Source organism: Dermacentor silvarum, chromosome 7 (genome assembly GCF_013339745.2).
Source record: "Dermacentor silvarum isolate Dsil-2018 chromosome 7, BIME_Dsil_1.4, whole genome shotgun sequence".
NCBI lineage: Eukaryota > Metazoa > Arthropoda > Arachnida > Ixodida > Ixodidae > Dermacentor > Dermacentor silvarum.
Genome location: NC_051160.1, coordinates 108,934,625 through 109,006,713, shown reverse-complemented (window position 1 = coordinate 109,006,713; position 72,089 = coordinate 108,934,625). Strand labels below are relative to the sequence as shown.

General features: G+C 46.6%; 1 protein-coding gene across 2 annotated transcripts; it reads left to right on the top strand.

Annotated features, from left to right (window-relative positions):
* The first annotated feature begins 28,453 nt into the window (after positions 1–28,453).
* On the top strand, positions 28,454–60,226 carry LOC119458348 (uncharacterized). 2 transcript variants are annotated; one of them, XM_037720180.2, is made up of 5 exons: positions 28,454–28,583; positions 30,057–30,217; positions 40,620–40,702; positions 44,789–44,869; positions 59,973–60,226. In XM_037720180.2, exons 1-5 carry the CDS (start codon positions 28,494–28,496, stop codon positions 60,128–60,130), a joined length of 573 nt encoding a protein of 190 aa, XP_037576108.1. In that variant the 5' UTR covers positions 28,454–28,493; the 3' UTR covers positions 60,131–60,226. The 2 variants fall into 2 exon arrangements, with proteins under 2 accessions (XP_037576108.1, XP_049527068.1); XM_049671111.1 differs by lacking the exon at positions 59,973–60,226 and adding an exon at positions 50,452–50,604.
* The last annotated feature ends 11,863 nt before the right edge of the window (positions 60,227–72,089 follow it).

The following is a 72,089-nucleotide window of genomic DNA, read 5'->3' as shown; positions in this document are numbered from 1 at the left end:
CTAGCTATCCAAGATGCCTCCAAGGTCTCTCTTGCTCTTTGGCTCTTGGCTCGCCCTAACACCTTGGTACTGCTGAAGATGGGCTTGCATCCCTGCACGCATGCGCCACAATGAGCTGGTATATGCCTCCCACTCCCGTCTCCTAATGAATTAGCATGCTCCATCAAACGCATGTTAATACACCTTCCAGTCTGCCCCACACAAACCATTGCACAGGTCAGGGGGAACTCGTAGACCACTCCCGTTGTACAGGGTACATACGCACGTCTGTGCTTAACATCACATCTTCCATTGTTTACTTTGCTCGCGTTGGACATGGCGCACAAACGCTATAACTTGCAAGGCGCTGAAAAAAGCAAATCGACCCCGTATCTTCCCGCCACCTATTTAATGCCATGCGATACCTTGTGTAGGTACGGCATCACTTCAACCTTCCGCCTTTCACTCTTCTCCGATTCTTTTCCTTCAATTGCCTTTGCGTTATCGTCAGCGGCCGTGGTACGATGGCATACGACCCTCAAAAGTGATTCTGCTACAGCCTGAAGCAGCGTCTGTGGGAAACCTGCATTTCGGAGACGACTAACTTGTGAAGAAAAACTACCTTTGACTTTGTGGTGACATGACTTGTATCAAAAAGGGTTTGTATCAAAAAGGGTGGTGTACTTTTCCAATAAACCAGTTGTTAGTCTGCGATCGTCCTGTCCACTTCATTCTCGTGCCTCGTTTTAACGCAGTTATAATTTTCCTAAAAGTAATGATATTGCCTCTACAGTAGCACCCACCGCTTTCAATTATGCGCTAAAACTTCTTAATGCACCTTGAGATGACCAATCAGAGCGCGCCATCCTTAAGTATAAGTTGCGCCCTCTGATGACACAGCCGCAAAAGGACGTTCCACCGCTTACCCGTGTCAGCTCGAGCGGCGTCGATAGAGATAATTATGTTCGTAAGACTGCTACTGCCCTATCGTACAAATTCTTTCTTCAGTCGGGAGCTACATCGGTCGTGTATGCTTTTAATGGACTTACGCTGACTTTGGCGCAAGTAGTGAATTCCTCACCTGTGCTATCAATAAATACACGCCTTTTGTATACAAACCACCTGGTGAGGACAATAGTGCTCACGTCTCCGATTTGTCCTCTTTTCCTTACTTAGCTTGTGGTGGCTCGTCGAAGAGAGTGGTGGCGGGCAACGTGGCGTTAAAAATGCCGCCAAAACTGATATTCAATGTATACGTGCATAAATGTTTCTTGCACGCACATAAATGAATTATCTCGGGCAGCTCCGACCATCCAGAGCCGGAGCGATCAATGGAGAGCAAGTTTCCATTAATTTCGGAACGGGGAATTTTGCGGCTATCAAAAAAAAAAAGCTGCATTTCGTTCGCCCATTTATTTCATATTTAATGCGTACATGCCACTTTGGCGTTTTGGGTATCTGTGGTTTTGTGACGTTGCGTGATAGAGAATTGAACTAGGCGTGTCCTGAAAATATTTTCACCAATCACAGAAGGCTCATGGTGACAAAGATGCAGAATGCGAAAAAAATGTTTGTGATTTCTTTCGTTCGAACTCATAATACTTAAGTGCATACACATAATCTTTCGCGGATTTCGTGCCGTCTCGTGACAAACATGTGAAGTGGGCGTGGCTCCAAACGTCTTGAACCAATCGCGCAGGGTTGACAAAGGCATTGGGATAGAAACAGATTGCAATATATTTATGTTATAGCATCCTGGAGTGCATAGAATCGGATAAGTTGTCTTTTGGTGGTGTCGTATGAGCCGTTAGCATAGCACGTTTCAATATTTGTAAAAAGAAAAAGAGAGGCACGATCATTGTACAAAAAATTGTAGGGGATGCTTAGAACTTTCCAAGAATGTCAAAGCGAAAGCCTAGTTGGACCTTCTGTTGATCTGCTGCTGAGCTTCCTGTTGAACTTTCTGTTGTTCTGCTGTTGAACTTTCTGTTGAACTTTCTGCTGACTTGCTGTTGAACTTTCTGTTGAACTCTCTGCTGACTTGCTGTTCCACTTTCTGCTGACCTGCTGTTGAATTTTCTAATTAACGCTCTGGTGATCTGCTGTTGAACTTTCTGCTGCCCCCGTCGGCACCTTCACGTTCAAGGCGGCTCGTCTCAGCCAAAGGATAGTGAATTATGGCCTTATTTTCACTTCAACTTGCAATATGCCCGACCAGTCTACATAAGGTGCAACATCAGATCACTAAGCTGAATAGTGTGAAAAATGGTAAGTGGTGATGAACATTGAAAACAGTAGCAATGTGTGCAACAAATATGATCGACAAATATAAATAGGTGTTATGGACAGCACAAAGTTAAAGACTGGAAAAACAAGTTAAGGACCACACAAATAGCGATGGAACGAAAATGCTAAGCCTAACGTTAAGAGACAGATTGAGAGCGGTATGAATCAGAGAGCAAACGGGGATAGACGATATTCTAGTTGACATTAGCAGGGGGAAATGGAGCTGGGCAGGCCATGTAATGCGTTGGATGGATAACCGGTGAACCATAGAGCTACAGAATGGATACCAAGAGAAGGGAAGCGCAGTCAAGGACGGCAGAAAACTAGGTGAAGTGATGAAGTTAGGAAAGTTTCAGGCGCCAGTTGTAATCAGCTACCGCAAAACACGGGTAATTGGTGATCGCAGGCAGAGGCCTTCGTCCTGCAGTGAACATAAATATAGGATGATGATGATGATGATGATGATGATGATGATAGCAGAATGATATCCGAGTGTCTAGTGTAGACATCTATAAGTGTTTAGGCATAAACATAACATGAAACCTTAATTGAACATCTTATATTGATGGCATCTGCAGCTCAGCAAGAAAAAAGCTTGGTTGCTGAAGCATACATTACGAAATCGAACTCTATATTTTAAGCATCCCAGCCTATAAAACATGCGCTATATCCCTGCTAGAGTTCGTCGGAATTATCTGGGACCCTTACATACTACATAAAACATAATAATTAAAAATATTCAGAACCTAACGCTCATCACATATACGAACAATTCAGCAGACATGACTCCCCCTTCGAAAGTGCTAGAACTAGCAGATCAGGAACATCTAGGTGAAAGACGAAAAACGACCAGCCTAAACTTGTTTCGGTTATGTTACTTCCGAAGACAACGTTTAAATCAGCAAGAATACCTACAGAAGCATGTTGGTAGGGTTACTCATCGGAAAATTCCTCAAAGGATAAGGTATTTTTTCGCACGTACAAATTTGGTTAAGCTCTCCATTTCTCTTTACACTAGGAACGATTTGAATTACCACCGAATTATGAACTGTTAACGCCGCCTTATTATTATTTCATGTGTTTTTGTTGTTTCAGAATTGTTAGACTATGTAACAGCTTAGTGACTGGTTTAAGTGCTTTATTTTGTACTTGTATTTCCTTCATTTATGTTTTGTTCTTTACAGGCAAAACTGTTCATACTGAACTTGATGAACCACTCACTTACTCAAGCTCCCTTGTCCTGCATGAAGTGCAAGTCTGCACTACTGTGAACTAATAAATAGATATGTTAGCACTGGTAAGATGCGCTCAGTCTACACTTTTCTTAAGAGCGACAGGGATTCTGTCGTAACATAACAATGCATGCCTCATGCGCTCTAACCCGTGGTATTCTTTGACCAAAGGTACCGAGAGAGGACTTAGGTCAAATTCCTGCAATGTTTCAAGATTTTCCCAGGGCACATCGCTATGGTAGCATTGTTGACTGTAATTTGTGAAGGTTTAAAAACAGCACAGTATCATGGTTTTTGGAATTTCACAGAATACTGTCATTGCCCTTGTGAATATTTGCTGAAGCATATCAACTGCATGTTATTTTCCGACAATTCTTTTCGATCACGCATCCTGTCAAGCGTCTTAAACTACAATAATTTATTTGTTTCGGGTTAGTCCTTTCGCAGGGCGGAGAAAGGGGCAATGGCTTCTTACATTGAGCTCAAGGTTCAATGAAGTGGTTATGTTGATTACAGCACTGATGAAAGGCTTAATTTTATGGGATAACATGGTACTAAAGTACTATTACTGGTGTCTAGCAAAGACTAGAGTTTAGTATATTACCACCAGAGGGAGTTGGAGCTACAAATAAAAGGCAACTGTTGATGCCCGTCGCACAATTGCTGTCGGTAATCACAGCAGCTTTATGGGTGGCGAAGATCTGTGCGACATGTTGACTGAGCTGGCCCGCAAAAAAACGCATATCAATGAAGTGGTACATGTGCAGTTTCTTGACAGCTGGCGTCGCTGTTCTCACTGACCTGCTTTCTACAAGCGACACTGCGTGCAGCAGGCAGTAAAAAGCAAAAAAAAAAAGCTGACGGTAGATTCAACTAATTTGATGTATCTGCTATAGGCGAAGCTGTCATTAGAGATTTCGAACAAATGTAATGCAAATGGTCAAATGATGATTGCAATTTTCTTGTATATCCAAATTTGCGCAAACAGCTCTGCATGTTCTTCTCCTATAAATCCTATTTGTGTCAATATGACTTTGGAGTGACGAGTATGCATTCTTGCGCAGCATTGTGTTGCATAGAAAATACGTGTATTAACTGCAAGACGCACCTGCTAGGTTATAAGAAGTTCCTTCGGTTCGATGACATAGGTGCAATTGGCACACATGATCATACACGAGTGCTTACGCGCAAACGTGCATGCCAGGTCTGTGGAATCGGTAAGATCAAGTCGAACGTCACCGAAGTGTGCGCGGTGACGTCCGGTGAGCGCGGGAGGAGAAGGGTACTTGGAGGCTGGAGAGGAGGAGAGTGCACCGGGGCCGGTCTCGAGGAGCGGCCGGGTAGGCCATTTACTGCGAGCCTGGCTACTCTACGACGCTGGTTGACTGGCCCCACATGCTGCAAAACAAGCTTAAGTGTGTGTCATGCGGCTACCGTCTAATTTGCTTGTCATGGTTGTGTATGCGTCTGCCCAAGCTAGTGTAGGTGATTGCGGTGAATGTGGTGTACATTGCATTGCTGCCTAGCTGCACTCAGGAAAATTTGATAATGGTTGGGGATTTCCACAACGACATACCTCGGCAAACGGAGTTTGTCCGTGACATGGAGGATAGGCGTTGTGTATACCTGGCCAGCCCATCAGACGCTTTAAATTGTTCCCGGGAAGCCAGCCTTGAACTTATTTTTGAAGCTAGATGCCAAATTAGAGTAGTGTGGTACGTACGCTTCGAACTACATTACTGACCACAAGACTCTGGTGGCTGTGCTCGGTGACCCAATCAGATACGGTCCGGAGCAAGAAATTATGCACCAATAAACTCTTTCTTGTCTTCCGAGATCCATGGGCCGGACGAAGAAGCTTTTGGTGGACCGCCCGTATTCGCTACTCCAAATACATGTTCGCTAGCTAGCGGCCGCACTCGAAACAGCCGATCCTCGTTCAGATTTGAAGCGAAAGAAGGTGTCCTATCATGGCATGCGCTCGCAGTTCTCAAATCGTCGGGATGCCGGCGTGCAAGCCAGAAAAAAAAGAAGACCGATGTCGAAATACTTTTGTTGTGTGCTATCAGCGTGTCAGCGCGGTGGAAAGACAGCAATGCATGATTTCATCGTTTCTAGAACGAAGCACACAACACGCATCGGAGAGCGATTTGGATGAGAAACTTCCGCATTGCGAAAAGGTTACTGATACTATACCGGCATCGAAACACTTCGCTCGGGTCGACTTCTCTATTCCCGGAGAGCAGACTATTGCTTTCTTTTTGTTTATTATAAGTATTGTCGCGAGAGGAAAAGGCAAGCAGTCATTTCCGCAGCAGCCAACAAAACAACTTCTTCGTCCTCGTCCTCCAGCGTCACTAACCCGGGGCATTACCCCTCCCTCAAAAAAAAAGGCATCGTTTTGAAGCCACTACACGAAAGAACAGTGAAAGTTAAACCACAAAAGTTGCGACGAGTTAAATACTACAGGGAGAAAATAAAATGATAGAGATAACGGGCGTGAGGACAGGGAAATCACCACAAAGTTTGTGAATTGGAGCCAGAGCGAGTGGTATGGCTTTATCCTGGTGGCGTGAACAATTTCAGAGGAGCGTGGTCTACGAGATTGGTGCGATGTTTCTGCTGGGACAACTTCGTAGTTGACATGGCCTAGGCGATGCGAAACTATATAGGCTCCAAAGTAACGGCGCAATTATTGTTCTGAGCAGCCTCGTAGACAAATAGGGGTCCAAGCAAAGATGAGATCTCCCGGATTGTATGTTACGTTTCAGCAGTGTTGTCATGTTTGGCTATATATAGCCAATTTAGGCTACAGAAAAAAATTTGGCGTCGACTTGGACGAGTTGGCTATGTGGCTATATTTGGGCTACTGAAAATCTGCGACTTGGCTTTGTTTGGGCTATAAGTGGCGCCCTAATCTTTGGTCCAGAGGTGGCTCTGATCGAGTAGAAAGAAATATCGAGGCTATGCTTTAGCTGGCTGAGCCGGCCACGCAGCTGTGCCTGTGTGCGCGCGCGAAATGCACCTCCCCCCCCCCCCCTCTCAAGGCCGTTGTCTGAGCCGCTGGCTTTGATCTTTGATGCACGTAAACTTACACCCCGCTGGAGTAGAGGGTTTCTCACAGTACACTGTAGTATAGTAGGATACAACCTAAAAAACAGCAGTTGGCAACAGACGCACACGGACCGCGCGGGCTTGTGTCACTCCACCGGCCAATCACAGAAGCAAACGAAACCATCGTCATGCGGCATTTTAAAAATAGCGTTTAACTTGACACGACTGTACTTGTCGTACTTGTAGTTTCCACTATAATAGACTAGTGAAGACGTATAAAATTACGCGCTTATAATTTTATTTTTGTGTTTACCGCCTTAGTTAGGTAACAGGGTAAGTTTGAAGTGCGAGCTATTTGCAGCCTCGTGGAGGAACAGTGACTGGCGGTTACGAGGGCGTGGGTGGGGCTTCACTGCAGATTGAAGTTGTATCCGTCTATAACATGGCTATCCTCAGAAAGGGAGAGCAACAAAATATGATCGGGCAATCGTGGAGCCAACATGAAAGAAGGGAAGCACGGGTAGAAGAGAAGCTCCAGTGTGTTCACGGCCATGGCTTATGGGTGAAGTACCGCGCGGGGCACACGGGCACACCTTTCGACCTGCTCCACGTTTATCACGCTTACCTTTACTGCCAGTTTCCTTTTCCGGTGAGATGAAATTCATTTCGTTAGGTTGGACTTAAGATCGGATCCTCCTCGCAGAGAATTGTACCATGGGGATGTGGGCCAAGTATGCGAGAAAGTATAAACAAAGAACGGGAGCAAGACCCCGAGCTCAAAGGCGGATCCTGGGGCTTTTACTTATAGATGGCTTGCCCGTAACGGCCCAGATGAAGGTACTAATTGTGCTAATATCTAAACTTGTTAGCCCTGATGACATCAGTGCACCACGTCACGGGAACATCACCCACCGTGTTAGTTTAGCAGGTGACGTGTCACGCTGCTGGCTCGAAGACACGGGTTTGATTCCCGGCCGCGGAAGCCGCATTTAGATCGAGGCGAAATGCAGGAACACTGTGTACTGTGACGTCTCGGTTGGGACGACGTTTATTAGGCCCGGGAGCTCGTCAGCGAACCAGCGCAGCACACAGGCGATGATGATAATCACATATACACGCGAAGAGGAGGATAGGTAAAAGTGAGAGGATGATGATGATAACATACAGATGAGGAAGATGTGCGTAATAAACGCCCACAGTACTTACATTTAGTTACACGTTAAAGAACCCCAGATTGTCAAAATTAAGCCGGAGTCCCCCGCTGCGTCATGCCTCCCAATCATATCGTGTTTTTGGCACGTAGACCCCCAGTAATTATTATAAGCACATCACCATAGTTTGCCTTTTCACAGTAACCGGTTTTCACAGGATTACCACTGCTATCAATTTGTCATTTACCTATGCTCTTTGTGCACCGTCGCGGCTTTTACCATTTCGAGCGAGTTACGTTCGGGACGTGCTCGTCGCCGAGAACGACTGCACGCTTCTTACACTGGTGTGCCGTTTGCGCAGTAATCTTTTAAAGCTGCACTTACACCGACTCAGACAATGAGTGGCATCTGTTGTCTGTCAGTTTTTTGACGCATGTTCTTGCCGTCATCGAGACCTAAGATGGCGGCCAGGCTGATGTAAATGGACACTATATAGAGTGTGTACCAGCTAACCCGGCCCCAGCTAATTGAAAAAAAATACTAGAAAACAAGATAGGACACTGAGACAAATAGCGCGACATATCATAGCGCGAAAGACTGGTTTCGGCTCATAAGAAAAAGAAGCCGTGGGCGCGTCACCTTCGCAGACCGCTGGACAGCTGAACTTGTTCTACGCTTTAGGCAGAGGTCACTTGAGAGGTCGATGGCGCTGAACATTATTTTGCGTTCACCACAGCTAAACGCAGAGTTCGTAGTTAATATTACTGCAAATAACCAAAACTAATCAATTAGTACTATCTGTCATAAAATAGAAGCACTGTGATCTCGCCCTCTGCGGCAATTCGCTCGAACTTGAGAGCTTCAGGGGCCATCCAAAAAGTGTTCTGTGTGCAAGCATGATATCACAAGAACGGTGCCGAGTCCTACGCTGCTTGCGTCGGTGTGGACTTCGGTATCGGCGTTTTCGTCGAAATGCGGAAGTATTGGCGGCGATTGCAGGCGTCGCTTCAGTTCTTCAAATGCTTCGACTTGCGGCGTCTCCCACTTGAACTCGACGTCGGCCTTCGTGAGGTACGTCAGTGGCTCGGCGATCCGTGAAAAGTCCTTGACGAAGCGCCTGTAATAGGTGCACAGTCCACGAAATCTACGCACTGCCTTCTTGTCGGCGGGCGGAGGAAAGTTGGAGATGGCTGCAGTTTTCTGAGGGTCGGGGCGCACTCCAGACTTGTTGATGACGTGGCCCAAGAACAAGAACTCCTCATATGCGAAGCGGCACTTTTCTGGCTTTAACGTGAGTCCGGAGGTTTTGATTGCTTGAAGAACTGTTTCAAGGTGCCGCAGGTGTTCTTCGAAGCTTAAGGCAAACACAACGACGTCGTCCAAATAGACGAGGCAAGTCTGCCACTTCAAGCCTGCCAGTACTGTATCCATGACGAGTTGGAAAGTCGCAGGTGCCGAGCAAAGACCAAACGGCATGACCTTGAACTCGAACAGTCCGTCTGGTGTTATAAAGGCAGTCTTCTCCCGGTCCCTCTCGTCGACTTCGATTTGCCAGTAGCCGGTTTTGAGGTCCATCGACGAAAAAAAATACTTTGCGTTGTAGAGTCGATCCAAGGCATCGTCAATCCGTGGGAGGGGGTATACGTCCTTCTTCGTGATCTTGTTGAGGCGACGATAATCGACGCAGAAACGTAGGGTTCCATCCTTCTTCTTCACTAACACCACGGGGGACGCCCACGGACTCTTCGACGGCTGGATGATGTCGTCGCGTAGCATTTCGTCGACTTGTTGCCTTATGGCTTCACGTTAGCGCGCCGAAACTCGGTACGGGCTCTGACGGAGTGGGCGGACATTTTCGTCGGTGATGATGCGGTGCTTGGCGACAGGGGTTTGTCGAACTTTTGACGACGACGAGAAGCAGTCCTTGTATTGCAGGAGCAGAGCTTTTAGTTGTTCTTTCTTATGCCTGGGAAGGTTCTGATTGACGTCGAAAGTTGGTTCAGGTATTATAGTCGTCGTTGCAGGTGCACTGGAATCCGTGAAGGCGAAAGCACTGCTGGCTTGTACTATTTCGTTGATGTAGGCGACCGTGGTGCCTTTGTTAATGTGCTTGTATTCAGGGCTGAAGTTCGTGAGCATCACCCTTGCTTCCCCTGCACGTAGCTCAGCTATGCCTCTAGCGACGCAAATTTCACGGTCGAGCAGTAGGTGATGATCGCCCTCGATGATGCCCTCCATGTCTGCAGGCACTTCGGTACCGACGGAAATCATTACGCTGGAGCGAGGCGGAACGGTGACTTGTTCTTCAAGCACATTCAAGGCATGGTAACTTATGCTTGTATCCGGTGGTATCGCGTTGTGCGTTAAAAGCGTTATCGATTGGATCTTAAGTCGATGACTGCACCGTATGGGTTTAGAAAGTCCATGCCTAGGATGACATCCCTGGAGCAGTGCTGCAGGATTATGAAGCTCGCCGGGTAAGTGCGGTTGTTTACCGTGACTCGGGCTGTGCAGATTCCAGCCGGCGTTATTAGGTGGCCTCCCGCTGTCCGGATATCGGGTCCTTGCCAGGCCGTCTTCACCTTCTTTAACTTGGCGGCGAACGCGCCACTGAAGACGGAATAGTCGGCGCCAGTGTCGACGAGAGCGGTGACGTTATGACCATCGATGAGCACGTCTAAGTCGGTAGATCGTCGTCTAGCATTACGGTTAAGTCGTGGCGTCGGATCACGGCTGCGTCGGCTTGCTCCGCTGCTGCTACGTCGCGTCGGCCGGTCTTCTTGCGGCGGCGAAGTGGTGTCAAGGCTGTTGCTAGGCGGCGTGCTGATATCTCGTCGTGATGATTCGCGAATCGTCGTCGTCGTCGTCGGCGGCGGCGGGCGGAGGATCTTTGGCATTGCGTCGTACAGCAACCGCACCTCCATCGGTTGCTGCCTTTAGTTTCCCGGGTAAGGGCTGGGAGATCGGCCCCGGGTGGGACCGGTGTACTGACGGCGATGCGGCGAGATGTAGCGGCCTGGTGACGGCGAGCGTGAGGGTCGTCGGGGTTGCCACGGGGCTCCGGCGAGGTAGTCGGCAATGTCGCGCGGTCCTTCACCCCGCACTGGACGCGGCGCGTTCGCAGCGAACCCTCGTAGGCCCATCTCGCGGTATGGGCATCGGCGGTAGATATGACCAGCTTCCCCGCAGTGATAGCAGAGCGGGCGGTGGTCGGGGGCGCGCCAAATGTCCGTCTTTCTCGGGTAGCTGCGCTGGACGACGGACGGGCGTGCTGGCGGCGGCGGTGGTGGACGTCGGAACTGCGGCGTTACGGGGCCCTGGCGCGAGCGCGGAGGGGGGCCTTGACGACGGGCGACGGCGGCGTAGGTCAGCGCTTCCGGCTCGGGTTGCGGCGATTCGGGAAGTCCTAGCGATTGCTGGATTTCCTCCCGCACGATATCGGCGATGGAAGCAACTTGAGGCTGCGACGACGGTAGCAACTTCTGCAGCTCTTCGCGTACTATCGCCATGATGGTGTCTCGAAGGTCGTGGGAGAGTCCTTGGACTTCGGCGTAATGTGGCGTCGAACGGCGATTGTATTGCCGGTTGCGCATGTCCAGTGCTTTCTCGATCGTCGTAGCTTCCGAGAGAAAGTCTTGGACCGTCGTTGGTGGATTCCGCACCAGTCCGGCGAATAGCTCCTGCTTAACTCCCCGCATGAGCAAGCGAACTTTCTTGTCTTCTGGCATAGTGGGGTCGGCGTGCCGGAATAATCGAGTCATTTCTTCAGTGTACATACCGATGCTCTCATTCGGGAGCTGTACACGGTTTTCCAACAAGGCTGCAGCTCTTTCTTTACGGACGACGCTCGTGAAGGTGTCCAGGAATGCGGCTCGGAAGAGGTCCCAGGTTGTTAGTGCACGCTCCCTATTCTCGAACCAGGTTCTGGCGCCGTCTTCAAGCGAGAAGTAAACATGACGCAGCTTGTCGTCGTCGCTCCATTTGTTGAACGTCGCGGTCCTCTCATATGTCTCCAGCCAGGTTTCAGGGTCTTGAGCCGATGATCCACGAAAGGTCGGTGGCTCCCGAGGTTGTTGCAGCAGGATGGGCGACGCTGGTGCTGCCATTCTGGTTGTTGATTTGGCCTTGATTGCAGTGGTCTTTTCGGGAAGAAGTCCGTACTCCGGCAGAAGTCCTTGCTGCCTACGGCTAGCTCGCTGTTCCTTGGCGACGTCGGTCTCGTCCTCCGGTTTCGGGCTTGGGTAGCGCCTTTGCGGGGGCGTTCGGTGCATGAACGAAATATAGCACCTCCGCCAGATGTCACGTAGTAGTGACGGTAAAGAAAACAGTCGCAAAACTGTGTATGACGAAACTGGTTGTTTATTGGGCGAACCTGTGCTCACAAAAGCAAGCTGCACTCAAAGCACAACGATAGCGGCGAACATAGTCGGCGATCGTCGAAAATCTCATCAGCGGCGCGACGCGTCGGCTTTTATACCTGAGTCATCGAAGCTTCCAGATTCATCCCTGATGCCCGAGTGTCTTCCAGAAAGTTCTAGACAATTCGCGTCGGTCACACAATCAGATAACATAAGCGTCGGTGAAAACAGGCAACGAAAAGAAGCATCGATAACGTTCTAGAAACTTCCGATACAGGCGCGTCCTGCGCCTAGCGATAACGTTTAACATTTGTTAGCCGGTGGAAAGCGGCCACCGGTGAAAGATAAACATGTATGCGTGTCAATATCGCTGTTGTTGATATCGAGGGTCGACCCCCGCCGCGGTACGGAAATTTCGTTGCGACGGGTTGTGGAAAAAAAAGGTTTGCTATAGTCAAATGTGAAAATGTTTACACCGATAAAACTGCAAATAAAATGGCTATATTTGGATACGAAATTTGTTGCTGTTTCCCGCGCTCTTGCTCGGGGCGGTGCCGCCGCCTACGAGCAGAAAAGAGAAGTACTGCATTATGACACTAACGCGCACCGACAGTGAACGCTTCGGTGGTCTCAGCACTACGACGCCTCGATGCAAGCATTCGAAGGGACGCTGGCATCAAGAAGCACTACCAACGCCAGGTGGCGTTCACCGTACTCAGCACAGCGGAGCGTGGCCTCCGTAATTAGCTCTGAAAATGTTTCTGAAGTTGATCGCGGAGGCTGCAATTACGACGCGCTGTACGCGCTGATTTGACTCGGTGACGATTCAGTTACGTGCTTTGTCTTGCGCGTTGTATTAGTGTGTCAGTTACGTGCTTCGTCTTTCGCGTTGTGCTAGCGTGTGCAGCGTAGTGCAGCTTCCATATGCACGACGGTTGCTCATGGTCATCGACGTTGGTAGTCGTGATGGAGGAGACGTGCCACCAGGCGTCAGCGTGGGTGCATCAACGCCTAAGGGCGCTTTAGCCACTTTTTTGTGTTTGGCTACATTTGGGCTACAATTTCTCTAGCTTTGGGCTACGCCGCCTCGTCCGACCTGGCAACACTGCGTCTCGGTGGCATATCTTGTATCGACGAGCATCTTGACATTGCCGAGATAGAATTCGTTGCCGTGCAAGCTGCCGTGTTTCATCGGCACGCTGAACAAAAGCATCTGTATCTGGGGCGGTCGTATGAGACGAAGTTGATAAGAGCATCACGTCGAGCATAGTGGTGACGACGCGTCCGTAGATCAAGTTTTGTGGCTAAAGCGCCCTTAGGCGTTGATGCACCCACGCTGACGCCTGGTGGCACGTCTCCTCCATCACGACTACCAACGTCGATGACCATGAGCAACCGTCGTGCATATGGAAGCTGCACTACGCTGCACACGCTAGCACAACGCGAAAGACGAAGCACGTAACTGACACACTAATACAACGCGCAAGACAAAGCACGTAACTGAATCGTCACCGAGTCAAATCAGCGCGTACAGCGCGTCGTAATTGCAGCCTCCGCGATCAACTTCAGAAACATTTTCAGAGCTAATTACGGAGGCCACGCTCCGCTGTGCTGAGTACGGTGAACGCCACCTGGCGTTGGTAGTGCTTCTTGATGCCAGCGTCCCTTCGAATGCTTGCATCGAGGCGTCGTAGTGCTGAGACCACCGAAGCGTTCACTGTCGGTGCGCGTTAGTGTCATAATGCAGTACTTCTCTTTTCTGCTCGTAGGCGGCGGCACCGCCCCGAGCAAGAGCACAGACGAAAAAGAGGAAATCCGGTGGTTTCTTCAAGCGCATTGTTGTCCGCAAATCTCACATATGGGAGCAGTTCGTCTCAATTTTTATGATCCGTGGCGACATAGATGGAAAGCATTTCTGCAATCGTTTCGTTGACACGCTCGGTTAACCCATTGGTCTGCAGGTAGTACGCAGTTGCCGTACGGTGCGTTGTACCCCTGAGCTGCAGAATATCTTGGACCAACTGCGCAGTGAAGGCCGTACCACAGTGTGTGATGACGACAGCTGGAGCACCATGTCGTAGGAAGATATTTTTGACAAACAAGTTGGCCACATCTCAAGCAGTAGAACGCTGAACGGCTTGGGTTTCGCAGTATCTAGTCAAGTAATTGGTGGCGACAACATTCCAGCGGTTGTTAGCTGAAGAGTTGGGAAAAGGGCCGAGTAAATCCATCCCGACCTGTTAGAAAGGTGAGCAAGGAGGCTGCACCGGCTGAAGCAGACCAGCTGGTTTCATTGGTGGAACTTAGGGACGTTGGCAATCACGACTACTTCGGACGTACTGCTTCACGGTTTTTGAAAATTTTGGCCAGAAGTACCTCTGTTTGATCCTTGCGTGAAACGAAGATGCCCGGACGTTGGTTTGTCGTGGCATGTACGTTGAAGGTCGTCGCGGAGAGAAGCGGGAACAACGAGTAGGAAAACGGTTTCTGTTGGAGGAAAGTTCCACTTGTAAAATATGTCGTTGCGTAGGCAGAAAGCGGCCACGTGACGCGCGAACTGCTGCGGGGGTTGTTGGCGGCGTCCTTCAAAGTATTCAGTCAGGCTTTGCAGCTCTGAATCTTGGCGTTGCTGTTGAGCTAGGCTTAGATATGGAAGACTACAAAGAAAATCACCGTCCTCGTCAGTTTCTTTCGGTGCGGGGTCGACGGGGGCGCGGCAGATTCAATCGGCGTCGGTGTGTTTCTGACAAGACTTATAGACAATTGTCACATCAAATTCCTGCAGTCGAAGGCTCTATCTTGAGAGAAGTCCCGTAGGATCCTTGAGACTCGCCAGCCAACAGAGAGAGTGTTGGTCGCTGATGACTTGCGAGGGGCGTCCGTACAAGTATGGCCGAAACTTCTGGATAGCCCACACGACCGACAGATATTGTTTTTCAGTTGCTGAGTGGTATTTTTCAGCAGTAGACAACGTGCGGTTGGCATAGGCAATAACGCGTTCTTGAAATTACACGGGTGTCGCTCCGAGACCCACACTTCTAGCATCAGTATGCACTTCTGTGTCGGCCTCTGTGTGAAAGTGACCAAGAATTGGCGGTGTCTGTACACATTTATTTATTTATTTATTTATTTATTTATTTATTTATTTATTTATTTATTTATTTATTATTTATTTATTTTCAAATACTGCAGCCCTATGTAGGGGTATTGCAGGAATGGGGTAGATATAATACATAAATGAATGAATTGAACAGTAAATATCACACGAATGCTTCTACAAAATCAGATATCGCCATTTCACGAACACAACCGGGTAAGTCATTCCACTATTCAATAACTCTCGGGAAAAAATGAATTTGAATATGTTAGTGCGCGCAAAAAAGGGTTTAATGTCAAGGTTGTGGCCACGTCTAGTCGGGAGAGCACTAGCATGCACGATGTAGTCATCATTAAATAGTCGGCAAGACGAGTGAACAAATCAATGTAAAAGTTTCAAACAATCAATATCACACATGGTACACAAGTGTGGTAACTTCAGAGAGGTTCTTGCAGATGAGGGTGAAAAATAACGGTCAGAGCGATGGTGAATGAAACGATCAGCCTTCCTTTGGACAGATTCAATTTTATTCATGTCGCACGCTTTATACTGATGTCATACGCATGAAGCGTACTCTAATATAGGGCGAATGAGTGTTTTGTACATTAGTAATTTAGTGCATTTTGGAGATTTAAATGACGTTCGTCCTATATAACCTGATTTTTTAGTGCTTTAGAGGTAACGTTATCTATATGATGTGATTACTGCATGTTGTGTGTGAACATAACGCCAAGGTATTTGTACGTCTGCACCCGGAGAACTGTTATGTTGTTTAAAGCGTACGCATGCTTCCATGGAGAATTGCGGTTTCTAAACAATACTACTGTTTTTTTAAGTTTATGCGCACCTGCCAATCCGAGCACCAAGCGCAAAACTGCCTGAAAGAATCCTGAAGTAAAGTGTGATCATTCGAAGAAGTTATTACCGGGTAAAGCACGCAGTCGTCGGCATAGAGACAGACTTTGGACCTAATATTGCTGGGAAGGTCATTTAAAAATAAAAAAAATATCAGGGGTCCCAGAACGGAGCCTTGCGGAACATCAGATGTTACTTTTATTGCTGAGGACGAGTTGGAATTATATGAAACGAATTGAGAGCGCGTATTGAGAAAGCTAGCTATCCAGTCGATCAATTGAGGATTATTAAAATTACGTTTAGTTTACTTGGAAGATTGTTGTGTATAACGATGTCGAAAGCCTTGGAAAAATCTATAAATAACGCATCAATTTGATTACCAGTGTCTAAATTGCTAGCAATGTCATATGAAAATTCTACCAGTTGTGTTATTGTGCTCAAACCACGACGTAATCTGTGCTGTATGTTGGACAGAAGGTCGTTGGATTCAAGATACTCAATTATATGTTTATGAATGATATGCTCCAGTAAAAAAAATTATGGGGTTTTACGTGCCGAAACCACGATCTGATTATGAGGCACGCCGTAGTGGGGGACTCCGGAAATTTGGACCACCTGGAGTTCTTTAACGTGCACCTAAATCTAAGTACACGGGTGTTTTCGCATTTCGCCCCCATCGAAATGCGACCGCCGTGGCCGGGATACGATCCCGCGACCTCGTGCTCAGCAGCCCAACGCCATAGCCACTGAGCAACCACGGCGGCTCTAGTAGCTTTCCGGAATTGGAGGTAAGCGATATAGTTCTATAGTTGGACAGAAGTTGTGTATTGCCTGATTTATGCAGAGGCAGGACTTTAGCTAACCTCGAGGACTCGGGGACGGTACTTGAAGACAAAGATTTGACAAAAACGATCGCGAAATAACGTGAACACCAGAGAGCGTAACACACCAGAAAGCTGTTGGGAATATTATCGGGGCCAATGCACTTCTTTGTGTCTAACTTGAGAATCAAGTTTAGAATGCCATTTTGACTGATTACCAGATCGCCGGTGGACAGCTCAGGATTAGAACTTGTGAGCAAAGGGAGAGCGTTATTGTCGTGCGTAAACACTGACTGAAAGTATACATTGAAAGCATTGGCCATTTTAATGGGGTCTGAAGCAGCCGTGCCATCTAATGTAAAGGAAACTGTATCAGTTTTAGTTGGGGTAATAGAAGCCCAGAACTTGCGCGGGTTAGACTGCAATAATCCTGGAAGCTCAACTTGAAAATAAAAGTTCTTAGCACTTTGCATTTTGTTACGCTGGTCAATCACGGCAGTGCTAAAGCGAACGATAACATCGTGATTACCTGTCTTTTTCAAGCGGCGCAGACGACGAACGCGACGCGAAGCTTGCAGTAAGCTGCGATTCATCCATGGAATCTGAGGATTTCTCTTTTTGGTTTTGAGACGAACAAAATTATCAATGCATAACTTTGCGATATGCTCAAATGCACTGACCAATGTGTCAATGTTACCATGAAGACTAAGGGCTTGAAAGGAATCAAAGTTAGAAGCTAGCATATCTGTTATAGATGCGTCGTCAGTGTGATGAGAGGCTCCTTATTTTAATATTTCTGACGGTTCTTTGAGGCGTAGCCTCCCAGAACATAATTGAGGACAAAGCCGTTGGTTGGAACACACACACAAACTTTTAATAAAACTAGAAACAAAAAAAAAACATAAAATAAACACTCAGGAACTCATAGTGTAAAACACATGTGGCTGGAACGCTAACGACAATAGGCAAGTTCGGGCAGGCCGCGAGTGTGTAGGCGCACAACAATCTCGACGCGGCGAAGCAGAGACGAGACGACGAGAGAAGCGGTGTTGTTCTCACCAAAAGGTCGCTGAGTTGGACCGGCTACCAGAGCGTGGTAACTCTGGCTTGGATAGAGAAGACAGGCGGCTGGGCAGCACGGGCGGATAGCGGCGGCGTTCTGGTCGGGCAACTGGTCGTGGAACTCGGGGCCGTAGCCCGACAGCTCACGTTCCGCCCACGGGCACAGACGCTCGCCGGCCTCGGGCAGCAGTTCCCGAACGGATGGAGTGGCGACGCCCAGGAATGGGTTGGCAGGATGCCCCGGGCGTGTGAAGTCGTGGTGGCTCGGGTCCGGAACCCGACGGCCGTCTTCAACCCCCGATCCGGTGGCCGACCTTCTCCTGGTGCCGCTTCTGGAACTCTTCCCCCCCTTCTGCCAGCGTGCCTCGTTTTTCTACCACTCTGGCCGATTTCGTTTCCTCTTGTGCACTTTAGCTGCCCATTTATTTTCATCCATGTTCCTGAGTGTTTCTTCGAAACTAATTTTTCTGTGCGCTTCACTGACTTTAAAACAGGCCCAGCCCATGTCACCCTGTACTGCCTCATTTGTGGTTTTGCCGAGGGCTCCCAAGGGCTCCCGAGGGCTCTGTGTTTCATTATTGCTGCATTCCGCTTCCCCTTTATTTTCAGATTATTTTGTTGGTTGCTTGAGTAATTCTTTCCTTCGTTTACGTGTACGCCGAGGTACGTATATTGCTTCACTATGGGTATTACTTGCTGTTGAATTGACACCACGAAGGTACTCGTCTCTTCATTAATGATCACAATTCCTGATTTCTCTGTGCTAAACTTAAGGCCTAGCTTTGATGCGGCGTTGCCACAGATATTCGCAAGTATCTGTAAATCTTTTTTATTGTCCGCTAGTAGCACAATGTCGTCGGCGTACATCAGTCCAGGGACCTTCGGTTGCACCATTTGTCCATTGCGCATGTAGGATAAATCAAAACCTAATTCACTGTTTTCCAGTCATCTTTCTATACCATTAACGTAAAGCGTGAACAATAACGGAGACAGAGGACACCCTTGCTTCAATTCTTGGTGAATTTCCACCATTTATTTACCTTTTCGACCTTCCCGTACAACCTGTACTTGGTTGTCTCTATATATCTCCCTCAGCAGCTCCATGAAATTGTCCTCTTTGCCTTCGTGCTTACGAATATCCCATAACAATTCTCTATCCAGGTTGTCATGAGCTTCTTTAATATTTATAAATGCCATCTATAAAGGTCTATTCTGAGCTACTGAATTCTATATTCCCTAAGAGCACACGGCTTCATCTAGCGCCGCCGCCGCGAAGCTTACGCGTACTTTCAGAAATGCACGCGCGCCGGTTTGTGCGCAGGCTGATAAATCCGTCGTACGACAACCGGGCTCTTCTCTCACACTTCTTTCAGGATACGCTGTGCCATCCGGTTGTACTACAGAGAAGTCCGCGCGTGGCCTTCGAGACAAGAAGCGTGGCGCGCCTCCTTGCCACACACTAAGTGGCACATACTCAGTGACTTGTGTCGCGGAGCTTCATGGCAGAGCAGTACATACCAAGTGCATTCATGGCGCAGCTGCGGAAACGTTGGTGTGAAAGGCGTTCATTTGAAGTGACTCATAGCCAGTGCATTTGCGGCTTAGCCTGCTAATGCGTCGGGTGTGGAACTCCTGTAAAGGGGCCTTGATTCCACTCAGCATAGGAGAAATGCTGAGCGGAATCGAACCCACATACCGAGGCTCGTTAAGAGCGGTAGGTATGTACGCATCACCACATATTCAGTGAACCGAGTTGTTCCATTGCTTGGTTTCGAAGACTATTACCTCAGCACAGCAGGCCCGATGCGTTACCCATTTCACCAGCGACAACCCAGGGACCCAGGTAGGTGAAAAAATGGTTAGAAACAGACACACATATTAATCATCATCATAAGCCTATTATGTTCATTGCAGGACCAAGGCCTCTCTCAGCGATCTCCAATTATCTCTGTATTGCCCTAGCTGATTCCAACTTGCACCTGCAAATTTACTAAGTTCATCACCTCACCTAATTTTCTGCTGTCCTTGACTGCGCTTCTCTTCACTTGGCACATATTCTGTTACTCTAAAGGTACACTGGTGATCTTCCCTGCACTATAAATGGCCTGCCCAGCTCCATTTTTTTCCCAGTAATGTCGACTACATTATGAGCTATCCCTGTTTGCTCTCTGATCCACACCGCTCTCTTACTGTCTCTCAAGGTTACGCGTAACATTTCTCGTTCCATCGCTTTTGCGCGGTGGTTAACTTGTTCTACAGTTTCTTTGTTATCCTCCAACTTTCTGTCCCATATCTTACCATCGATAGAATACCATGATTGTGCACTTTTGTTTTCAATGACAGAGGTAATCTCCCACTCAGGGTTTTGTAATGACTGCCGTATGCACTTCAACTCATTTTTGTTCCTAAGTCATGTTTCTTCTCATAGTCGGGGGAATAATTGACCTACATAAACGTACTCGGTTAGGTCTTCAATCATTAGTTGCAATTCATCTCCAGTGTTGCTCCACAGGGCCATGTAATCTCCAAGCCTAAGCTTGCCGATATTTTCACGGTTAAACCTCACTCCTAAGCCTTTCCAGTCTAATAGCTTGAATACTTATAAGCATGCAATCAATAGCATTGGGATATTGTATCTCCTTGCCTGACCCCTTGCTTTATAAGTTTTTCTAGTTTTCTTGTGGAGAGCCAAGGTAGCTGTGGAATCTTTCTGGATATCCTGCTGGTATCTCTACTGAATCGAATGCACTTTCATAATGTATAAAAGTCAGGTGTAGAGGTTGATAGTACTCCGCAGGTTTCTCAATTACCTGATTGATGACCGGAAGTGATTCAATGTACAATATTCTTTCTTGAAGCCTGCCTGTTCTCTTGGTTGATTAAAGACAAGTGTAGCTCGGAGTTTATTGGAATTTATGTTGGTAAATATTTTATACACTGCCGAAAGCAAGCTAATGTGCCTAGAATTCTTAAATTCTTTAACCTTCTCTCTTCTTATGTATTAGTATAATGTTGGCATTCTTCCAACTCTCCGGTAGATTTGCCGTCGTGAGGCATTGGGTATAAAGGGCCGCAAGTATTTCTAGCATACTATCGCCTCCATCGTTGACTAAATCCACGGTTTCTCCATCTTCTCCTGCCCGGATATATCCTGCAAGGGCCTTCTGTCTTCATCGCTAGTTACAGAAGGATTCCTTGAATCCTGTTGATCACTACTTCCAATAAAGGTTGCGTCGTTGCTCTGGGTACTGTACAGGTTAGTATAGAATTCTTCTGCTGCTTTTACGATGTCATCTAACTTGCTGATGACATTACCCTGTTTATATTTCGCTGCAAACATCTTGCCATATCCTAGCTAGCTATCCCAAGTTTTCTTCTGATTTCATGCTGTGCCATTTTTTCCTGCTTGATCAAGCTTTCCCATGTTATGATTTTGATATACACCTTACTTTCTTCTTCTTGATCCGTTTTGACAGCTCAGCGAATTCCATTTGATCAATTCAGTTACTGAGTCCCTTCCAGTTGCTGTCCTCAATGAATAAGGTATTCATTATTCGGAGTCTATTCCTTACCGTGAATTCTACCATCTCTCCTATAGTGTTCCTATAATCAATACTGTAGTGACAATTGCTTGTCCCCAAGCCTGCTTATGTCCACTTTTGCATAGAGGTCTCCCATGACTACTGTATACCGAGTCTGCACCTCTCTCATGGCTAATCCAACGTCTCCATAAAACTGTTCTATTTCTTTATGATCATGACTAGAGGTAGGAGAGTTGGTTTGTAGTATCTTTAATGTAGTACTCTATTTTGCGCTATTACGACGACGGCTCCTCTCTCACTAGGGCTGTAGAGTTCGTCAATGATGCTCGCTATGTTCTTATGGATTAGAGGTTCTACCCAGTACTCTCTCTCTTATCTGGGAGGCCTGTGTAGCAGAGGGCATGGCGGTTAGTCAACACTGCAAAAGCCTCACCAGTTCTTCCAACTTCACTAAGGCCAATAATATCCCAGGCAATGACTGATAACTAACTCATCAATGAGCCCTGGTAAGCTAACCTCACTCAAGAAGGTTCACGTGGTTAACATTGCCAGGTTCAATTTCCAGTGGCGGCCTGTCCGGATCCAGAAATTATTAGCACCCTCCGCCCCGTCGCAGGTCTGACAGCGCTTTGGTCAGCTGCTCCGCAGCCGCTGTGCACTGAGGGCAATGAGTTAATTGCAACAGTCATGAGGAAGGTAGTGGCCGAATACCGCACCAGGGAAGCCCATTCCTGTTCTGGTGAGAGTGTCTTCGTTGATGTTTAGTGTCGCTAAACATCAACGAAGGTGTCAGGCGCCACTTCAAGCCTGAAAATGTAATGAACTAGACGAGGATTCGAACTTAAGACCTTCAGATTAGAAGCCAGGTGTTCTACCTCTGCTCCACGCCATCAGCACTATACAGACATGTATAGATGGTTACAAACATACGTGCAAATATAGGTAGTTTGCCCCCGGAAAGGGCGCGAAGTACCATAAGAACACTAACGCATGGAAATCCAATGGGCGACCCCAGGATTCCGACTCATGCACATTTCACATCATCTCTTGTAAGCTTGCGGCTGCGCTCCGCATCACTGTACTGGATTTGAAAGCAAAAAATCATAATCATCTCCCTCGTGGCATTCAAATTACATTCTTGCTTACAAATGCAGCAGATATAAAACTGTTGTGACGGCGTTACATCTTTGTGGTTGTGTAATGAACGAAAACAGGGAGCAAGCAGCAGTGGGGCGCTATCATAGATGTAGGGCCTGAGCGTCTGTTACGAGCTGTTGGCACAGACACCGTTGCTCTCTTGTGACTGTGCTGGTTTCTCGCCTGCCGCTGGCGGTCAGTAAATTTCCTTATCAAAGTGGTGAAGGTGCTGGGCACCCTCTTCAAACCTGGAGCTCAAACCTGGACACAACCGCCCAATCTGCTACCCTTCCGGAATTGCGAGTCATGTTGCGCGCTATTGTGGCCGACGCTTCGCGCGACCACGAGTACACCGAGATGTCCTGAGTACTCCTTCCGAGCTCCATATTGCACGCCGGCTGAACGAGAGCCTGGAGCATACGCCCGTGATCCCCAGCCCTCTTCGCTTCTCATCGGTCACTCTCACCACGCCGCCGTTCTCTTTCGCCTATTCATCGCCGGCCCATTGCTCTTGAGACGGAAAACTGACTACCGCAGCTTCTGAGGCACGAGCTGCGCCGTCGTCCACTTGTCTATAGTCGTCCTTGTCCACCGTCAGTGTTATTGAAGTGTTTGTTGAAGGTGTACGAACTCTTGCGCTTGTGGACACTGGCACTGGTGCTTTGGCAGGCACAATTTTCGCCCATACGGTAAGTCATGAGATACATAGTTAACCAAAATTTCTAATTGGCTTATAAAGTATTGCAATTATAGCGTGTTTGTAATGAAAACTCGAAGACAATCATATCAGATGGCAATTGACATTCGGTGTGCTGATTTCGCACTCAGAGGCAGTACTCTGATGTAATACATATGTTTGCTAGGGAACTAAATCTCCATGTTTCTTTGCTTTACGAATTGATTATCTGCAAGTCTTTAGCTCTGTATGCAGAACATGTGGTGTTGACATATAATAGAATGCCTTTAGAAACGACGTATAAAAATCAAATAGTTCATGTATAATCATTTCATTGCCTTGAACCTTTGAACCTGGATTTTTCGTTCCTTCCCTCGGCTGATCGAGACGCCGGCATTATAGTTATATTGGAGGGCAGCAAAGGTCAACAGACAGCCTCCTGTCATGAAAATATATTCGCTGCGAAAGCTGAGCGTAGGTTAGTAGCGCATGAAATAATAACATTTGATTTCTGCGCTATAGGCGCAGGCTAAATGTTCTACGTCTCTCAATTTTCCTTTTGCCTGCTACTAAGATTTGCATTTCTGCAATTGACAAGTGAATGCAAGGTGCAAACATATATAAACGCGGCCACTACGTAAATAAGTGTTTTAATATAAAATTGTATATTTTCAACCAAAGAAAACGGAGCATATTTTCATTACAATTTTTGAGAGATTAGAGTGCGTCGATTGTACGTTCAAGAGGGCGAATCCCGGAATCCTGGGCTTAAGTACAGCGTGATAAGAATCGCAACCTGCTCAAGATGATTACTCTTATGAATAATATTTCGCATAAAGTTACCTGCGAAGTATAGCATGCAACACTTTAAATCATCAGTATAGGCCTCTGGTCTCGTAGCTGATGTACGCTCTACACCGCAACAGCACTCTTATCTAGCGCAGATATCGTTGCACATTAGACTATCTAACATTAAAGCATTTGCCAGTAAAATTAAAAAATTTTCTTTCTAAAGTACCATAAAAATTATGTCTGATAGATCGTTTTATTCTTTATAATTTCGCTTTCATTTTCTTTAAAAGAATGAAGGCAGTTTGACACATAACCAATGATATGATTACAGACAAAATAATCGAAGTCGGCCTAGTTGGTCCTGAACCATCATCAACCAAACAAAACTCGCCCACGAAGACGTGATGATGAATAAGATGTAATTGCACAACCTGCAGTGAAAAATGCTCGCGGATGATATAATTAAAAAAGAAGTAGGGGTCTGAGGTGATTGCCGAATTGAATTAAAGCTATACTTGCAGCCTAAAATATTTACGGAAACTTTATGCCCAGCACCATTAAAAATGTGCAGTTTAACGCTCTCCCAAAGGAACAATCCTTGACTTAACAATGACATGCATGATAAACTTTGTATATTAAATCTTAACGCAAGAAGCCTATCTAACAAATATTCAAGCTTTTCCTCTTTGGTGGCATCACATTCCCCGCATGTTATCGGCGTCACTGAGACCTGGTTGCATAGCGACATCTATGATTGCGAGGTAACCCCCCTAGGATATAACGTCTTTGAAGTAGACAGAAAAGCGGGTAGAGGCGGAGGCGTTGCGTTGTTTTTGCGCTCTGACCTACAGTTTTCTCTACTACAATCCCCACCTGAAATCGAGACGAGTTGGTGTAAGGTGCACACTAATAAAACGAATGTAATCATTGGTGTGTTTTATCGAACTCCCAGATATACCCCGAATGAAATAACGATCCTTAACGCGTTCATCCAAGAGCGTGGTTTTGGCTCTTCAAATTTAATCTGCATGGGGGACTTTAATGTTCCTAACATTTCGTGGGCTTCATTATCGGTAACTGGTGATAACAGCCCTCTTTCTAGTGAGTTGCTTGTATTTTCACTATCCCTTGGATTGAAACAAATTGTATCTGATCCTACTAGAGAGTCCGCCATACTAGATTTGATTTTCTTAATTGCACCACTCTTTAGAAGTGGCTTTGAGTGTGAGATTACTGACGGTATTTTCGATCACAACGCTGTTATTGCTGCTATTAATCTTCCAGTTTCAAGGCGCCACTATGAATATACCAGCTTTAATGATTACAATCATGCAAATGATACATCCATACTAGATACATTAAGCAATTCATTCGACAGATTCTCTCGGATATGCACTACCAGTGATATCAATGCTATAGTATCCCAATTTGAAAACATTGTTCATACTTGCATAGAGCGCTATGTGTCATTGAAAACAAAAAAGAAAAATAACGTCTTTCCTTTGATGACAAGGGAAATACTGCATTTGAAGCGTCGAGTAGCCAGAGCACGTCGGAAGCGCCCCACGAATGCCGAAACAAATGCCCAGTTTCGCTTCATGAAGGAAGAAATTCGTCAAAAAATTCATGCAGCTAACAATTTCGATTACCAGTTCACTCTACCTAATTTGGTTAAAAATAACCCACGAAAACTTTGGAGTGCGATTTCGCCTATGAAAAATACCACCCAGACATCTCTATTAGATGATTCCGAAATAATTGATCCTGGAGCTATTGCTAAAGCATTCAATGACTATTTTCAGTCAGTATTTCCACAGGACAATGGCGAAATTCCTCCTTGCTCCGCGACAACTAACATATCCTGTGCAATTACCAATGTTACAATATCTAAGCCTGGAGTCCTGAAACTCATTTTAAATCTTGACACTAAAAAAGGCTGCAGTCCGGATAATGTCGACAATGTGTTCCTTCATCGTTATGCGCTTTGGACATGTCAATACCTCACATTAATTTCTGACAAATCAGTGTCTACTTGTACAGTTCCTTGTTCATGGAAACTGGCTAGAGTCATTCCATTCTTCAAATCAGGGCAGAAACAAACCTTTCTAAATACATACCCATTTCCTTAACTTCTCATGCATGCAAACTCCTTGAACACATAATTTATAAACATATTATCAGTTTTCTCGAGTCTAATAACATTTTGTGCAGCGCTCAGCATGGATTTCGTAGTGGTTTTAGCACAGTCACTGAATTAACTGAATTTACTCATTACGTCGCTTTTACTCTTGATTTAGGTCATCAAGTAGATGCGCTCTTCATTGATTTCTCCAAAGCATTTGATACTGTACCACATCATAAACTATTACATAAACTAAGCCTTATCCTTAATAGCCCTCTTCTTGTTGACTGGATCCGTAGTTTTCTTTACAATCGTTCACAGTATGTTTCATTCAACTCCCCTGACGCTTTAGTATCTTCCGGAGTACCCCAAGGTTTATATTAGGGCCTTTGCTTTTTTGCTTTATATTAACGACATTCCAAACTCTGTTTCGGTAAAAATTCGGCTTTACGCAGACGACTGCGTTCTCTACAACGTCATTTCTACGCCTAACGACCATAACACTCTGAATAAATCTTTTATAAATTTTTGTGAATGGTGCGAACGCTGGCAAATGAACATTAACTTTAAAAAAACAGTCATGTCCTTTCACAAGCATGCTAATTGCTCATTTTTCAATTATTCCTATAAATCCACTTTTGTGCCGCGCACGTACGAATTTAAGTATTTAGGCCTCCTCTTGACTCCAAGGTTATCCTGGTCAGAACATATTCTAACAACTTGCAACAAAGCACTAAAAAACTTGGTTACCCGGCCCGAACCCTACGTGTTGCACCGAAAGTAACTAAACTCATTATATACAAAACACTTGTAAGACCTATTCTTGAATATGCGGCTACCATATGGAACCCTTACAAAATTTCTGACAATCAGAAAATTGAATCTGTTCTGAAAAAAGGCGGTTCTTGTCACATACCGCTGCTAGGACAGAATGTTTTCACCGTCATCTTATCTGCATATGCTTGGTTTAACGCCTCTTTCCCACCGTCGTGACATTAATTCTCTGAAACTTCTGCACTCTTTATTTCACGCTCCACATTAAGCCTCCCCTAACACATTTCTGACCCGTGCAAAGCCCCTAATCACGAGAAACAGCAATAACTTAGTTATCAGTCTTTTTTGCTCGCACCAACACTTTTAAATACAGTTTCTTTCCTAGGACTATTGAACTCTGGGATGATCTGCCTGGTTCCATCCGTTGTTTACCACATAAAGAATTCAGGGATGCTATTGAGAACTCCCCTTAACCATGTTTTCACATGTGCTTCTCTTTATTGTGATTTGTATTTGCCACATTGTATTCACCCACTCCTGCAATAGCCCTTCTGGGCTGCAGTATTTGTAAATAAAATAAATTATTAAAATACCTGATTAAATCAAGTGGGCTAGATGACTATTTGTCACCACCCCGTTTCAAAGGGGATGCCATTAAATCATCATCATCATCATAACCATCATCGAATACCTCCATAAATCAAGCACGCTAGGTGAATATATATCACCGCCCAGATTTAAAGGCGATGCCAATAAATTATCATCATCATCGACGCGCGAAAGACGAATTTCGCTGCAGTACAAGCCCCATACATACCTCGTGTCGACGGTGACAATTTGATTTGTGGCTATATTGATTTATTGCTAAACGCATTACCGTGAGCAGTAATCATGAAATCTGTAACGCCGAATGTTTTCTACATGTCATTAAGCAAATGTTTTGTTCCCTCAATATGCTTTTGTTGCAATACCCACGAATCAATTCATCAAAAACCATCTCGTCAAGAAAAGGGGACTCAAAACGCAGCTCAGGACTGGGCAATTTATTTCTGAGTGAGAAATGCCTAATGTTTATTTAGGTCACCACTATTATACATCTATCTTTTTAGCATGCCAAGAATCATATGCAAGATCCGAGTCAGTCATGGCTATTCCTTATCAGATACAATTCAAAATACCGGTTCTAAGAGATGTTTACCCGTAGCAGTTATTTCGCTGCTGAGGACAAGGTCCCCTTGTCGAAACAGTGGCGCCAGAATCTTCCTTTCTTCTGTGAACATCTGTCTAGTTTAGTCGTTTTACAAGCATGCCACTATAATAATAAATATTAAGCGCAGATGCGAATTAGAGAGAGAGAGAAGTGGTTCTTTATGAAGAAGGGAAAGGTTGGCGCTATCTTCTGCAGCCCTTCAGGGAGCGCGGCTCTTGAATGTAAACGTTAAACGTCGCCCTTTCTTTGCTTTAAACATATGTGTCCACGCCTGCGTACACTTTAATAATGATAAAGGTGTAGTAAATAACAGCCTCCAGAAGCTGGCCAGCATTTGGAAGGACGATGCGCAGTGCCTGTCTGTTTGCGTTTTTCGGGCTCTCTTTTGCCGGCTTTGATTACGCTGGGCGTCCGTCTTTAGAGGATCTGGATGAGGTCTGTTTGTTTTCTTAAAATATTTTGTAAAGGGAGAGTCACATTCTTCCGCATTTGGTAATGTGATTCTTTAGAATGGCTTCAAATTTTGTTTTCACCCAAGAAAACTGGTTTGGGAATGCCAAGAATGCTATTTACTCCACCACTTTTCTGTGTTCAAATAATCAATAAAAGTCGTGGCTATGTTTAGGCCCATCGTATCCGGGACAATATTATACATATACTCATAGTGATATTATCCGCTGTTTCATCGAGGGGCAATAGCTATCTTTCGCATTCAAAAACTTTCAAAAACTTCAAGACTAACCATGCGAATCCTCTCATTTAGTGCACTTCATTTCCAGGGTACACCTCATTACTGTCATTGGCGCATTCATCCTCCTCACCTGTTTATTATGGTAGTCTTGGTCGCCAAATACGGATTAAATTCACGTAACGGAGCGATTGACAATTTTCACTATGGTTACCTCAACAACAGTAACATTACAAGATTCTTTCAGTAACATAATCTTTTCATACGAAAGGCGCGATATAGTTCTGAAAACCTTACCACAATAATTGGTGGCATAACACACAATCACTCCATACCTAACGAAAGTCAGTCATCATCGAACCGCAGCCGAATCATACCACAGTAAAATATACGTACTTTACATTACATCTAGCAATACTCTTTTATGCAGTAGCATTGCAATATATTTTTAGCTAACTTTATTACTTGAAGTTTAAGGTCTTTTAATAAATGATTGGTATTACTTCCAAAGTATCTTCAAATACTTCGTGTTACGTATGTACGCAGATATTGATTACAATTCCTGTAATTCTTTTAATTTTCATAATATCTTTCTTGTTCCACTTATAATCCCTGTATTGGGATTATCCTTTACAGATAGACTGTAAGCATAACCTGCTGTACACAAAGAAAATAAATTGTGCTTTGTAAGGAAGTCTCCCGCCGGTTGTTTACCCCTGGGGCCTCTCCCTCGACTAACAAATTGTACCCAGTATTCCTGTACATTCATTATTCAATTACCAAAAGCTAAACTTTATTCGTAAGCGCACACGTACTGCTGTATTCTGCTGTCAAAAAAAGGGAAGGCAACGATCGGTCTCAATGCCTGGCGAGGCCTCTAATTAAAGGCGAAGGCAAGCATAGCACACGGAATTTACGTCCATCCTGCTGGAAAAAATTTTGAGGCTAGTCGCATGTCGCAAGAACTAGTGCAACATGTGAGAGCGTTCCGATGTGTTGTAACAAATATGCGCCACTGCTTATGAAACGGCGGCGTCGTGCACACACATACTGACAGTTCTGCGAGACGTTGCAAACGTATCAAGCCAATAGACATATGCCGCTTAGTTTCAGCGTTCGTTGGGCCATGTGCCATAGTTTGCACATGGCTTGAACTCTTCTCTGCATATTAATACGCTCATGCAAGTAAACTTACATGATATAAGTGTTTTCATCCACAGTTCTTCAAGGAGGATGAGAAGATTTGGATTTACTACAGATCATACGCTCGATATGAAGGTGATGATATCCATGTCTGCGTTTACATGCAACACCACTCGTGGAGCTATTACCATCCTGGCTTGAGGTTTGTCTATGGAGGTTACCGGACAAACAAAATGGGGTGAGTACATTTTAGATAAAACAGTGGGAAGATCTATGAACGCTAATAAGATTTCAGCATGAGATGCGGGCTGCAATGCGGCCGCTGTGGCTGGGAATTGAGCCTGCAACCTTGTGCTTAAAAGCGCAGGTCGACGGTGAAAAATAAACACCATACGCCCGTCAATATGTCAGCCTAATTAACTTTGCCATCGATGCATCTAACGTCCACACAAAATATATTAAGCTAAAATTATTTTATAGCACACGTTGCGTTGTTTTCAATTCCGGTACAATTTGGACACTGGTGCGATTGAGCACTGGAAACCAGTATTTAAAAACACAACAGGCTGACTCAAATCATTTTTATGAGGCGATTGCTTCTATTTATCGTGACGTACAATTTCGTATTTACATAATACTTCTGTGCAAAACGCGCTATCGATGTGAGGTCGTTCTAGCGTTTCCAGTATCCAAGCTTTCTCGAGCAGTAATGGCTCAGTGGCATGTGAATACGGCCGTCCTTCGTGAATGTTGTGCTGAAAGTGGAACTGGATAATGCTCAACATAAGTTAGTCGGCTAGCGGAATTCTGCAAAATGGTATTCATTAGTTTTGGCGCCTATATTCTAGCCAAGCAACGATTTCCGTTTGCTACCATCGATTTCGCTCAGTAAGTGGGTTGTTTTTCTTTTCCCTGTTTTTTTTTTCTTTTTTGACGTGGCGCACCTTTCCATTCCGTCCGAATAGGGGGTCGCTTGCTAAAACCGCAGGTAACGAAAACATGCAATACTATTATCCCTTATATGTTTGCAATCGTCACTACAAACGCGCCTCATTTTGGTATCATTCTCCAGAGAAAATGAGCCATTACGCTAACATGCATGGATCGATCATGCATGGGCGGTTGTCGTGCCACGCATTGCGCATTTGTAGCTAAACTTATACTCACGCTTGACCTTCAGAGAGGCATTATTCGGCAGTACATTTATCGATCCGAGCGAAAGTGAACGCGTTTGAGAGGGCTCATCAAGTTATGGTAGGTATAATCCATCAAGCACAAGCCTGCGGTCATTATGAGTTAAGAGGCTTACAAGTGTCCAATTTTGTTGCAGAATTGTCATGCTTGCTCGAATAAGGCTTCCCCACGTTCGACACGCAGGCTTCAGCAATGGTGTGAATAGACTAGGGCAGTGAGGGAGAGGGATGCCAATTCGCGTCCAACAGATATGACCACAGCGGGTCCAGTACAAAAAAAAAATCGGCAGAACCTATGTCAAGATGACAGCCCATGGAAATTAACTGCCCATTAGAAATTAATTAAAGCAACAACGCAACGTATTGCCACCGTCGAAACGAATTATACATACGTATAAGGCGTGCACTGCAGCGAGACTCCTCTACGGCGCTTCCCTAAGAACACTCCGCGCTATTCAGCGCCGCCGCCACGAAGCCTGCGCGTTGCCTCCGAAATCAGTGGCACGTCGGTGCGTGCGAGCGCTGAGAAACGCGTCATGCAGCAACCGCGTTCGTCTGTCGCTCTTCTGTCTGGACTTACTGCGCCACCTAGTGGCGCTGCCGAGACGAGAAGCGTTCAAGACGAGAAGCGTTCAACGCCGTGCCTGCGAACACTGAGAATTGTTCCCTCGCTTGCCACAGGCTAAGTGGCAGATCCTTAGTGACATGAGTTGGCGAGGACTTCATTGCAGGTACTCAAAGCGTTGGAGTGAAAGGCGTTCGCTCAAAGCGCTGTTTCACTCAAAGCGTTGAAGTGAAAGGCGCTCTTTGAAAAGCGGTGCATACGCAGTACATTTGTGGCGCAGCCTGCTGATGCGTGGGGTTGCTGTCCTCGAGGAACTGTTGGGACATGGGTTCGATTGCGCTCAGGATCGTAGAAATTTCAGGGATATTTTCCTTCAGTCTAAAGCAGCACATTCGAAGTGGCACATGCCGAGTTTCCGAAGTTGCCGTTAAAAATGATCATTCATTGTCACAGATCCAGTGGCATACCAAGTGCCCCTAGTTGGCGCCAGAGTTCTTTCAAACAGCGGCACATCCCCAGTTCCGCACCTACGTACGTTCAATTCAACTCAGCATCAGAAAATTTTAAGGAATCTCTTTCGTCCGGGCAAAGTCGCCCATTCCACAGTGGCTCATACCCAGTGACGCGCGTTAGCATAGAACAGGTTCACTGAAGACCAGCATGGAACGATTGGCGCTTACCCAGTGCTCCAACTCAGCATCAAATAGTTGCTTCTAACGGCGGTGCCTAGCCAGTCCCGCATCTAGAGCGACCCATGTCGGTGTGAAAGGTGTTCGTTGAAGAGCGGTACATATGCACACATTGGCACATACTCAGTTACCCAAGTGGGTCCGGAGGTTGCTATTCATGCGAAAGCATCAAATGACTCATTGAGCGAAAAGGGCGGCGTCTGTAACAGCGTAAGGAGGCCTAAATTCTTAATGACTGCGACGCCGCGTCACAAACACGCCTCGACAGAGCAGAGCGGGAGAAACGGAGCACCTGCTTCTGCGCTGGCTCCACTGGTGTTGCGTGAGGGGAGGGGGAAAAGCCGCGACGTGATATTCTCTCACCTCCACTGGACTTAGCCGATGCACGTGCTTGCCGGCCTTGGTGGACTCTGTTTCTTCATCGGTCTCTCGTCGCGCAAGACGTCGGTGCATGCGCTGTTGCCACCGCAGGCTGCAGCTGCTTGCTAATTTGGGCAGCGCAAAACCCTCTTGAGTCTGAAGCATTTACGTCGGTTGAATGCTAGCGCAATAATAGGGAGTGAGCGCGATTGTAAGTTTAGGATTTCAGACAAACTCTATTATAAGTGAAGCATGTAAGATTTCTTGTGCGCAAATAACAATTGCTGTATAATGTATGACGTCATTTCATTTCTCCCCCCCCTAAAGCCCGTACAAGCTTAGCAGTATGCATGAGAAGGTTCACGTACTCCTCTGTGGCTGCATCGTTTTATATAGCCTGCTAAATGTTTTTAGAGCGCCGCTCTTAGACCCCCGTTCCAGCGGTGAGCACGGCTTCAGAGGCTGCGGCGGCATCGGCGTCCCTCGCAACTGAGCAAACGAGCACAACGAAGGGTGAAAAAGCGAACGCGGAGGGCAGCGGAAGATAAAGACGGCGAAAGCGGAGAGCACGAGAAAGAAGGCGGAAGAGGAGGGTGACGCGGAACCATGATGCTGAATACGGACGAGGAGGGTATGATGAAAGCACCAGAAGAAAAGCGTAGTGTCGCGCAAGACAGGCTCTGCGACGGCTACCGCTACTAGATGGCGCCAGAGTAGTGCGCCATCGTCTGTTCACTGATGGCATGCGGTGAGCGCGTCTACCGAAAGCATCATCATCATCAGCCTATATCTATGTCCACTGCAGGACGAAGGCCTCTCCCTGTGATCTCCAATTACCCCTGTCTTGCGCTAGCTGATTCCAACTTGCGCCTGCAAATTTCCTAACTTCATCATCCCATCTGGTTTTCTGCCGACCTCGACTGCGCTTCCCTTCTCTTGGTATCCATTCTGTAACCCTAATGGTCCACCGGTTATCCATCCTACGCATTACATGGCCTGCCCAGCTCCATTTCTTCCGCTTAATGTCAACTAGATTATCGGCTATCCCCGTTTTCTCTCTGATCCACACCGCTCTCGACCTGTCTCTTCACGTTAGGCCTAACATTTTCCGTTTCATCGCTCTTTGTGCGGTCCTTTAACCTGTTTTCGAGCTTCTTAGTTAACCTCCAAGTTTCTGCCCCATATGTTAGCACCGGTAGAATGCAATGATTCTACACTTTTGTTTTCAACGACCGTGTTAATCTCCTAGTCGGGATTTGCATATGTCTGCCGTATGCACTCCAACCAAATTTTATTCTTCTGTAAATTTCTTTCTCATGATCACGGTCCCCTGTGAGTAGTTTACCTAGATAAACGTACTCATTTCCAGACTCTAGAGGCTGACTGGTGATCCTGAATTCTTGTTCCTTTGCCAGACTATTGAACAATTATGTTTGTCATCTGCATATTAATCTTGAACCTCACTTCGAAACTTTGTCGGTTAACGTCCTCAATCATTCGTTGTAATTCGTCCCCATTGTTGCCGAATAGGACAATGTAACCTGCAAAGCGAAGGTTGCTGAGATATTCCCCGTTGATCCTCCCTCCTAAGCCTTCCCAGTGTAAGAGGTTGACAACTTCCTCTAAACATGCAGTGAATATCATGAAGAGATTGTGTCTACTTGGCTGACCCCTTTCTTGAAGGTAACATTGTACCTCTCTTGTGGAGAACCAAGGTTGCTGTGCAATCTTTGTAGATATTTGCCAAGATATTCACGTATGCCTCCGGTACTGCTTGATTACGGAATGCCGCTATGACTGCTGGTATCTCTACTGAATCAAATATTTTTCATAATCTATGAAAGCCATATAGAGACGCTGAGTGTACTCTGCAGATTTCGCAATTTCCTGATTGATGACATGAATAGGATCCGTCGTAGAATATCCCTTCCTGAAGCCAGCCTGTTATCTTGGTTTGCTAAAGTCAAGTGTTGCCCTGACTCTTATGAAAATTATCTTGGTGTTTATTTTATACAATAGTGAACGCAAGCTAATGGGGTATATGATTCTTCAGTTCTTTAACGTCTCCCTTCTTACGGATGAGTATAATGTTGGCGTTCTTCCAGCTCTCTGGTACACGTGAAGTCGTGAGGCATTTCGTATAAAGGGCTGCAAGCTTTCCAAGCATGACATCTCCTCCATCTTTGATTAAATCGACTGTTATTCTATCTTCTCCAGCAGCTGTTCCCCTGGTCATGTCTTTCAAAGCCCTTCTGACTGCATCGCTAGGTATAGAAGGAGCCTCTGTATCCTGTTCATCACTACTTCGAATGAAAGTAGCTTGGCTGCTTGGGAACAGTACAGATAAGTATAGAATTCTGCCGCTGCTTTTACTTTGTCATTGAAATTGGTGATGATATTATCATGCTTACATTTCAGTGCGTAAATTTTGCCTTATCCTATGGCAAGGTTTCTTCTCACTGATTTCATGCTGCGTCCATATTTTACTGCTTGCTCAATCTTTTCCGCGTTCTATTTTCGGATATCCCTTACTTTCTTCCCGTTGATCAGTTTCGACAGTTCAGCGAATTCTATCTCATCTCTCGTGTCTGACACTTTCCTATTTTTCCGTTTCTTTATTAGGTCCTTTGTTACTTGTACGTGTACGTCTCGCCGGACTGTTGAGCGCGCTGGCGTAGATGCTGTTCAGCACGGAGATTTTGTAAGGCTGGGCGGCCGAAGACGTCTGTGAATGCTGTCTTAAAAGCGGACCAGGTTTGGAGTTCCCGCTCATGATTGTGGAACCAGAGGCTCGCAATGTCAGCAAGATAGAAGATGACGGAACGTAATTTCGTCGGGTCATCGCACTTGTGATCACTGACGCTCTCATAGGTAGACAGCCAATCTTCAGCGTCAGTCTCACCGGCTCCGCTAAAGAAAAGGAGGGTCCCGCTGCCGCAGGACGGCGACGCAAATGATGGGAGCGGCGGAAGCTGCTGGCGGATTATCAGTAGGCTCGAGCATGGTAGCGGCGGAAGCAGTCGGCAACGTTCGGCTGCGAAATTCCAGGGTGAGGTTGGGGATTGCAGCACTTTCCACCAAATGTGATATGGTGATTTATTAGGCAATGATGTCTCACGCAATCGAGGCAGTCCACGAACGCTGATGGCGCGCACAGCGACAGACGCAAGAGCACTTCTTCCTCTTCTTCACTACACTTGGGAGAGCTTACCTCCTGGTTGCCTTGGTGCCTTACCTCCAACTTAAATTGCTGCTTCTGAGATCCCAGTTACGGTTTCATTCATTACCTCTAGTATGTTGACTTCGTCGTCCTGTTCTAAAGCTGCACATTTGCTTGCGAGCATCACCCTGAATTGGTCTGCTTTTGCCCTTACTGTGTCTAAGTTGGACTGTGTTTTCCTGACTAATTTTACTCTTTCTCTTTTCAAATTGAGAGCAATCCTATACCTGAATAACCTACGGTCCCTGCATTTTACGCTACCTAACAGTTCTACATCTTGCACTATGCTGGGATCGGCAGAGAATGTGAAATCTATTTCATTCCTTGTTTCTTCATTAGGGCTTTTCGAGGTACACTTCCTGTAGCTGCGCTTCCTGAAGAAGTTATTTACTATTCGGAGCTTATTCCTTTCCGCGAATTCTACCAACATCTCTCCTCTAGCGTTTCTACATTCGATGCCGTAGTTGCCAATTGCTTGCTCACCAGCCTGCATTTTCCCAACTTTTGCATTGAAGTCGCCCATGACTAGAGTATACTGAGTTTGCACCTTTCATCGCTAATTCAATATCGTCATAAAACTGTTCTATTTCTTCATCATCGTAACTGGAGGTTAAGGCACAGGCTTGTACTACCTTGTGAAGTGAAGTGAAATTTATTGTTCTTTTCATGAAAAAGAGGTGACCGGGACAAAAGGCGGTAAGGCCTGACGAGGCCCCGGTACCCATACATTTGGCAGTAATAAAAAATGTACATAGGAGGTCCTACAAATCTGTCGAAAACAACGCTACAATGCGCACAGTGAATCTTAACTAAGGAAAACGACATGTGCAAGGTAATACTCAGGCATACAAAGTCATACACGTACAAATACAATGCATACGTGACTGGTGAATTAAGACACGAAGGATGCGACTACAGTACTTGTCCACAACAAAGATAGAGAAAGACATGTATACAAACAAACGGTGGATTACATTTTTTGACATTTTAATTTTACCTTCAATCAAACGTCGTTTCGCGTTTTTTCGAACACCTCATCAGATAAAAAGAAATCATCAGTAAAGGGAAATTTGTTCAGGGCTTTGGGTACTTGAAAACCTAGGTTTTGTCTACCATAGTTCGTGCGCGTTCGCGGAACTCGTAGTTAGACTCACGAAGGTTGTAATTTATAATTCTGCCAGTAACAGAGTACAAACGGTTTCGATGAATGTATTGCAACAGCCGTAGATAATGCACTTGGTCAGATTATAGTATGCGATGTTCAGCAAACAAGGGTTGTGTACGTAAATTTTGTGGTGCATCGTAATAGCCCTCAATAGCACGCAAGGCTCTTTTTTATGCAGTAGTAGTTTATAACGACTTCATTCTATATCTACTATTCAGCGTTATTAGGATGACTTCTACCATCGCATTAATGCTGTAGAATGCATCAATGTTGCCCGCTATGTTCTTAAGGACTAGAAATCCTACTCCGAATTCTTTCTTATCTGGAAGACCTCTGTAGCAGAGGACGTGGCCGTTAGTCAGCACTGTAAAAGCCTCACCAGTTGTTCTGACCTCACTAAGGCCAATAATACCCCAGGCCATAGCTGATAATTCTTCAAATATAGCCCTGCTAAGCTAGCTTCACTCGTTAGGGTGCATGTATTGAACGTAGCCAGGTTCAGATTCCAGGTGGTGGCGTGGAGCAGAGGTAGAAAAGCCGGCTTCCAATATGTAGGTCGTAAGTTCGAATTCTCCGCTGGTCCGCTACATTTTCAGGCATGGAGTGGCGCCTGACACAGGCAAAAATATACATATTGCCGAGAGCTGGTGGGGCTATCCTAGTCCGGGTGCAACCAAATTATGAATGTCCACTAAGCTTCAAAAGAGTCATTCCCCCACACGAACAGGAATTGGCCTTACTGGCGCAGTATTCGGCCACTACCTCCCTCACGACTCCAACAATTAACCCATGGCCCTCAGTCCCCAGCGGCTGCGGAGCACCTTACCAAGGCGGCAGTCATACCTGCGACGTGGTAGAGGGTGCTAAGAATCTCTGGGTCCGGAGAGGCCGCCACTGGAATCTGAATCTAGTAAGTACCCATATCAAGCTTTAAAGCCTTTATTTTTTAAAGCGACACGTATGTGTTCATTGCCACTACTCAGGGACACAAGTTGGTCTGATGGGTGGTTTCAAACCTTGTAACTTCTGCACAGCCACCCTATGGGTTATCCATTCCACCTCTGACTTCCGAGGGACCCAGGCAGGAGGGAAAACGGTTAAACACAAACATACCTAGATATAATGGCACTGTTGCACGGGTATTTCATGTATCGTTTGCGAACCACAGCCTATAGCATATCGAGTAAGCAGACCCAAAGGAATTCCGCGTGAAATGTTTGTAACACGGCGGCGTATGGCGACATGGGTCAACGTACGCCAACGGTCATGTGTTCGATTGCCGTGAATAACTCTAGCATAAATAACTGTTGCTAAATAACTTCGCCATAAATAAAGCAAAGGTCGTCGGTTCGACACCCATCAATTTTGTTGTTATTGAATTTTGGTGCCATAACGCTGGACGGTCAATTTTTCGATAATGCTGGACATTGAATTTCCTGACCCATGAGCCTTTCAGCATAATAATAATAAACAAAGTCACAGGCATGCGCGGCACACGCAGCAGAGTCATAGCGTAAGCTGGCGGAGCGGCTCAAGAGTAGCTCCAATTTCCGCACCACGCACAACAGGGTGTTCGCGGCAAAGTCTATTCGCCAAGTTTTTACGAGAACGATCTGAACTGTCCGCCCGGCGTCGGTGGCGAGCTGCAGCTTGTAATGCTCTCTGCACAGCAGTCTGCTGAGCCCGATGATGCTTGGTTGTAGCCGCGCACGTAGCTCTACTATTCGCTTCTGCAGCGGTTCGTACCTTGCTAGGAGACGCCATAACGTGTAGTAAAGAGGTATCCCGAATACGTGGTGCACATCTCACATCCCTTTACCTGTGGCACGGTACGTTGTTGCTGTTGTTGTTGTTGATGATGACAATGATGATGATCATTGTTTATTGGAATCCTAAAAACGAGCTGGTGACAAATAGTGGCGTAGCCTGCTTGAGTTAACCAGGTCCAGTTACATGCAGCATGCAACTGCTATATGCAACTTACGTGTCGGGCACGCTGCGTTTGCAGGCGCCTTAACTACATGGCACCACCGTACTGGTGGAGGCTCGGGATCGCGTTAATTGCGAGCTTGGTCTGAACCGCATCTCGTCGTCTGCGCCTGCGCGCCGATCTAGGGCGCATTTATGGATTTTTTTTCCGCTGCCTGATAGCAAGCACTTGAGTGTCTCAGTGGTAAAATATCCAACTCCCGCGCAGTGGGCCTCCGTTCGATCCCGGCGGGGCCGGATATCTTTTTTACATTTCCGGCGATAGCGGTTACGGTGATCGGTGGTGGACGCGGCGGCGGCGGACACCATCCCCAACAGAAACGGCTATTGGAATGAGCCCATAACAGCTTACGCTGTAAAAAAATTCCACGTAACTACGCGCCGGCACACAGCGCGGACAATGTTTTATACCAAGCACAGTAGCGCAGTGCGTCGAGTTCGGACTGGTTATCGAACGCGCGCTACTTGCCAATAGTAGTTAAATAAAATTAGGGTAGAAACTCCACACTATATAGGGAATTGTCTAATACTGCGTAGCATTCTTTGTAAGCATTACTTGTGAAGCCTATACCCTATTGTTGCAACTAAGACTGCCGTATTTTAAGAGATTAGCAGCTCCAAATAATACCACGCACGCATGACGATCTCCCCAGTAAACTAGTTTTTTCCACTAATCTTATGTTTGGTAAATAAAATATATCTTACTGCTTTTGATGCGAAAGCATCAAGTTGCTCATTTATCAAAAAAGCTGGCGTCCCGCGTCTGCAGCAGCAAAACAGCACCTAAATTTTCATTGGCTGCGACGCCACGGCACGAGCGCGCGTAAGTAGGAAAGCGGGGAGGAAGTGCGCCGTCTTCCTTGGCGCGCAAGTCAACGAGGAAGTGGAGGGAGGGCATTATATTAGTGTGGCTGCTAGCATACTGCGTGGCCATGCGGGCGCCCTATGATGAAAGCGATCTGCGATGTGGACAAAGTGCGCGGCCACGCAGGCCTCATCTTTAAAGCGATGTTGACAAAGTGCTGGAAGCTACGTATGTGCATTGCTTTCAACGTTTAGTTGGCGTTGAAGCGAGAGGCAGCACGAAGGTCAATTCGCTAGCTCCTAATGCCGCGCTTTCTCACTCGTACGATTTGACAGCGAGTTTCCGCGGTCATCGAGTGAGCTATGTTCATGCTTAGTTGTGCGCGCGTGACTAGGTGCTTGTTAGTTTAGTTAGTAAGCGAATGTTTGCAAGTGTATACGGCCGATAAAACTATTATACTTACTTCGTATACCTCTCTGATAATTTATTATCGCGATCGATGCTTCGCCTTTCGAGCATAACTGCGACTTTATATATTATATATATATAAATGCAATTTTTTCTACGATCTTGTAAAATGCGCCGCAAAGAAAATGTTTTTTTGCTGCAACGGCTGTTCTAATATACAGCACTTCTTTTTTTCTGTTATTCAAGAGAGCGAATCGTACTCAACATCAGACAAAGAAGAGGAAATGGGACGGATGACCCTCCTCTGCTGAACATCACCAGAGACAAAGGTAGCCAATTTTCTTTTACATAATAGGTGCGTTGTTTTGGACAGTAAGAATGTTAATCAATTACATGATTGGAAACCTTTCAAAGGCCATAATCAGTGAATGTATCCTATGGGCTTGAGACCACTTTTCGTCACAGACGTTTGTCAAACCAAAATCTCAATAACGCTTTGCATACCTTTACTGCGTTAGACAAAATAATTGTCTTTGCAACATTAATGCCTCTGCACAAATGGAAAAGGCCGTCTAAGCTGATCCATTCTTTCCGTGAGGTGAGCCATCAAATGCTTTCATTATTGCACATTTAAGTGAAACATTTGCACGTACCTGCACGTACCGATATATATATATATATATAACCTGTAGCAATAGGATATGGGTACGAAGCTGCTAGACAGGTTCAAATTGGGTCGCTTATATATACATAAACGTTTTTACTTTGCTCCTTACTTTGAGCCTCCTGTTTTCAGTTAGTCTGCGTGCAGTTTCCGCTGCTAGAAGTTATGTCTTGAGGGCCATTTAAATCACATTTTATCAAACTTACTTCATTAGATAGTTATTTCAGCTCACCACAGTGCTAAACGAACCCGTTCGTGCTCGCACGACGGGCAGCCGGGCGACGGGTGCAGCGCGGGCCACAGGGTGCAGGTGGTAGGGGTTGGCGAAAGTGCCCGTCTGCAACCGCCTCAGGTCGACTGCCTGAGACCTGTCCAGCCCCCCGTGGGGTTGTGGATATGCCCCCGCGCCGTTGACGGCAAGAAATATTATTAAAACTACCGTGCGATGAAAACACCAAATCATGCTTGGCACGTACTTCACGAGTGCTTCCGTGGCAATATAAATATTTGAGTCAAATATCCTCCGCAATAAAATAACAAGAGCGCGATTTTTTTCCCTTTCTCAGTTGCCACATAAAATAACGTCACTCAGTCCTCTATTACCTCTATTTCAACGTTGCATATTGTTATAATAAAAGCGTGCAAGTCCTAAATTTATGCTTCTTTGGCAGATGACGTGTATATTCAGTGTGTTATTATTTTACATCGAACACTTTTTTCATTCCCATGAAAGCTAATCAAGCAACATCTGTATAGATCAATTATTCGCCAAGGTGGAGATCATTTGCAAGAAAAACCAAAGCAATCATGTCACTAAATAAAATTAAACTTTTTGCTACAATTTTGTATTGAAAATGTATTCTAGAATAGTTAATTGTTGGTCTAGTTGGTTTGGCATAACTGAACAAGTAACACAGCACGATATAAAAGACAGACACAAGAAAGGGAGAAACAAAGACAAGCGCTTGTCTTTGTTTCTCCCTTTCTTGTGTCTGACTTTTATTTCGCGCTGTGTTACTTGTTCAGTTTTGTATTGAAAAGTTGAGGAAAATCGTCATAAGATTCTAGTTCCGCGTTTGAAAATTTCGAAACGACGACGTAAGCCAAAATAATTCGTCTCAATTTATTTGTTGACCTTAGCTGATTACTCACGCAGCTCTGAGAAGCACAGCCTGCGGAGCAACGCTCATTTGTCGTAGCAGGGCGGTATAAAACGAAGCTGCTGTCTCATTCCCTCTTCCCAATAATTTATTCACATTGGAGCTGTGGGAAACTGCACTATTGGATGCGCACTCACTGCAGCATCAGTTGCGAGTCGGATCGCTTTATCGCCACTGGAGCCCTGCTTCTTTTTACGCCACCTTGCTACGTCAAAGGAGGGCTACATGGTTACCCGCAATCAGGCCAATTCAACAAAGCATTTCAAATCAGTTATTTTGCTTTGCATAACCGTTATGAAAGGTTGAAACATGGAACTAGACTTTTATGAAGGATAGGATAGGAATAAACTTTATTTGTCCAGCGGTTATGGCTGTTGGTGCCCGGGGCTAGGCTGCCAAGGGTCCATCGCCGCAGAAAAATCTTTCGAGATTCTCGGTAATGGCCTTGGCCCGCTGGACGGCCCACTCCTGGTCCTCGGGTGCCTCGCTGAGGAGGGCGGCTTGCCATCTCTCAGCGAGGCGCCCCGCTTCAGAGGGTCCTGCTGTTATCTTCCCCCTTCCCCTTGGTCTTTCTTCTTCAGGGCGTTGACATTCCCAAAGTATATGGGTCATATCAGCCCGTTCGTGCTCGCACCACGGGCAGCCGGGCGACGGGTGCAGCGCGGGCCACAGGTGGTGCAGGTGGTAGGGGTTGGTGAAGGTGCCCGTCTGCAACCGCCTCAGGTCGACTGCCTGGGACCTGTCCAGCCGCCCTTGGGGTTGTGGATATGTCATACGTTCTTTCCTGTAGTGTGCAAGAAACTCTCGGTACGAGGCCGGAAACTCCTCGATATCGCGGTCGGCGTCCCCGTGGCACCCAGCTCCGTCCGCCGCGATTTGGGTTGTGTTGGTAATTCCTCCGCTGGGGTCCCGCACAACAACGGCGGCTGCCATCTGGGTGATCGCGTCGCGGCGGGTAAGTTGCCTCGCGACGAGATGGGCATGCTCGTTGTGTTTGGGCGGGATGCCAGTGTGTTTTCGGCCGTTAGTATTGTTGTTGTTGTCGCGGCTGTTATGAAGATTTCCGTCAACTTTCTAATATAAACATATGGCGTAAAGTCTATGATAGTAATTATTGTAAAGAGTAATTCGGAGAAGTAATTATTGTCAGAAGTATTTTATAAGTAATGATTGTATTGTAGACAAATGACTACCTAAAGACCCCCGCACTAAGTTTGGCTACCATAAAAAGACAAGCGCAGCGAATATTTCACGCGTTGATGATCATGTCTGGTCTGAAAAAGGTGCTCTTCCTCGAGAAAGTTTGGCAGCCAGCATAGAGGCTTTATATGACCCCGTCTGCCGGTACCTACACTTGGATCGCATATAAGCTTTGCATACATATTCACAAATATATCCTGCAAGAAACCAATTACCCACGCTAAATGCAGGAAAGTGAGCACATAAACTTTCACTTTAACAAATGCGTCATTGAGGGTGGTACCGAATTGGTTTCTTCCAGAACAGTATTCTGGTAGTCTAACTATTATGCCTCAATCACGTTCAAAATTCTCTCGTGCTAAAACATTCTAGGTTTTGAGAGTTTTAACGCATACCTGCTTCTTGCATTCGTCACTAAAAAAGTTGTTTCATGAATTTTACGTCCCAAAACTACGATATTATTATGAGGCACGCCATAGTGGGGGACTCCGGAATAATTTTGACCTCCTGGGGTTCTTTAACGTGCACACAATCCATGGTTCTCGGTCGTTCGGAAACATCGAAATGCGGCCGCCGCGGCAGGGATTTCATTCCGCAACCTCGGGCTTAGAAGAAGCGCAACACCAAAGCCACCAAGCCACCACTGCGCGTAATTCGTCACTCGTGCCAGCTAGTACTTTGATAATCTGTGTTGCTTCGCACAGCCTTAGGTTGCCTTGTGTTGCTTCGCACAGCCTTGTGTTGGCTATTGTTGAACGAGCCCACATTCGGTAATTCTTTCACCGTAGCAACTAATGCTACGTAGAAGCTGTGCGACATTGTACCGCTTTCTAGTGGGCCCAGGTCGATCATATTTTGAAGTTTGTTCGTTGAGATTACAAATGCCATCGTTATTTTACCATAAACAACATGACGTATACATGGGTAGCTACGATTGTATACCGCTTAGTCGTAGATGATTTGACAATCCAGGTTTCCCTCTATTACGTCCATCTAGTACCGACGAGAATCTCACAATCCGCACGTTGTTAACAGCGTCTAACGGTTTGAGTAAAAGACAGAGCGTCAGGGTTATACGATCGTCCTCTCCATCTATCTCGTCTTGGTGGTCTTTTCACAAACACGCTCGCGTACCACGTACAACTTTTCGCCTTCACATGCACAATGAATCGCTTGGTAACGCTTTTCGTTATCCCAAAGGATGCCTCGCATCCAGCTGCCTGCTAAGCGCTTCGAGTAACTTTGACGCTGACAGTGCGTGGTATTGTCATAATCTTTTTTCAATTACATATCAATTTGTAGACTTTCATTCACTGTGGACTGTAATTTCTATCTCATCCCAGTTGTTTATAAAGGCTGCCTCTATTGATGTTGTCCATCATTGCTTTCAGATGAAAGGCCAAGAGACTATCAGTTTATGTACTGGAACAAAGATGAAAAATGCGCTGTGATCACCTTCTCGGACAACTTATGTGAGTAAAAGTTATATCAATTTTGTCAGTAAATGACACCACAAAACACGGCGAGAGAACAGGAAAACCATCCCAACGGAGGCAAGGCAACATCTTGTAAACGCCTCACTCATTTTTGTGTTGTCAGCCATAACAAGAGAAATACCGCGCATTTAGTCCGGATCAGGTCGCGCGCCTCGTGGATGCAAGATGCGTGCGACCAGATGCAGGTAAAATTACCGCTGCTACGAACTTTCCTGTCCCGGCCTACCATAGAGTTTCTCACTATAACACCTAAAAGGTAAACTGGCGCCACCGTCTATGCGAGTTTCTTAAAGGGCGCCGTGCCCTCATGGGAATGACGGGATATGTGTCTGCGAGGCTTGTGTTGGCTAGTGTTGAACGAGGCTTCGTCTAAAGCGTGGATATGGCTACACAAATAATGCGTTTTTAAAGTAAGATCGACATAAAGGGCTTTCATTCACCCATATTACATCTCTCAATAAAGTTTATTCACCTACAATGCAGGTTCAAGCGAAGAAAAGCAATAACAGACGACAAGTTGTTCCAAAGCCAGCGATGATCTTGTCGTCTGCTCTCCACCTATAGGCGGCCAGCTGATACTTTTTACGTTTCTTATAATTGTGCATCCAATAGTTAAGTCCTCAAAATTAAACAAAACATGTTTTTGTGTAATAATAAAGCTAAAGCAGTTTTTACGTGCTGTTTTAGCAGGAAATGAATCATTGTGACATACAGAACGATGCTAGCCAGGCGCGTCTTCGAGGCGTTCTGGCTTTCCAACAACGATGCCAATCCGAAGTCACAATATACCGGCATTCCCATGGATACCACAGCGCAGCAGCGTCAGTTCTCCCTCTAGGTAATATAGTGAGCTCTATGTGGCCATCAAAAACATTCGTAGTTTCGTAGGCCTGTGCTCATATTCCCGGCCATGGAGGAAGGAAACAGAACAGGAGAGGCCCTGACGTCACTTTTTTGAAGCCGGAAGTGCAGCCATGTTTGTGTGCCACCTCTCTTTGCGCCTCCAATCAAGGGTTCTGCAGCTCACCGGAGCAGATGGGCGCGAACTTTGGACTTGCATTGTTACGAGCCGCCGGAAGTGTGTGCTCCTGACGCGCGTCAAAACAAAGCCTACAAAACTTCTGTAGCAGTTTTAGTGAAGCAGACGCGCTCGTGTGTTTTTCCGTGGTGCGTGAAGAAGACAACGAAGACCCGCGCCGTGATTGCTTGAGTGTATCTGTTGCTGGTCGACACTCACACTCACAGACCCAAAACAAAACTTTCAAGCTTACACACCACACTCAGAAGTCAGATTTTCTTGTGAACAAAAGATGCTGCAGCCAAGACACGGACGGAAAAATCTTACCTCACTTTTCAGAGACTGAGAGCATCAGCGAAAGCTTCAGGAGCGTGGTTTCCATGGCAACGTTGCCATTTGGGGTACCCGTCCCAGTGCTCCTTTGCGAAAAACAGCACGTGACTTCCGCCACACCTTCTCCAATACGTTCGTGCTGGCCATGGCCTCTCTTGGGGTTTCCTTTCTCCATGTTCGCGGCGCTTTCTAAAGTATTTTGCGACCATTGCACTTCCCCTTACTGACCTCTTGAAGAAAGACGTTCCGTTGTCTTGGGGTCGTGATCACGCCGCATCTTTTTCTCATCACACTACTCTCCTTACCACACCTCCAATCCTGGCCCACTTTGACCCATCTGCCTCAATGGAAGTTCGAACGGATAACACTGCTCCTATGCTAGTGGTCACGGCAAAAAAGCAGTGTTAGTAAAACGCCAGCGTGGACATGATCGCGGAACAGCCTATGCCAGCCGACTTCTATCACCCGCCGAGCGCAATTATTCAATCACAGAGCGCGAGTGCCTCGCTCCTGTCTGGGCAGTCGGAAAGTTTCGTCCATACTTCTACGGACGCCCATTCTGTGTCATCACTGATCACCACGCTCTCTGCTGGCTATCCTCGCTCAAGGACACCACGGGACGACTCGCTCGCTGGCCTTTACGCCTGCAAGAATATGCCTTCTCCGTGGTATATAAGACGGGACGCTTGCACCAGAGGGTAGACTGTTTGTCCCGCTAAACCGTGGAAGAACTGGCAGATTCGGACTTCATCACTTCCCTTTTCTTTGTGTTACAGTTCCTCCAAATTGCGACGAGCAACGCCATGGTCCTTTATTACGTGTCCTCATCGACCGGCTGGAGTCAACGCCTTGTGACGCCTCTGTCCCGATATTTCAGCTAAATAAGGGGACATTGTACCGCGGTAATTTTGATCCCCACGGCCTTGATGACCGGATCCCATCATCGTGATCCCATCGCACCTTCGTTCGACTGTCCTCCGCCAACTTCACGACGCTCCCTTGATTGGGCACTTGGACGTCTCGCTCACATACGACCGTGTACACCGTCGCTTGTTCTGGCCGTGTCTCGCCCGCTCTGTGTGGTGTTGTGTTGCCAATTGTGAACCGCCAGGAGAAGCCCTCCACGCTTCCAGCTGGACGCCTCCAGCCAATCGACATCCTGCCGGAACCCTTTTTCCGAGTTGGTCTAGACCTTCGTGGAGCGTTTTCTCTCTCAGGCTCCGGAAATAAATGGGAAGCCGTTGCTACCGATTATGCTACGCCGTACGCCGTCACAAGAGCCCTTCCGACAAGTTGCACGGCAGACGTCGCTGACTTTTATTGTGATAGCAAATATATGGACACTCAAAGCGGATTTCTGCCGTTGGAGTCGCTGTGAGGTTCCGTATGACGTCAAACGGTGATGAAATCATCGGCGCGCGCCGTATGCTGTATGTGCGAGTGAAAGCGCTCGAGGGACGCTCTCTTTCAAGGGGAGCGAACGCACGGCGAAGAGCAAACGCGCGTTCTGCTGCGTGCTCCCTGAAGGGCTGCAGAATTAATCGCCTCTTTCCTCCTTTACAATCACCATATATGGAGATCAAACGCGACTTCTTCCGTCCCGCCAAAGGCCGTGGGGGGACGGGAGGGAGGAAGCGGAGGCACCAAATACGTATTTATATAAAAACGTTGCAAGGCGAGAAGGTGGTAAAGACTGCCGACAATGCTCGACTAGTGTCCCGTTTGGTCTCGTCGAAAACCTCCCAGCCGCCCCCAGAGGCACCGGCAACAGTCATCAACGCCGCGCGCGTTCGGAGCGAACGCGGTCAAAACGCCGGGGGCGTCGACAACAGTTCTCCGCGTTGCTGGTGCTGCTGCATGTCCAAGATTATACAGCTGATACAACTAATATCCTTACTCCGTACTGCTCTCTACTAATTTGCCCTCGCAATTGATGCTTCGCCTTTCGGGTGAAACTGCGACATTTTGTCATCTACTACGTCATTTTAATGCACTTTGCCCCGCGCAAATTACCAACTGACCAGGGCCGTAGCTTTCTCTCTGCAGTCGTCGAAGATATTGACACGTGTACTTGTTTATCTTTCAGCGGCGACAGCTTTTAACCACGGTCCTGTTCGACAAAGCACAAATTCAGCACGTCATACAACCCAAAGACCAACGGCCTCACAGAGCGCCTCGACCGAATCACCACCGACATGCTTTCGAAGTAGGCTGCGGTCGACCACCACGACTGGGATCTGCATTTACCATATACCAACCGCGAGCTAAAAAGAGTAAACGAACGAAACGTAGATGCTTCCACCACTCTCCTCACTGGTGTCTCGCCTTTGTGGCGCTGGCGTGACATTTAAAACGCCGGTGCAACTTCTTTATCCCTTTTAACTACTTTCGCTTCGTTCACTCGGCCTCACCGAAGCGGTCTCTACTTCTGCGTGCTCCTCAACTCTCGTCATCCAGTTGGATAATAACAGTCTGTCATGGCACGAAATTCTATTTGGCTTTAAAAAAGCGAAAGGAGCGTCCCTAAAACGAGGAGAGTGATATATTGCGCTGTGAAAAAAAAAGTTCTGGCAGAATCCATCTCCCGATGACTGTCAACGGTACTGCGATTAGCATTGAAGCTATGTAGAGCCGCAACATATTACCACCGCCGAAATGCGTCATGTCTGAGGCGTGTACTCCAGCCGGACTCCTTTCTCGCGCTTTCCTCTGGACACCCTGCGGCTTCTAGAAGTGCCGCAGTGAAGTCGGTGCGCAGTCCTATATGCGGCTTCCTGACTGCACCGGTGGCACGTTCGTGCGCATGAGCAGTGTGCGGCATCTGGACTGCTCTATCGAGCTGCGCTATCGACACGCAGCGCCATCTAGTAGCGGCGCCACCCCGAAACCCACATTGGGTGCGCGATATTCATGGAGCGTCAATTTCGCGGACGCCGAGAAACCCGGCATGTATAAGGTGTGGAGTGCATCCGGATTCCTCTTTCGCCCATCGATGATGGTTTAATGGCATCCCCTCTGAGACGGGGTAGTGAGTCACCTAGCCTGCTTGATTTAATCAGGTGTGCTATACATGTTTTTATCTAGCATTTTTGTGTGCATCTCATTAATCTTTTTTCTCTCTCAAAATCTACCTTGTACCGTTACCTATGACTGTAAGAGACCAGGTCGTATCAATATCTTTCCTGCTTCTTTTCCCACCAATGCTCTAAACGTCTCTTGCTTATTTCGACTGCTGACCGGTTGACGGTTTTGTCCAATTCAAACCCAAGCGCTTGTGGAAGGTGTACGTTACCTACGGTTCTCGCTGGGTGAATCCATTCGCATTCCATTAGGATGTGCTGAGTGGTCGCAGGATATTTGCTGCAGCCTACACATGCCTCATCTAGTTCCAAATATTTGCTCCGGTATTTTTTGGTCTTTGGGCAACGGCTCGAGACTCAAATAGCAAGGCACTGCTCTTTGTATTATTGTAAAGATTTTCCCTTCTAATTTATTATCATTACAGTAAATCTCCTTGGTCCTTGTTGTTTCCATTTTTTGCGTCCAATTCACTTTCTCTATTTCAATCACTTTCTTTATGTTGACTCCTGGTTATCTGATTGTCCCTTTGGGCGAGCTGCGCAACCTATGCGGGGTGGTTGGGAGCAGCACGTGTTGCCTCCGAGATGCATAGCGTGCCGGCGCGTGTGAACTCTACTAATTAATTCCTCGCTGTCTGCATACATTGTGGTACATAACCAGTGACACAAGTCGGTGTGAAAGCGTGAAAGAGGTTCATTCAAGAGCGTCATATGCCGAGAGCATTCGTGGCGCAGCACGCTAAAGCGTCGGCGTGGGAGAGGTTTCATTGAAGAGCCGGATGAACCATGTGCATCCGTGGCGCAGCTCAATACAGCGTCGGGCTGCTTTAACAGAGGAATGCTTGTGACCTTGGTTTGATTCCGCCCAGTACGAGATGAATTGGAAACGTTTTCTGTCTATAAAGGGATCGTGCCAAATTGCTAGATGCCCAAATTGCTGTAAAAAAACAACTTCGTTTTGCCGCCCAAACATTCTACGCGCAATAGAACATTGCCGGTCTCCACCAACGCTTGGATTCGAAGTTACGTAAATTTGGCGTCAAAAGATTGAGATGGAGGGGGGAGGGGTAGGAATAATATAAAAAAGAACATATTTACCTGATAGTGCTCTTTTACTAGTCGCAAAGTGGCTCGCCGTGAGCACTCGACAAGGATATGAAGCTAGTATCATTGCAAGCAGCGACGTCATCTTCGAGGTTCCTGGCAGAATTTATTATGACGTCTCTCAAAAGGTATACTATTTGCTGGCACTTCCGTCCCAGTTACAATGGATCATTCCTTGACTACCGAGCAAAGTGTAAGTTTCGTAGCAAACGTTCTTGAACTTAGGCTTTAGGAACTCCTGGATGGGCGGAAAGATGAAACTGCTTTTGTTGTGCAAAGAAATGAAGGGAGGCAATAGAGTCTCAGGATACTCTTACGCATTTCCCACATTTGACTCGTGTGCTCCGTGACAGTTGAGCCATTAAAACGCGTGTTCATACATCACATTATAAGCCCCAATAAATATTTCAAGTGTTAAACATATTTCCAAAGCAAGCAAACTTGCTCATGTGCACTAGTTAGGATGTGGTCTTAGAACCCAAGACCAATAATATGGCAATTCTGCTGACACACTAAAGCTTGTGAGCTTCAAGCCTAACCATGACACTTATTCGTATGATAATGATCAGCATATACGGTTTTTTACAGATGGCCAAAGAGCGCCAAGAACTGATATGGCGTAGTCGATGGAGCAGTCCGTGATAAATTGTGATAAATATGCCTGATGCCGAGGCCAAAAGGGTGCGTTGCTTTTGCCGAGATGCCTCAAAGGTCCAAACTGTCAGCACTGGATCAACACCCTGAATCCCCCTTTTCCGGGACATGGCTAAGCCACGCATGTTGAGTGAGGGAGGGTCTAATCTTTGTGAGCTCGGGTCCGTGGTGGGTGTGTACAATCTAAAAAAAAAGAACAGAAAGAAATTATGCTTTTCCAACACTCGCCTAAGCAAGTGAAGAAAATATGTTGTTTTTTCACATCACTATGTCCACTTATTTGTCGAATGAAGGGACAGCATCGCATTGAACTTCATTATCAACAGGGTGCCACGTAGAATGCATGTGTGCTCTGGCACCTCCCAACCACTGCGACAATATTTGAGTTTACTCAGCCGAGCAAGGGAGCTCGTAAACCTCCGAACTGTAGATTCAGAGGTCTCCTTCTCATCAGGTTAAGCAACCTTAATAGTGCTGTGGGACCTATACCGTCCGATTCGTGATGCTCACGAGAAGACTCCTCAGCAGTAAAGTGGTGCATTTATCTCATTTGTTCACTGCTTTCTATATATCTATCTAAATGTTCTGACAGTTCATGCGAGAGTCGTTTTGGGGGTGGTAGCTTAGTGACGAGACGCATGCAATATTTGGAAAGATTGTTTTCGTAGTGGTATGCTTACTAGATTTGGCCCATATTTTCTTTCAAGAAGCAAGTTCCTAAGAGACCCCATAAGCAATTCTTCAGTCCTGCATTTATATTTATACCTTTAGCTCACAATAAGCGCCCATTTTTGTATACAGAAGCGATAGCTAGTACGCGAAACTCGCATTCGAGAATGCGTGTGCAGAAAGCGGAAACGTGCGCATGCAGAAATTCTCTTATGACGTTTTACTCGACGAACGGGCAAGAAATGCACGCAGTGTTTTTGTGTATGGCATCCGTCGCGCCATGTAGCCGTCGTGCTTCTTCCTTTCAACGAGAGAAGTGGTTTCAATTATTATTTTGCAGAGAACCTCAAACGTTAGGGGGCCAAATGAGTCCCACTTTTTTAAAAACCATTTAGTGCGTCCTACTTTTTAGGGGGCGTTTATTTTCAGTGGGAACTTATATGCCCCACTTTTAAAAATGGCTTATTGTAGAATAGGGAACTTTCTTGTCAATTATTTTTAAGGACGTCATTTACACATATCACAAAACAATTCTAATGTTTCGTGAAACTACACGCCGATCTACAAAAGATTAGGCCAGTCTACCGAATCCGGGGCCTGTAAGTGCGGGCGTTAGCGCTACTCAGAAAGCGATGTTTACAACATCGGCCCTGTTGGCGGGGAATCAGTGGTGCAACACATTCGGGAAGCGCAAGCTAGAGATTGCCTGAGCTGCTCTGGTTGAGACACGCTGCGAACGCTGCCCGCTGCTCTCTTGTCCTGTGTTCACATTAGGTTCTGGTGGAGGTGCTTTACTCCTTTTGTGCCTTACGACGAAGTTCGCAGACCACTCGCACTGATATTTTTTTCAGAGAAGATGTATTTTTTCGGGAAGACATTTTATATGACTCCAAAGGCCTTCATATATGTAAAAATAAAATCATTGTTGGTAGTGTTGGAACTCGGGTAGCGTTTGGGCCGGTGATCCTTCAGCCAAATAGATGAGTACGTCCAGGAGTAAAAGCGATAGAAAAAAGGGTTTATTCTACATATTTACAGTGACTCCAAATATAGTGACAGTGACTCCAAAAAACTTTGAACGACTCGGCTCACTACATGTCTGAGCACATATCAGAACACGTCAGGACACACCACTGCACCCAATATGTCTGCTTATAAAACATTGGTCTTCCCTAGTTGAGCCGAGTAGGCAATCTGATGACCTTGGTGCGGCCAATCAGAAGGGTCGTATTGTTTACAGAACTCAGCCGCTAATGTTGCACATTCTAAGCAAGGACGAGGCAATCTGGAAACAGGGGGTTCACACTCCTTCCACGAAAGTCGGTGACTTAGCTTCTTGCCCTCCGACGGTCATCTTGCCAGGGTCGGGAGAATTGCCTTCGCGTTAGTCCACGCTTCTAACAAAGGGTGGCGATTGCGGTAGGTCGCTTCTAAGTGAGCTTCTTTGTCCTCGCGTCTCAGCCGGTGTCGGGCCGCGTCGCCAGGTAGGCGGCCTCTGATGAAGGGGGGGGGGGCAACGGGGGAAGCACCCAAAGGATGCGCACTCCCGAGTTGGGGCGCTTGTTTGCCCGTCTCGTCGGTGTCGGGTACTGTCGCCGTCTGGGCGACGTGATGAAAGGGCCTGCCTCGATGGGAAACAATCGAAGAATGCGCCCGGTTGATTCGGGACGCAACAGACTCCTCCCCGCCGGAAGATCCGACCTGAGGGTGACCAGCTGTCAGGTTGCCCGAAGCGTCGGTGGTCAGTCGAGAGCTCGGGGTTTCTTCTTGAAATGATGGCCAATGACACACTCGAGCATGAGGTCCCAGCATTAACCTCGTTGTGGCCTTCTTCCTGGGAATACACAAGCACACACATGAACCACAGGGCACAGGAAAGCGCCTTCCTCGCACCGAGAGCCATCGGGTCTAGCGAACAAATCAATGCACCTGCCCTTATCAAATAATACCACCAAAGCAGCCATCAAATCACTAAACCTTCGCTGAAGCCTACAATATTGAAATTCGATCAGGATTGTGGAATATTCTCGCAATATCCGATACGAAAGAGTTATTCCCAGTGACCAAGCGCCACATGATGTGCAAGCGCGAAAAATCTATTTAAATCCACCAGGCCTCGCTTGTCCCAATAATTTGGACCCAAAATTTTGTGCCGCCTGAGCGAGTGAGTGAGTGAAATAACTTTTATTACAGGTCCGGCGAGGACGCGAACTCGTCGCGCACCCGGCTAGTCCCACGTCGGGACCGGCAGGTCTAGTCCACCAGCCCGGTCGCGGGCACACCGGACAGCCAGGATTTGCTTGTCTAGAGCGGGGCTACGCAGAAGCGAGTCCCACTCATCCTTGCTGAACTTGGGGTATCTCGACCCGCACTCCCAGAGCATGTGTGCTAGAGTGGAGGTCTGCCCACAGGATGGGCAGGCGTCGTCGCGATATACGTCAGGGTAAACTTCGTGCAGAACGGCCAGACACGGATATGTGCCGGTCTGTAAAAGTCTAAGCGAAACAGCTTGCGCCCTATTCAATTTGGGGTGAGGGGGTGGAAAGACCCTTCTGGACATGTAGAAAAATTTTGTCACCTCGTTGTGAGTAGCGGGAGCATCCCTGTGGCCGTAGGGGGGAGGGGTGTCGGCTCTCCTTACAGAGGAAGCGCGGTCGGTGAGGTCGCGCGCAGCCTCGTGAGCAGACTCATTGAGGTTCGGGGGAGCACCCTCGACTGACCCTACGTGAGCGGGAAACCAGTGAATCGAATGATGCGTGAGAGCATCCGGATTGGAGACGCTAAGAAGACGAGCAGCCTGCTCGGCGATGCGACCCTTCTGAAAAGCCCTAACTGCCGTTTTGGAATCGCTGTAGATCTCAGACCCACGACCGTCTAGCAGGGCGAGGGCGATGGTGGCTTGCTCGGCGACTTCGGGGTCTGAAGTGCGAATTGAAGCGCTATTGGAAAGCTTGCCGCTGGAGTCGACCACGACGACGGCAAAGGTCTTTCCATCGCTGTACTCCGCGGCGTCGACGAAGCGTGCTCTGATGCCTTGTTGATAGATCTGTTTCAGAATTGCTACTGCTCTCGCCTTGCGTCTGCCCTCGTTGTGGACGGGATGGACGTTTCGAGGCACGGGGGCCACTTCGAACTTGTCTCGAATGCACCTAGGGATCGGGGTACTGACCCTCGAAGATACCACAGGAGGGGAACCCAGCTCTTCGAGGATGCGTTTACCTGCCGCTGTGGTGGTCAGGCGAGCGAGTTGCGCGCGTTCTTGGGCTTCGGCAATCTCCTCGGCGGTGTTGTGTACCCCCAGCTTGAGGAGATCTTCGGTATGGGTCCTAATGGGTAGCCCGAGAGCCCTTTTGACTACTTTGCGGATGAGAGCATTGAGCTTGTCTCGCTCCGCTCTGAGCCAGTTGTGCATAGAAATCGTGTACGTGAAGTGGCATAATACGAAGGCGTTGATAAGGGTGAGGAGATTGGCTTCCTTCATGCCTCTGTGTCTGTTTGCGATTCTGCGAACGAGGCGGAAGGCGTTGTCCGTCTTTGCGATGATCTTGCGGAGAGCCGTTCCGTTCCCGCCGTTGAATTCGACAAACATGCCCAGGACCCGAATGACGTCGACCCTGGGTATCACCCCTCCATCACAAGTGTGAAGACAGATGTTGCTTTCGGAGACTGGCTTCCAATCGTTCGGTCTTCTTCCCTTCTCTTTTCTGTAAAGCAGAAGCTCCGACTTGGCGGGGGAGCACCGAAGTCCGGTGGGGCGGAGATACTCCTCGATCACGTCGATCGCCTCCTGCATGGCTTCTTCGACTCTGCCCTCGCATCCCCCGGCGCACCAGATGGTAATGTCGTCGGCGTAGATGGTGTGCTTGACGTCCTCAACGCATGCCAACCTCTCGGAAAGACCAATCATACAGATGTTAAATAGTGTGGGGGAGATTACGGCGCCCTGAGGAGTGCCCCGTGCTCCGAGGGGCACATCTTCGGAGCGGAAGTCTCCAATGCGAAGATTGGCCTTCCTGTCCGTTAAAAAAGAGCTTACGTAGCTGTGGAATCTGGAACCGAGACCTAGGTCTGAGATGGTCTTGACGATAAAGGCGTGGAGCACGTTGTCGAAAGCCTTCTCGAGGTCCAGACCGAGCAGAGCCTTGACGTCTCTGGAACGGCCGTCCACGATCTGATGCTTGATTAGTTTCATTGCATCCTGCGTCGAGCGAGCTTTGATGAACCTCTGCCTGAGCGAGCTCTGATGAACCTCTGAGTTCACCAAAACTAGATCGTCGTGCTGCAGTTAGCAAAGGTAGAATACTCGAAAATGCTCTAAATAAATGATAATGAAATATCATACGCAGCGCAAACGCCATGAACAGTCTTACATCCGCTAGCATCGCACGTACTAGTGCCACTGAGAGCCACATTTGCATCATGATGTACTGTCACAGTCGCTTTAACTTTGCGGACAAAATTCACATGTAATACGTGCGACTCACGCACTAAAAATTCCTTTCTCCTGTCCACAATGGACACACACGAAAGAAACAACAAAAATAATGCGTAAATTACGCGTTAACACTACAAGATTTGCGCTTATTTATAAGCACCTCCACGCACGCTCTAAACGAAACTTAAAAATTCTACCGTCTTCTAAATACGTGTGCGAGCCACGCGGCAATGCTTTGCCTCTTTGTGTCCGTGCAAGACACGCCTTAAAGGAACGGCACAAATACCTTCGTAAAAGCACCTTGGCCTTTGTAAAAGGCAAAGTTAAACAATGGCTCCTCCAAGTAACGCACTTTACTTGAAAAGTAAACTTCCGAACACTACCGTAAAGTAAAGCTGATAATCAAGCGTGCCACTACTGGCTTCAAACAAATAGCCTGGACCTGAAACTGCACGCGTATCTTACAGTACAAAAATAAAGAAGACCATCCGTTAAAAAAAAGAGCGACGTCGAAGAAGTTTCAAAAATTTAAACGCGCGCAAACCATCTCTTTGAGAATATTGATGAGCTTCTAAAACAAACAATTTAGACAAAGCTCGAAACGTGCAAATCGAAATGATCTCTAGTTTCGGAGATCTCGTGAAATTTAGCCAAAAACTAAAATTAAAGAAACAAACAAAATGTTTCCACAAAACCTGCGTCACTTTTATTTCAGAATACTCAATGGGCGCCATATCCTTAAGCCGTACTCGAGGCGGCCGCGGTTTGATAGCTTGTTTGGTCACCGTGGGCATACAAAGGGCACGTAGGTTATTCTCCTCGCTGCCCGCCCCCGACACTGTACAAACAGGCATCATGACTTACGGGCGCCGTGCGACGACTTCGCTGCCGCGCGTGACCGATTCGCGTCGCCTTACCGTCTCGCTCTCCTGTGTCATGCCTAGTGCACCTCAAAAAAAAACCCCAGCAGGGAGAGCATAATTGCCCCCTTGCTTTTGTCCACTTTCGTGTCGAGCGGCTATTTCTCTGCTTCCTCCTTCGCCTGTTCGGACGCGCTCTGTCTGAAAACATTTCAAGTAACGCGCCGTTCGAACTCTTTGACTTCGCTGCTCACTGGATTTAGCACCTTTCTTCGGCCGCGTTGCCCGGCCTGCCGCATTCACGACTTTGCGACGCCGTTTCATCCTAGCACGTTTACTAATGCTCATTTTCAAGCCTTCCGCTTGAATCTCGTGCTGACCGGCACTTATTTCATCTGTCACTATTTCCATATCAACCGCACAGTCTGAATGATTTGCGGGTAAATCATTCCTCTGACTGCTATCTCGACTGGCGGAGAGCTTCAAACACTCATGGACAATGCAGCTATTTTCCTTTGCGCAACGTAGCTCATATACCTGGGAGCTGTCCACAACTGCACTGCCCTGCCCACATTGTGCTTTTGAGCACTTTTCTGACGGATTGGTCTCTACACTGGTGCTCTTGTCTGATAAATCGGTGTCACTTCGGACTTCTGCAACAGCTACCTTCGCGACGTACTCCCAGGATAACTGTGCCAAATCGTCCACAGCTGGCCTAGCTGCTCCTCTAGTATTTCATTGGCACAGTATCTCGTCGCGCTCAATCCGGGCCCCATCAACGGATTCCTCAACAACTACGCCACGGTCTACAGATCTGGCATCACCTATGAACGTACATTTAGGCTCATTGGGATCAGCCTCTCTTCCTATCATCGATAGAACCGTGCGCGCAACTTCTTCACACTTTATGTGCGATATTTCTGCGGGTGCCTTACAGACCTGCTGCTCCACTTTAAGACTCTGTTTTAATGTTTCAATCTCTTGATTAAAAGCATCTTCCCTTTCCTTACCTGCCTACTATGTTCCTGCGCAATTTTGTTTCGTTCCTGGTTAATTCGTTCATACTCCTGCTTTCTCGCTCTTCATGCTCCTCCTTGTTCTTTCAGAATTGTGTTACCGAAGTATTCAAAGTATTTCTGATCACGGTTGCATTCTAAAATGGCTGACCTGCCATCCTCTACTTCTACGTCGAGCTCTTCATACAACTGCAGCAGGTTAGGTCTCATCAAACTCATGAGGTCCATGGTCACTACTTTAGGCTTTGACTCAGCTATTCACAATACTTGCCTCGAAACACACAGAACTTGCAATGCAAGTAAAAAAACTACCAGTGGTTAAATTCCTTTTTTCCCAAGAGAATTTGAAGCATGAAAATATAGCAGAAACCAAACGCCTATACACAGAAGTTGCGCCAAGTGCCCAAGTTCTCCTCAACCGCATCGAATCAATTCAAAGAAGACGTAAATCCTGGGCCGCCTTTATTTAATAAGAATTAAGGTAGTTCCCACAAAGGTACAAGGTCTGGCTTTAGTAGCTCGTTCAGATCAATGCTGAAAGCTGCTTTCTGCTGAGACGCGCAATAACCACAGTATCAAAATGGGCAGTTGGACACGCTCCATCGGTTTTTAGAAAGTCTGGGCTAAAAGATCCGATGACTCAAGCGCAAAGCTAGGCACTCACCCTGTAGCGTGCAGTCATGATGCGCTTCGTGCATCCAGCCGCTCGCGAACCAGTTGGCGATTGGCGTTGGCAGCAGTCTCCATCTTGTCGCTGTCATCTAGTCACCCGTGAATCAGTTGCCGGCGACTGGGGTTGCAGCAGGTTGCATCTTGCTGCAGTCATCCAGTTGGTCGCGAACGCGATGCTCTTGACTGGCGTTGGCTGAAGGGTCGATCTCACCGCGGCCATCCAGTTTGTCGCGGCTCGGGGTTAGGATTTATCCCACCGCTGCCACCAGTTTGTTGGGAATCGGGTAGCGTTTGTGCCGGTGATCCTTCAGCCAAATAGATGAGTACGTCCGGGAGTAAAAGCGATAGAAAAAAAGGTTTATTCTACATATATACAGTGACTCCAAGTATGGAAGCCCACTCCATGGGGGAGAACTTTGAAAGTCTCAGCTTACTACATGTCTGAGCACATATCAGAACACGTCAGGACACAGCACTGCACCCAAGATGTCTGCTTATAAAACATTGGTCTTGCCTAGTTGACCCGACTAGGGAATCTGATGACCTTGGTGCGGCCAATCAGAGAGGTCGTATTGTTTGCAGAACTCCGCCTCTGATGTTGCACCTTCGAAGAAAGGACGAGGCAATCTGGAAACAGGGGGTTCACACTCCTTCCACGAAAGTCGGGGACTTAGCGTCTTGCCCTCCGACGGTCACCTTGCCAGGGTCGGGAGAATAGCCTTCGCGTTAATCCCCGCTTCTAACGAAGGGTGGCGGTTGTGGTCGGTCGCTTCTAAGTGAGCTCCTTTGTCCTCGCGTCACTTGCCGGTGTCGGGCCGCAGTCGCCAGGTAGGCGGTCCGCTGATGAAGGGGGTGGCATCGGGGGAAGCACCCTAGGATGCGCACTCCTGAGTTGGGGTGCTTGTTTGCCCGTCTCGTCGGTGTCCGGCACTGTCGCCGTCTGGGCGACGCTGATGAAAGGGCCTGCCTCGATGCGAAACAATCAAAGAATGCGCCCGGCCGATTCGGGACGCAGCAGTAGAGTTTCAGGCTGGTGAAATGAAGCAACGCCCGTTTCTGTTTCAACATTTATAGCTTACGCCTACTTATGAAACGTAGTGCCTCTTAATTGTATTTCTATGGTTGCGAATGTGAAGGTCCCTTTATTTCTATATGCGGAATAGTCAGTGTTCAATATTATGCAATATCAGGTTTACTGACTATATGTCCCTTCATGTCTATGTTTTCTTTTTTTTCAGGCAACATCATGTGCGAACTCTATGTCTGGGAAAAAAACATCAAAGAAACTTCCCGAGCTGTGAAAACGAGTACGAAGCTATTTGCCCTGGTCGTCCAAAGCATATGGTTTACCTTCGCAATCGCTGCTTCTAAAATCAATGTGAGCACTTCTATCTAACCGGAGCAAGTCGAATTGAATTCCATAGCAATGCTACAGACATCCTTGGTATCAAAAAAGTTGGGTGAAAATATAACCACGTTTTCTCTCCCGCTATTGCGCTTCCTTTGTATGATAAAAAGGCAATCATAACCAACTTGCATTGCAATGTAAAGTACAGTTTCGGTCGACTTATATCCAGACTGGCAGCACTTATGTACAGGGCGTTGTCAATATAGCAGAGGACGCAATCCTATGCAGACAATGTCTTGGCCGCCTCTTGCAGCGGCCTTTGCTCAAGTTTACGTAGAATAAGTACGGTGTATGCATACAGTGCATCTACGAAGAGGGCGCAGTTTTGTCTTGAAGTTGTAAGGAAGGTATAACAAATTGCGGGGGCTGAATGGCAATCGCATACTGCTGCTCAGCACGAGGTGGCCGGATATGGAGATTCCAGCACTACAATTTCTTACACCCCTTGGCCTGGCGCTTGCAGCAACAACTAGCGCTTTCGACTTATAAAAAAGGATTGCAATATCACCAACCGTTGCCTAGATGTCCTCCCTGCAGGAGCACATACAGTTTGTGGGTGTGCAATTGCGCTCTATTTGAGCTGGAAAAAAAATTCCGACTGAAACAATGTCACGATGAGTGTCAGCATTATTAGTCATAACCTTGAAGCAGCGAAGCGAAACACCGCATTGCTACCGCCAAAAAAAAACACGCCAAATAGGCGGCATGTACGGTAGTGGAGCTCCGTTCTCAGCCTTCCTTCTGAACATTCGGCGCCATCAAGTGGCGACACCCCCGCGAAGTCCGCACATGGCGGGTGGCTGAGCATATTTTCAGACAACATTGTTTGAATATATATCAGGCGGGTTCGATTCTGCCCAGCACTAGATAAGTTTCACATAATTATTTTTGCATCGAAGAGCGGCCTATCCCTGAGGGACATACTCAGTCACCCAACTTGCGTGAAAGAGGTTTGTTGAAGATAGGCGTAAACCAAGTGACCCAAGTTGAAGTTAAAGAGGTTAGGTACGGACAAACATACCGGAAACTCAGTGAAGTTCGGAGAGAATCTGGGGCTGAATTCACAAACCTTTTCTTTCGTGAGTACTGCTTTTCATTAGCCAACCGCCTTCGCTAATGACATGTTCAACACCACGATTGTCTGACAACTGCTTCTACGAACAGTTTTGGCGTACGATCGTTTTTGTGAATCCGCCCCTTCATTCGCATCAAAAATAAGCATCCGTTGTGAGGAGTGGCCTTGTGCTTTGAAAGACCGGTTGAAAGAAGCTGCACTGCGCGGGAGAAACAGGAATGATTTTCTGAAGCGCAAATAAATTCATGAAGGTAGGCTTGATGTCATGCGGATGTGATGATATTCAGAACACGGAACTGCCCATTTCTTTCCACACGTAATATGAAGGATGAGTGTACCGCCTGGAGCGCCTTGCGCTGGCCAATCGCAACCGCGCTTCCCATTTTTTCGCCAGGAACAATGAGTTGAAGCGTGAGAGGTGCGTGCTAGGCTCGACGCTTTGTTTTCCTTATTTTTGGAATGCGTATACACTCTCAAATACGACGTGCCGTGTGCGCCGCGTTCGCCTTGCCACGTACTCGCAATAAAGTACATGTAATTTCTTTTTCGGTGGCGTTTCGTATAGTGCTGGGGGAAACGATTCGCCCCAGTTGGCCTGGAAGAGCTGATTTGGCTGTCTTGTTTTCTCACTAGACAGCACTTTTACGTTGCCTTTACATGAAAAAAGCTCTTGTTCCTTTCAAAACATCTTAAATGCCATACACTAGGTACACTATTCGGTCTGTAAGCGAAAGCCATCTGGTGACAATGTCAATAGAGCTGTGCATTCGAAATTCGATAAATCTCTTAGGGTATATTGAAATATTTGCCGTAAAGTTACGCTTTGCAAATGTAATTATATTAAATTTTCAATCATTCAGTTCAGCATTTCATGTTTTCGTAGAACTATTGGCCACCTCCTCGAGTAATTTAGCTCATGGATTAGAATTGTGCTATTTGCCACAGGCTATTTTGAAAATTTGGTGCAACTAAAGAATACACGCTGCAGCACCTACAGTTCCCGCAACAGTCGGCACATAAAGCAGGCAGTACAGCTGCCACAACAAGTAACTATATCACGCAGTTAGTGTAGAAAGAAAGTAGACCCCTGCAGTTGCCACAACAAGTATATCAGACGCTTACAGTCAGCCATAAAACAGCAGACAACAACAGTTGCCGCAACAAGTACACTAAATTGTCGGCCATTCCATACAGTCGGTAAAGAAATAAAGCTTATCACTATACCGCTGCCGCAACAAGTAAGTGTACCACACAGTCGGCCATACCATACCATCGGTGCAGAAAAAAAAGCTGAGCACTACCGTTCCCGCAGCAAGTAAATATACCACCCAATCGGACATACCATACAGTCGGTGCCGAAAGCAAGCTGATCACTACAGCTGCCGCAACAAATAAGCATATCGCACAATCGGCCATACCATACATTCGGTGCAGAAAGAAAGCTGATCACTACAGCTGCCGCAACAAATAAGCGTATCCCACATTGGGCCATACCATACATTCGGTGCAGAAAGAAAGCTGATCACTACAGCTGCCGCAAAAAGTAAGTGTACCACATAGTGGGCCATACCTTACAGTCGGTGCAGAAAGAAGACTGATCAGTACAGCTGTATATATAACACCGACAATGGCGCCACTCCTACCTTGCGCCATCTCGTGAATCGCCCGCCAGGCAGAGCCCTACCACGTCTACAGCCTTGAAGATAATCATCGCTGTCGCCTGTTGCAATGGTGGCGCAATGCACCGGTGGTACACTGGTAAGCACGCTCGGCTACGCAGCGATAGCAGTGGCGGTGGAGTAGAGGATCGAATCATCACCGTGGCCACTTTTTTTAGATGAAGCTGACGTAATTCGTGTGCCGTATTTCTGCAACGCTTCTTTGCCACGGCTTTCTGATGAAGGTGGGGTCGCACAATTGCCATGTAATGCTTACCCATTATAATGTCCCTCTTCAAAAAAATATAGGCCCTGATAACCGAGGTGCCTATGGCGCTCAACCTGTTTTATGCGCAATGAAAGGTGGTCCGTGAAACAAATGAAGCTTTGCTTTAAAATAAGCAACGTTCGGCGTCCTTCAATAAGGAGTAGGGGCTGTCTTTGTACAACAACATAGTTGTGTTGAACACGTCATAGCTTACGCCAGTCGTACACTCTCTGTTTGTTGTCGAATTAGTTTTAATACCTTTGTAAGCCATAGTAACATGCTCCAACGTCGTAGCGTATATTGAAATATTTGCCGTAAAGTTACGCTTTGAAAATGTAATTATTCTAAATATGTCAGTCATTCAGTTCAGCAGTCCATGTTTTCGTATTTCTTGCGCCAGCTGTAGTGAACAGCTTTCTTTCTGCACCGAATGTATGGTATGCCCCACTGTGTGATATGCTTATTTCTTATGGCAGCTGTGGTGATCAGCTTTCTTTCTGCACCGAGTGTATGGTATGGCCTATTGTGTGATATACTTATTTGTTGCGGCAGCTGTAGTGATCAGCTTTCTTTCTGCACCGCCTGAGTTAAACGAGAGCGAGCATTATAGGGTCCTTTCGAAATTCTTTTCTATGAAGTTCAAAGATTGACGTTACAAAAGCTCGTTGATTGACGGAAGAACGCGTAGATCAAGTTAAGTTATACGCGAGAGTCAATAATGCCACACAGAATGATAAAATTGTGACATGTAAAACACCAAGAGGCTTGGGCATCTTGAAAGTAAGTAAAGAAAGTAAGCAATTTTTCTCCTTCTGCATGACATTGAACTTGTACAGTGTGCGTGCTGTTTCTTTATGTCTGCCTGAACACGTTGAGACACCTCATTTCAACAATTGCGGCATTTCATAAGGCACTTCAACAATTGGGCAAGAGAATCTTGTACATAAATCCTGATTTATACGCGCCAGCTTAAGCATGTATTCAGTTTTGTGTCTAGTGGGTCAACGACACACATGGATAGCACTTATAAAAACAGCGCTTAACTACTTCGCTGCAGGTAAGAGCATTTCCATATTAAAAGAAAATGGAAAACGCTCAAGCTTTTAGTGACAACAGCTTAAGTTTAGGACCGATGGCCTGAGATAAATTTAGTAACATGAGGCGTCAACCCGTTTTCTCTTCTCGCTTCTACAGCGCTAATCGAAAAATGTTGGTGCAGATAATATAAACTTCTTTCAAGTAATTGAGGCTGCTATATACTCCAGCGGGCTCATTAAAATGCTTTCTTCAAAGCCATTCTCTAAATGTAGCTCTTAAGCAATTTTCCTAACAAAACCATTTGCTGTTTGCAAACTGCTGTATATATTGAGAAGACATTTTCTCTCATGACACTTTCATCTGAAAAGGGCGCGCTATAAGAATTTTAAGTATGTATATTCACAGCGGACGTTGCACTGCAGTTTAACCGATTACCGTCGCCGACTATAAAACATTTCATGAGCAGTGAATAAAATGATATAAATTCCACTGTAATTAAACTGACAAATATCTCTGCTTGACATTTGGACGCGTTTTATGGAGGCCCACTGACCTACAACCGACTTATATTTTCTGGTGCACTAACAAATAATTCAGCAGTGTCTCTCGCTTAGCTTATATCACCTTATACCGTCTGAGCAGCTGCAAAAAAATCTAGGTTTCATCTGTACCCTCGAAATGAAGAAGAATAAATCATCATCAGTGGTTCAGGAAGATTAGTGTGCACGTCAAATGCTGAGTACGGTGGACCAGCACGTCACGCTGCCTCAGTGCAAGGTTTGTTGTGCTCGTTACTGTTGTGTTCGTAAATCGTGCATTCAAAGTTATGATAACCTCCTGGCTTACATTATTTCTTTTTTTTTTTCAGTTTGTGTCAAGCGACCAAAACAGGCGACTATAGAATGAGGAGATAATGTAGCATTAAATAAGACCAAAAGACTTAAAAACCAACCCTATAGCTACCGCTTGCGGAGGGACAACGAGATAAGGTGTTTCCACAAAAATAATGAATAGCAGGACAGTTACAATATTTTGCTCAACTTAGAAGTTGGGTGACGCTAAAGCTCTGGTTTCTTTGACGAATTATGTCTATGTTATGAGGCAGCCAAGATTCAGTCTCCATTTAGCCTTCCAGTTGCGTATAGTCGTCTGTATACATCTGACTTTTCGTCTCATAGAATAAGAAGTAAATTCTGTTTTCACTGGACACCAAGTTATTGAAGACGTAGTACAAGGTCTGAATAAACATTAAATATATGTTGAACTTGCTTTTTAGTTTTTGGACAGTAACGAACTGCGAGCGGGGAACACTAGAGGTGCTTGGTAAAGTTATATCTGTAAAGAGATACAGTTATCTTTTTCCTATTTTAGTAATGCATTTCGTGGATATCTTTCTTAATAATTCTTAATATCACTGGGTGATAACTGGCACCATTGGTACTGCGGTTCGTAATACATTAGCTGATTTAAGTTTGTATCCCTGGCGAAAATCTTTGTTGTCATAACGCCAAATTTATAGTTTCAGCATTTCACCACTTCATGTTGCATCAAAACAGCGATATAGTGTAGTTTACTTGCAGCGTCAGCGTAGAAGTTGCTGTTCATAAAAACAGTTTTCATGCAACTTCAAACTTTAACATTCATTAGCCTCCTTTTCGAGACATTCTACGGTGTAGAAATACTTGATTGTTTGCTGAGGTGATACTCTTCGATGGCAAAAGCAATTGTAGGGTTCTAAGCCATATTTTTTCGAGAAACAGCAGCTCCCAACCTGGAGGAGCCTGCGGGAGTGCAGGTGGGCAAACTGGGTAGCACTCAACTCAAAGCTAGGTCACCACTCGACTTCATAATTGCTGAAAGCATTCCACATGTGAAACACTATTAGACATTAAAAGTTCTTTTTCGTTTCTGCCAAAGGCACTGCATTGTTGTTCGCACATAGGAACGCAAGGACGTCGCTTGCCTGAATAACATTTTCACTAAGATGCTGTTATATTTTCCACATTTTGGTCGTGTTCTTCCTTATTCTCTTTCATTTAGCACTTCAGCCACTTAATCTGAAAGTGCAACATGCAGTTTTTTTTATGGATCTCCTCTCATTGGTTATACGAACGCGCCCTCCTGCCTTGCCCTCGCACATCGAGTCGCGTGTACTTTTCTACATTTTCTGGTTTTTAAGAGCAATGTTTAGGTCCGTTCAATGCGTTTTTTATCATTTGCTCCTAGTAAATTCTAGAGAGCTCCGAAGTACAAAAACAAAGGACTTCATTGACTGCAGACAAGCTCTCTATAGAACGCTGAAGACATTTTGTGAGATTAGTTTCACGTTCCGACGGCAGCGACCGCTGCATGGGTTGGTACATATATCTCTCAGCTCTCTCCTTCGCACATTTTTCACCTTTGTCTTCGTCTTTTGCCTTTACGCATTTGCCTTTCGATGGAGAGAATCTCCTGTCGAGTGGACGTTTTAGCCAGACATCCATTAAATATAGTGTGAGCGCTACCCATGACTGAATCTTCATCTCTACACATCATCATCACTTCTACAAATTTCTCATCTGTATTTATGATCATCAGCCGCCCAGCTTCTTCTTCTTCGTCATAGCTCAAGCTCGGCTGAAATAAACGGTTCCTTATAATTGGTGGAGGTTCTGGGTATTTTTATGGTCGCATTGTCTACAACTCGCAATTTACATGGTTATCGCAAGGAAATGATAAATTTGACGCTGCTACGCGGAAGTAAAACTCTCCTTTATTCTACCGCGTTTTTATTTGTACTAGAGCTTCTTTTTTTAAGCATAACATTTTTTATCTGCAGCGTGAGAAAAGGCATGAACAAAATGCATGAACAAACAGAAGTGAAAATCACTTCTGTTTACTCATATTTATACTTAAAAAATATTCCAGCAATCTTTGGACACCCATCAGCTCCCCGCAGACTGGAAAATTGGGAGTGCGGTTCCACTTCACAAGTCCGTCAACAAAAGCTCACCTCATAACTGCCGCCCCACTTCCCTCACTAGCATTCCTTGTAATGTACTCGAACATATCTTGTCCTCTCATTTAGTTAGGCACCTAGGCAATAACTGATTCTTCACAGGCGCACAGCACGGTTTCGCAAAAGTTTTATCTGTGAAACCCAACTGCTTTCGTTCAGTCACGATATTCATCTCAGTCCGCAACGCTAATCGCACAAAGAGAACTACTCAACACCACACACCAGGGCAGAAAACTACTGCAAAGATTGGGGTACCCGCTCACCCCCCAATACTGCGGAGACGACACAGTCATCGTTCCGATGCACCTACGGGCTCGCATCATCGTGGAACCGGTCCCCAAGAACATGCATCCGCTATACAACCAAAAGCGCCGGCAAGCGCGAGCACAAAAACTCCTCCAGGGAAGGAATGATCCTGATACTTACTACACCGACGCTAGCCTTTACTCCACCACACCACAAGGCGCCAGAAAAACGGCATACGCAACGGCAGTAACTAACCAAAAGAAAGTGGTGGCCTGCGCATCTACACGTACCAGATCAAGCGCCACCGCAGAGGCAGCAGCCATAGCCCTCGCAATCAAAGAAGCAGAACGAAGAGGTCGCTCCACATATATCCTGACGGATTCACAGGCCGCCTGTCGGTTATATATTAGAGGCAGACTTCCCAGGTGCGTCACCGATATCATGGGCCCCACGCTGACTGAGGACCGTGGGGTCGTCTGGTGCCCAGGGCACACAGGCCTCGAAGGCAACGAGGAGGCCGACTGTGTAGCTCGCGGACTTCCTGGCCGAGCCACAGAAGACTCTTCGAGGCCCTCTCGCAAACCACCATGAAGATCCCATCACGAGCAGGCAGATTTTGGAGGACCAACGCCTGACCAGACGGAAGTACGTTCCTCCACATCCCAAGTTAAGCAGCCAGCAAGCCAGGGACTGACGCCGCCATCAAACCAAAACTTACACGCACATATCAAGGTTGCACGCAATGTTTCCAGAGGTATACACAACCAGTGTATGCCCCTGGTGCAACGACCACACGGCCACACTGACACACATTACATACCAGTGTAGGGAACGCCCAGCCGAGGCAGTATCCAGGCTGGTAAGCTCATCACAGACACTCACAACGTGGTCTTGGGAGGCACGGCTTTCCGAGCTGGCACTGGGAAGCCAACTGGCGATCCTGGACCAGGCCCGGCGAGCCGCCGCGGCCAGTGGGGCTCTACAAGAGGGCTCCACCCGAGAATAACCAAACCAACCACTCTTCGTACAATAAAGTTTATTCATTCATTCATTCATCTCATTTTTGATAAAGGTTCATGCCCAGACTGTGTTTTCTTCGACTTTGCAATGGCTTTCGACAAGGTATGTCACAAACTACTCATTTTTAAGCTTAGTAAACTAAATCTTGATCCTAATCTGTTCGCATGGCTAGAGCACTTTCTTGTTAATCGATCACAGTTCGTTGCATTTAATAACCACTTCTCCCCATTTAGCCCTGTTGAATCTGGAATTCCTCAAGGATCAGTGTTAGGCCCTCCTTTTTTAGTTTACATTAACGACTTACCCGATCAAATTGTTTTTAACATTTATCTCTTCGCCGACGATTGCGTTATTCTTCGTGAAATGTCTGACACCGCTGATACTAACACTCTGCAAAACGGCATTAACGCTGTCTGTAACTGGTGCGACTTGTGGTTAATGAAACTAAACTCATCTAAGTGCAAAATCATCCGTGTAACCCGCCGTGAACTTCCCCTTCAGACCTATTACCTTAACAATACTGCCATGGAAGCGGTTACATCTTACAGATAACTATAGGTGTCCATGTAACCTCTACTCTTTCCTGGTCTTTGCACATCGACAGCGTCATCAATAAAAGTAATCGCATGTTAGGTTATATCCGTCAAAATTTCTCTTCCGCTCCGTCATCATTAAAGCTGATTTTGTACAAGGCGCAAATTAGAAGTAAACTGGAATACGCTTCATCAATTTGGGACCCATATGCTGAGACACTAACCCAGCCTCTCGAACAAGTTCAAAATAATGCCTCGCGTTTTATCTTAAGCAATTATAACCGTACGGCTAGCGTAACTTCTATGAAAAATATCTTGCAACTTTCTGCTGGTCGCAAATGCTTTCGCCTATCACTATTTCATAAAATATACTTCCATAATTCATATCTGCGTGATAATCTTATTTCATCCCCAACCTACACATCTCCTCAATTGATCATCATCATAAAGTTGGAGTTTTGCAGTGTCGCACCAAAGCTTGTAATGAGTCTTTTCGCCCCAGGATTTGTGAATAATGGAACCACCTTTCCGGCGTGTTGATTGCTATTCAAGACCACGCACAATTTCGTACGGCCATAATCAACACCATCGCTTCGGGCATCTCATGTCTATGACTACGTCGCTTGCTGCCTTCTTTGCTTTCTTTGTTTTGTAACTTTTTTTACCCACTCGCCTCTGTAACACCTTGTGGTGTTGAGGGTATAATAAATGAAATAAGTGATGACCTTCCCCGGTGGCTCACTTGCTCTGGGGTCGCGCTGCTGAGATCGAGAACGCGGATGCAATCACGGCCACGGTCATCCCCATTAGATGCGGAAGAAATGCAAGAACGCTCAGGTGCTAACATTTAGGTGCACGTTGAAGAACCCCAGGTGGTCCCCACGTGTCTCGAGTCGATACTCCAAGTATCCCTAGACAGCAATGCTTTTCGTTCGCATGGCGGAGACATCCTTACACTTTGTAGCCATCACAGGGGTCGCCAGTAACAATTAGTGCACTTCTATTTTGTTCGTAGTCAGAATTACGGCATTTACTTTCAATTTATATCCAATATTACAAATATATTCTCTTCAACCATGTCCTAAAGCAATCATTGACGTGTACCAGGCCTTCCTATAGTATAAGTACAAGGTACGGTGATCCCCAGGCCTTCATTAATTTTTCCCCGTGGGTTGCGACACAGAGTATTAAAATTGGGTGAACTCGTACATCCTCTTTTGGAGGAGAAACTGCAGAAATGTCTTCAAAATTATTGTGCATCAACAACCGATTGTAGTTTGAGGATGTTCCGTTCATATTGACACACCTCTGAGTACATTTTCCCGCGTAGCCTTTGTCACTCTACAGAGCCACAGAAGCTGTAGAGCCACACCTTACAGACGCGAGGCCAGCGTACTTTATGTATTTCGGAGATTCTCCAGGTGTTGGGCTCCAGATCCAGCTTACGAAGCCGTTACAGGCCGCTCGAGCTCCATATTGACTTCCTTTACCTGATTCAGATTACGCGGAAGCGAGTATAGCGTGTGTGGAGTGATTATTGCATCTCGAAAGTTTCGGGCTACATTAATTGAGGGCTGCATATACGTCAGCAGGCAGCACGGCATATGTAAATTTAAAGGATATGCCTAATAAGCATGTGCACGATCGCAAAGATATTTGTGTTTGCGCAAATATTTGTACTTACCACTATACCTGACCCTCAAGCCTTTGGCGGTGCCAGGGGGTGCCACACTGAGCACCGCACACCCCTAGCTCTTGCCGTGCACAGTGAAGAACCCCCCCCCCCCCCTCTTCGAAAAAAATGGCTACGCCACTGTCTCCAGCTCTATCTCTACACCAGCCTCTCGGACACATGCAGACACCCAGGACATGGTGTAACTTCTTCTTTCTGGGGTTTTACGTGCCAAAACCAGCTCTGATTACGAGGCACGCCATAGTGGAGGGCTCCGGATTAATGTTTGACCACCTGGGGGTTCTCTAACGTCCACTACAATGCAAGCACACGGGCTTTTTTGCGTTTCGCCTCCATCAAAATGCGGCCGCCGCGGCTGGGATGGTGGAACCAAAAAGGTTCTAAAAGTCTACGTTGTTGAGCCGCGCTAACGTTCAAACTGAAATTGAACAGCATACGACCGTACGCACCTGTCCATCTCTAGCTTCAAGGAGCTCGGAGGAGAAAATTTCGCCTCCCGTGGCATGGCGTTATCATTTATGTACGCAGTTCACAACTCAGTAAGTGCTCCTGATTAGCTCAGCAGAAGTCGGGCGAGGCAGGCTGGTCTGTTGAAATTGAACAGGAATTATTCAAAGCCCAACGAACAACCAGATGATAGACGACGACGATAATGAATTGCAGCACAAGAAAGCTAAAGCAGGATGACCGTCACGGAGACTTACTCAAGTACTACACTGACAGCTGCATTGTAATTATGTTAATGAGGTTCTAAATAAAAAATGTCGCAGTTTCGCCCAAAAGGCGAAGCATCAATTGCGATAGCAAATTAGTAGAGAGCTATTCGGAGTAGGGCTAGTAGTTTTATCGGCTGCATAAACTTGGACACATTTGGACTAACTGAATTAACAAGCGTGGTGTCAGCGCGCACCAGCAAACAAGAATAGATCCCACCGAATGACCGCAGACAACGTCTGTCAAAACGCTGGCAGCAAGCGCAGCCGCCGCAGCGGGCGAATGGTTGGCGCGGTCAATCGCTTCAACGGAAACTGAGCGGCGAATGCACAGCGCATACAAAGGTCACAACCGCGTTTAGATAAGAGACGGTGCGGGCGACCGCCAGCGCAGGGCAAAGTGCAGTGGAGTTGTACAGAGGAGAACTTGTTGGCAGAGGAGAAGCTGCCACCCCCCTCCCCCCGCGCTGCCTTCCCGCTTTTTTGCTTTCGCGTAGGAGATTAAGTGGCCAGTTCCCCTTGCGCCCGTTTGCAAGGTAAGCATTTGGTGAAGCAGCGCAGCGTCGCCCCGCCTCTCTCCCTCCCTCCCTCCCTCCCTCCCATATCCCCACGGCCTTTCGCGCGACGGTCGCGTTTGCTTTCCGCCGTGCGTTCGCTCTCCGTGATAGCGCGCGTCCCCCGCGCGCTTTCACTCGCGCATATGGC

Excerpts from the sequence above, each read along its gene's own strand:
- LOC119458348 (XM_037720180.2), top strand. The coding sequence starts at position 28,494 with ATGCGCAGTGCCTGTCTGTTTGCGTTTTTCGGGCTCTCTTTTGCCGGC. Across the intron at positions 40,703-44,788 it reads GAACATCACCAGAGACAAAG|ATGAAAGGCCAAGAGACTAT; the intron begins GTAGCCAATTTT and ends CATTGCTTTCAG. Across the intron at positions 44,870-59,972 it reads CACCTTCTCGGACAACTTAT|GCAACATCATGTGCGAACTC; the intron begins GTGAGTAAAAGT and ends CTTTTTTTTCAG.